This window comes from Diadema setosum, chromosome 20 (genome assembly GCF_964275005.1).
Source record: "Diadema setosum chromosome 20, eeDiaSeto1, whole genome shotgun sequence".
In the NCBI taxonomy this organism is placed as follows: Eukaryota; Metazoa; Echinodermata; class Echinoidea; order Diadematoida; family Diadematidae; genus Diadema; species Diadema setosum.
In genome coordinates this window covers 30,405,961-30,478,049 of record NC_092704.1, presented here as the reverse complement: position 1 = coordinate 30,478,049, position 72,089 = coordinate 30,405,961, and the positions used below count along the sequence as shown (strand labels likewise).

At 36.0% G+C, this 72,089-nt stretch overlaps 1 protein-coding gene across 1 annotated transcript; it reads left to right on the top strand.

Moving 5' to 3' along the window:
• The first annotated feature begins 13,633 nt into the window (after window positions 1-13,633).
• LOC140243597 (uncharacterized) lies at window positions 13,634-40,760 on the top strand. Its single transcript, XM_072323263.1, has 13 exons — window positions 13,634-13,726; window positions 14,011-14,202; window positions 15,974-16,030; window positions 17,093-17,239; window positions 19,483-19,617; window positions 20,579-20,666; window positions 29,326-29,462; window positions 33,416-33,631; window positions 34,755-34,811; window positions 35,946-36,149; window positions 38,163-38,303; window positions 38,923-38,965; window positions 39,422-40,760. Exons 1-13 carry the CDS (start codon window positions 13,634-13,636, stop codon window positions 39,448-39,450), a joined length of 1,539 nt encoding a protein of 512 aa, XP_072179364.1. The 3' UTR covers window positions 39,451-40,760.
• Window positions 40,761-72,089: the final 31,329 nt, after the last annotated feature.

Below are 72,089 nucleotides of genomic sequence, written 5' to 3'. Positions count from 1 at the left end.
TAGCCACCCCCTTTAACTGTCAATTTTTAGGTCATCAGCTACCTGGTGTACTCCTTCATAACAATCCTGCCGGCCATTGGAATGGTCATCTACGAAGTGACGGCCGTGAAGGCTTCCATTTACGTCCCCAGCGCATGCACCATTGACTACAGTCGCTTTTCCCTCGACTGCAAAAGTGAGGTAAGTCACGTGATTTCACATTAAAACGACTTGGTAGAGTATGCATTACTTACTTACTTGCTGAGTAAGCAAAATTAGCCTTAAGGTAAGTATGAGACTGCCGCGTGTTTGTACCAAATAATCATTAGTTCATAATTCTGACTAGTATGGAAATGTAGTGATTTTGTACTTATTGATTTTAACGTTTTGTGGTTTTATCAATAATAACGTCAATGAACGCTAATGAAGTTCAGAATAGAAGGACGCTACGGTAGTTATCATCATCATCATCGTCATCATTATCATAAATTTATCATTATCGTCATCCACTTTTATGAACATTGCACAATGTATTAGGAGTCCATGGCGGTCCACGCAATACTGGCATGCCTGGCCATCTGCGAAGCATGCTCCGCCTTTTCTGGGGCGATTATCTGCATCGCTGGTCTGCGATCCGGCGGGATCCGTCCCACTGGGCAGATGATTCCACGGGTATGGTTATGTCGTATTATAACGAACTACGTACATTATCACCTGTATACAAACTTAATTGTAGTAACTAGTCAGTGTACCCGTGGAGTGCCAGAAATCCTCTATGGGGATTCCCCCTGAAATGGTCAAGGTCACTGGGTCAACGGAGGTCAAATAACTGTTTTGCGCTACTCCTTGGTCCGATCTTGGCCAAACTTGCTGGAAGCATAAGTAGGCGTACACCTGATGGGAATCCCCATATTATGAGTAGGACTACATAGCGCCCTCTATCGGGTGTCCGATTACATTTCTGGGAATCCCCGTATAAGTAGGCCTACATAGCGCCCTCTATCGGGTGTTTGATTATTGCAGCTGACGAAGATTAGAAGTTATTTGACCTTTGACCCCAGTGACCTTAACCTTTACAAAAATGAACCCCTTAAGGGCAATTTCGTGTTCAACCTGCATTCACCCACTAAGTTTGATGGAGATCGGACCAAGGACCTGGGAGGAGTAGAGGAACAAACAGACAGACAGACAGACAGACAGACAAACGTTGCTCAAATTATAGTATGATATAGGATTCAAGAGACATGATCACGCGATCACGTGATTAGAACTACGCATTCTGAGTGCCTTAAACGTTTTATATTTAACATTTAAAAGTTCACATTTGTATTTTGTGTCGCCAGGTTTATCTGGATATTCGTTTTGTACTATGTTGCTAATGAAAGGCGTCTTTAATTAAGTTAATGAATGAGAGAAGTCACGTGACAGACAATATCCAATCATTGCTTCTCCAGCAGGCAGCCAACCGTGACCAGCGACAAGGCCCTAACATGGTTGTGGTTCGCTCAGCTTTTGAAGATCAGCAGGTTGTCTTTCCCCAAGGTTGGTGGCATATTGTGAAATATCATTGATAAACTTGGGCCCTGTTTTTAAGAGCTATAATTGATTATGGAGTTGACTTCTATCATAAGTCTATGGCAACCTGTGTGGTAAGAAATTTTAAATCGATTATATCTTTTGATAAAACGAGACCCTGCTTAAACATAACTGTTCAAGAGTATTGATCTGAAAATACAGAGAAATTATGAATACCCCGGTTGCTTAACCCCTTTTCCAGAAATTCATCATATGGAAATAAATTGTACTGTTCTTACTCACTTTTGTATGGACGTCAATTCAGACAACTACATAAAAATGAGTTCTATCAGCAATTCGAATTCTTCTAAATGCCATTGTGTTGCAAAAACGGGTTTAGAAAAATGACATGACGAAACTGAAGCCCAAACGCAAGTTTAAATCTTCGAACGTTAGATGTCTGTCTAGTTAATAGTAAATATGTAGGTTTAACGCAAAAATAATGCTAATGGGTCATTAGAATTTTTGCATTGTTAGAACATACTTGATTCTATAAGCTTCGGTATTGTAGTTTCAAAAAAAAAAACTTTTAATAGGTTTTTTTTTTTCCATTTCTTTTTGATTTCTGGTTTTAATGTCAAACCTGTATTTCATGGTAATAATTGTGTAATATATCTCTTTTCTTTTCTCTTTCGTTTGGCAGTACAAGGACACATGTAGACAAATAAAAGAGTGGGAAAATATACATCTTGTCTTCTGGATCTCTGTAAAAAGTTCCCGGGGAACTGCTGTTCGCTTGCCTACTATTTGCCAAGATAAAATTACTGATTGTTGTTTCTTTAAAAAAAAAAATAAATCATGAAAAGGCGTTTTATAGCTTGACGAGAATATAAAAACTGCCGCTATGTCTTGCTTCAGTGAGAGCTATAGGTTGCAATAAATTCCATATACTGTCTGCAGTTATCATGGCTGGCAAGTCGAGCTATAAATCGAAGACTCCTATTCAGTATATATAGTTCAAACTGTTCAAACATTCAAACATTCACAGTTGCATAACATTTACAACATTATTTAGTAATGCATCGTGGCTTCACAACTTCTTGTGCTATTATACTATGTTTTTTGTATATTTAGAATATGTACATGACATAGACCTACATTTACACGTAAAATGATGGATGTACCTTTGTATTCTTTGCTGAAAATGAAAATAGATAGATGAGTTGAAATAAAATGAAACAAAGACGTTTGGCCAAGTAGCACAATATGCTACTGATGTTATTGTCAGTAGGCTAATACAAAATAATGATTCCTGTTATCATTATCAATAGAAATACTGTGAGTGATCAGTCTTTATTTCCGTCTCGTTTTGAGGTTTGAGATGTATAAATTTAAATTTGAGTGAATCATGTTAACACAAACGTGTCAATACTACATTCGGTCATCATCTGGCGTTGTGAAGAGAGGGTATATGTTTTTTTCTTCTTTGTCTTGTTTAATTAGAGAGCGCCCGTTGAAGACATTAGGGAGCTCTAGATATAGACGCGCGGACGTTTGAGACGACGAGTGCGCTGGACGTTCTCCTCTCCCTGCGTCGCGTTGAAAAGTAGCTTTAGATTACGCTGGGACGCAACGTATAAAAAATAAAATCGCGCCCCCATAAGACTTTTTTTTTTTTGAAAGGCATACATGCATTTCTAAATGGATGTCTGCACCTTTGATGGGCATGCCACTTGTCCTCGTCATACCTTGACAACAAAGGAATCCGTGTGACGTCAATGTGTGAAATTGGTGAATATTCTCTTGTATTTCGAAGTAACTATACATTTACTTTACTCAGTGCATGTTTTAAGTATAAACGTCGAAGGTGAAGGTCTATCTCAGTGACCACAACGATTTTCTAGACAAAACCACCTTTTATCCACTTATGCGATTTGGCAGAAGAGATTATACCCAATTGTTTGTCTTCTGTCTTAATTTTGTGCAGTGCATATCACCTAACCTGTGAGTGTAATAAGAGTTCCATGATGAACGATGAAATACAATAAAAGTGTTTGCTATCACATGCATTATTGTACAAAACAAGTCCACATAATTATGTAAACTGTCCAAGTGTAAAATTGATATATTGCTTGATATTTTGTCTCACATAAAATAGCGCTACTAAAAAAGTGTTACTAAATGGGGTAATTAGATAGAACAAAAGACAAAACGCGTATTCGTGCCATTGCTCTCTCATTGAGTATAGACCACATACATCATTGCTGTGGTAACACATATATTTCTCTAAAATGTAAGTTCAAATTCAATTCAAAAGGTCATTTATTCTGCTGGTTTATGGGTTATTGAAAATATTCTGTTGGGAGTATAAACACCTGTGTCACATTAGATACAGTATGTGCCCATTTGATTATCAAATTTGTCCTCAATACGTGTCATAGACTTGTTTTATCTACACGTGTAAATGCATTTGTGTTCAGTGCCTGGTATGTTCAAGAGTTCACACTCCCTAGGAGGGTTTTTTTTTGTGTCATATCAAGAGAGATATTATTTTGTTCAAAACTAATATTGTTTCCAAGGTAATTGTACATCGGTACTGCTTTTGCTCGTTTTGTATTTAAGTTGAATTTACATGTAAAGTTGTGTCAATTTAAGTCATTGATAATAGCATTCGGATATGGGATTGTTCTTGGCAGTGCTTCTTACACAAGGTGTCCAGCCAATTGCCCAAACTCAGATATAACTTTTCTTGTTAATCTATACATTCTAGACTATAATGCTCTGAAAACCACCACAATGGTGATCTGAGTTGGAAGAAATAACAAACTGAGAAATGTACAGGAATAGAGAAGATTCACGTCCATTATCTTATTAAAGGATATTGCCACATTGGTGGAGGACAAAAAGAAGCAAAATGTTGACGACTTATATATTACAAGGGTTGGGCTTCAATTTACCAAAGACCTTACGTTCTTTTCTACATACATCTACAAATACGGGGTATGCAAAATACGGAGCTGTTCCAATATTTGCCCCTGTATATATATTTGTTCTTATGGGTGCAATCACTATCCGTATTTTGTAGTAATGGGTGTGTATGTGTGTCTGTGTGTCTGTGTGTTTGTTCTTTTTTGTGAAGGCTCTTATTTCGTAAGCGTACGTCTGAAAGAGTGTCCATATTCTATTGGGGCATTGACATAATTGTCTTGAAAAGACGTTTTGCTCTCGATAAGTCGGTCATGCGCAAAAATATTATGCTTACACAGAATAACTATTATCTATATCTATTATGTGCACACATAATATATGTGTGCTGCACTGATATATCTGCACTGATATATAGCTGCACTGATATATCTACACTGATATATAGCTGCACTGATATATCAATAGCAGGAGAACATAAAGAATCCTTATGCTTTGTATTGAAAATGGTGATGTACAGCATGATAATTTTCCGGAGGAATTTTTTCTGTTCTCCTGCTATTGACAGTAATTGATATTCCTTGATCAACATGTGGATTACGAATAGCTAAACACACACACACACACACACATATATATATGAAGAGTTTGTTTGCAAAAACCGATAAGTCCCTATTTGCGAAATGGAGATATTTGCAATTAAAGGTCAAGAAAAATAAAGAGAATAATAAGACAATTTTTGCTTCTTTTGACCATAACTTCAAAAATGTACCTTTATATGTAGTGACCAATGTATCATTTAAAAGGTATTATTTTGTACTTTATGACAGACATCGTACTTCAAAATCTTCAAAAATGGACTTATCGGTTTTTGCAAACAAACTCTTCATGTATTATATATATATATGTATCAATGAATATGATATATATATATATATATATATATATATATATACATATCAATAAATATGATATACATATATATATATATATATATATATATATATATATATATTGAGTAGGTAGTCCACGTGTTGGCGTGATTATCAAAAACAAAAACAAACCTGGAACAAACTTCATGCTGTATTCACCAACAGTTTATTTCGTACGCAAAATTTTCGAGCGATTCGCTCTTTCTCATGTGTTGATACTGAGAGAATAATGACAATCATTGTTATTTTTCTCTCAGTATCAACACTTGAGAAAGAGCGAATCGCTCGAAAATTTCTGTGCAGAAATAAACTGTTGGTGAACACAGCCTGAACTTTGTTCCAGTTTTTTTTTGTGTGTTATATATAGATATATATATATATATATATATATATATATATATATGTATATATATATATATATATATATATATATATATAATATAGTGCGATGATGCTGATACTCGTACCGTACGCCTCTGTCATCTTAGGAAGAATTATATTCGAGATAATGTAATGATGACAAAGGATGTCGCATGAAGCCGGCTGTTACGAAGCTTTCGACCTTGGTCTTCCTCAGCTTTATATCTGTTTATGAAATGAAATATTTGTCCAGATTTGTTATGCTCAAAAACATATATTTCATTTCATAAACAGATAATAAAGCTGAGGAAGACCAAGGTCGAAAGCTTCGTAACAGCCGGCTTCATGCGACATCCTTTGTCATCATTACATTGTCTCGAATATATATATATATATATATATATATATATATATATATATATATATATTACATCTATTCACTTACTGTGCAGGCGATTTAAGCTGATAACACTGAAGGACAGTGACAAACTGACTTTACGGACTAGCAGCACATACAGCTGTCAAGGCCTGGACTGAGGAAAGAAAAAAGAGGTAACGCTGAGATACAACAAACTTCGTGAGCTTTGGTCATGCACATGAGGACCGCCATAACTTTCCGTAAACAACAACTCAGCCATTAATTTTCCCCACAATGCATCACGATATTGCTGCCATGATATTTTAATATTTCATGCGCGCGCGGGGCTCCGTCGAACATCACCCGTGATAATGCTATTTTTAGACGTTACGTAGACACGCGTTTTCAGGTACCACCCTCATAGAAACTAAACATCTTCCGATGATTGGCAGAGCTTTCCTTGTCATCACTAGAAGAGCAGGCCCCTTCTTCTTTATCTCAGTTCAATCCACATTCGAATATCTGAAACTTCGGATCCTTTCAGCAGGTAAGTTATGCACTACCAGCGAGAGAACAGCAATAAGCTATATTGTAATGGCGTCAAATTACTCTTCTTCTACTCCTTCTCCTCCTTTTTTAAAGTAGTGCAATTTTCCATTCGTCACAAAATATCTTCGACGTCTTAAGGTGCTAAAATCAGAGATAAAGGGAATAACACTTGTCACAGATACTAGACTAGCAGTTTTGACGAGAGGAAGACGAGACATTCACCGGGGTGAAATCATTTCGAATATAACTGCGGGTTATCATCTATAGACCATGTAGCAATGTACGAGTCCTATAGCTGCTGGTTCGTTAGCTACCAGATGGCACCTGCTAGAGCGTTAGGAAATTGCCTGCATTTAAATGAAATATTATATGTACAGCACATATTAATTAGATATGATTGTAAAGTTACTTTTGACAAAATAAGTACATTTGTAGCCGAGTAGTTCCGTTAATGATAACAAAGGCCTTTCTTCACTTACGTGTTTAAGCTGTTGCTTCAGATTGAACCAACCACTAAAGGGATTGATTTGTATATATCTTAATCCGACTAAAGATGATTTGAATCTACGACCAAAAGACAACCACATCAAAGAAACGTAATCATTATTATTGAAATATCTGGGAGACTCATTGAAAACTGATATGTCCAAGAAGAGGGACTTTAATATACACCGTCAAACTATACATACTTTGGGAAAAATAATGAAAAATTGTACTAATCAACCTATCTGTTTCATGGTGTGTGTGTGTGTGTGTGTGTGTGTGTGTTTGTTTTTTTTTTTATAGGAAAGACGATTTCATTACATCCAAAAGTCTGTAATGATAATACAATATCGGTTACCTAGTTTTGAGTTAACAATCTATAATGTCTGAAATGGTTGATCTGGTCATGGAGATGATCGTGTTGTTTGTTAGCTAAAAATTTAAATGCATGCCGGACAGTATTTTATACTTCATGAATTAAAGGAGCACTGATATTACACAGAATGCTTCAGTTTACATCAGTAGATCACGAAGCATAACAGGCTATTGTACACTTCGAAATAACAATTTATCGTCATTGTCTGATGAGCTTGTTTTCTACATCTTTTTTAAGACGTCAAACTTGTAAACTTCCAGGTGTATAGGAAGGCATGATTAGATATGTTGATTGCCTTTAAAAACAAAGTTACTGCTGGGAGGTTGAACAGTTGTATATAAGTATAACTGCAACATAAACTTAATCGGACCGTTGATGCGAGTGAGATTAAAATGCAAAGTTACGGCAATCGATATTGGTGATCTCAAGGGTGTAATGCTCTTAACATTACTTAATGAGAATATTTTAGGAAAGTATATGTCATTAGGTGGTTGAACACAAGATAATGTGTAATTCGAAATAGCTTTTTTTGTCATGCAGATCCTAAACTGTTTTATGCATTATAGCCCGCAAACTGCTATCTATGTCAAGAGTTATACAAAGAACTATATATAATCCGATTATTAAATCAGCAGAAACATTGTATAGGTGCTTATGCTAAACATATATATATATATATATACAGGGCTCGACACTAACGGTGGCCCGGTGGCCCGGAGCCACCAAAAATGAAAGTCGGGCCACCAAATTTAAAAAAAGGGCAAATTTGGTGGCCCGCCTCGGGCCACCAAAATTTTTTAAAAAGTATGTCAATAAATTCGTAACTTTTTGCGCCTGAAATTAGCAGTTAAATTTGTTTGAAGGATGGATGAAAAGGACTGAATGAGTGCCTGAGAATGAGTGTTGCAAGTTTGTTGAAGTTTATTTATGAGTAGATATGTCCAACTTCTAATTCTCACTATCATAAAACTTAAATATTTGATTCATTTAAAAAAAAAAGGACTTTTAATGTTTTTCATTGTTTTTTGGGGACATCAAATTTTTCTCTCGGGCCACCAAAAATTTGAAATTTAGGATTTTTTTTTAGGGCAACCAAACAAAAAAGTTAGTGTCGAGCCATGCTATATTATATATATAGTGCATGAGGCTGAATGCACTATAACAATATAAGCACCGACAAATTCTGAATTTGCCCTGAAGGCCAGTTATATTCAATGAGGCCGCAGGCCGAATTGAATATAATTGCCTGAGGGCAAATTCAGAATTTGGAGGTGCTTGGTACTTGTTATAGTGCAATAAGATGTCATGCACTATGTGATATATAAAATAGCATACATACCCAGGCAAGATAAGCCTAGATCATTTCTAACAGTTACACGTGTCTACACAAGCAATAATACCAGTTTCTTTGAACCTGTGTAGACAAAATCCTGAAGATCCAAATTCAACTATAGAGTCTAGGGTCTACGTGGTTATATCTAACGTTTTCTAGGCCCTACGAGGGCCCTAGGGGCCCTGGCCTAACGTTTTTATACTAGATCTACGTACACTGTACGGTACTGTACGTCACTTACGAGCGACAGAGCTACAGTAGTTAACACTTGACCCTACAATAGGTCTAACACTATCTACCATGGATCTAACAGTAACACTAACAGTAACACGTTAGACGCCCTACTTACTGCACTGTGGGTCCAGGACCAGGACTAGATGATGTTTTGTAGGATTAGGGATCTAGCCTACTGGATTTAAACACAAGGCTCGTGCCAGGCCACATTGCTGCACATGCGGATTCCGAGAGTGTGTTGTGAATGTCGTAGTAAAGTTCATAGCGTAGCGTGATCAAAGAGCGCTTAGCGTATACTGTACACACCACACGCTGCCCATTTCCACTGTGCACTTCCGCGTAGAATGTACGGAGAAAGCGGCACAAATCTTGGGTTGACTTGCTCAGTAATATCCGTCGGATTGATTCTTTTTTCAGAACAGTAGGAGTCCAAAATTCGTAGGGCGTATTTGATGGCATCCTTTGTGTCCTTATTGTCTAAGATAGTGTTTATATAGATCAGTCTCTTTAAAAGTAGGGAACCTGTTCATTTCAGCTTCCATGTTTAAATCTACCGCTGAAAGTCTGGTCCCATCACACAGATAAGTAGCTGGCATAGCCAGCCTGCGAGAATTGAGAATAACGATAATATCGAGCAAAACATATCGTGGTTGTGGCGCAATCGTGTTGATAAGGTGCGGGATTCAAGTACTCGATGATTAAAATGAGGGAGCAAAAACCGATATCAAATCGATAGTGGGTTATCGTTTGCAATCGTTATATTTTGCGTGCACTATAACTTTTGTCGTGCACTGCCGGCCTGTATCATAAGTATGTCTGCTATTTTATATATATATATATATATATATATATATATATGTATATATATGCAAATGAGTGGAATTTAATGATTTAGAATTGAATGTTAAGAAATGTAAATGTATGTTGATTGGTACAAAACGGAGAGTCAATAATGCTCAAAGAAACAATTGACCAAGTTCATGAATTTAAATATTTGGGTGTTGTATTGGATGAGTGTTGCACATGGAATAAACAAATTGAAAAGGTATATGTGAAGGTTTCTAAAATTATTGGGTGTATTCGACAGCTAAGACAGAACATTCCGCGAAATATTCTAATTATGTTATATAATGCATTAATCTTGCCGCATATTGATTATGGTCTTGTAATCTGGGGCAGAAGTACAAAGTGTTATATTAAGAAATTGCAAAAATTGCAAAATAGATATGCTCGTTTGGTTTTAAATGCTGATTTTTCAATATCCAGTACTACTCTTTTAAGACAATTAAACTGGCAAACGATTATACAAAGGAGGCAATACCAAACGTATCTTATTATGTATATCTTGATCAATGATATGGTGCCAGTGTGTTTAAAAGAAATAATCGTTTTTCGTAATGTCAATTTGCGAACTCGAAATGCACTCTCTTGCCCACTAAAAATCAATACACCCCGTACGGAATATTATAAAGGATCCCTGCATTATCAAGGGTCAAACCTTTGGAACGACTTACCTCGTAGTATGCAAGTTTTGTCATCTTTTCCTATATGAGGTCTTTGTTTGCAAAAACCGATAAGTCCATATTTGCCAAATGGAGATATATGCGATTAAAGGTCAAGAAAAAAATGGAAAATAATAAGAATTTTTTTGCTTCTTTTGACCATAACTTCAAATATGTACCTTTATATGTAGTGACCAATATATCGTTTAAAGGTATTATTTTGTACTTTATGACAGAGACCGTACTTCAAAATCTTCAAAAATGGACTTATCGGTTTTTGCGAAGAAACTCTTCATATTCAGAAAGCAGAGTAGAATTTCATCTCTCAAGTTTTAACCTGATTGTGATTTTTTTTATTAGGATAAACAGAATGAATGTATTCATTTCTGTGACATCGGGAACTGACATATCATTTGTCTTGTTGTTGTCGTTGTTGTTGCTTTTTAACTCGCGTATTATATTCTCTCGGTTTCTTTCTTTCTTATTCCTGCTGTATTTTTATCATAGTATAAATTTGTTACATTTCCTTCTTTTTTCTTGCTATCCGGTTGATATGTTTACGTTTGTTTTGATTGTAACGTTGTGCATTTGAATATATGTTTCTGTATCTTTTATTGTGCAGGGCCCCTTGGTACAGCAGTTTTTTAACTGAATGGGCTACCCTGTTGAAATAAAACGGAAATAAAAAAATATGTATATACATAATACATAATTCCCCTCATTCTGACTACCATTAATAACGGACGACAAGCAACTGGGGACAGATTTACCTGACCAAGATGAAATATTCCAAGAAGTTAATGAACGGAGATAGGAAAGATAGAGATCAATAGAAAAAACAAAACAAAAACAAAACAAAGCTGAAAACTAAGGCTTGGGGAAAACAAAAATAGGCCTAGTCTATATCTTCATGAGCGTACGAAAATTAAATATGCATTGAACATTGCACGATGGCAAAGCGTAACTCTGTATGTTGAGAATGCAACTACAAATATACGGGAATATATTCAAACTTTTGAACAGCTCATGTAACAATCTAAGTGTATTATCTTTGTTTGTTAATGTTTGTTCATTTTTTTTTTGTCCTTGTCACTGAAAAAGTGTATTGTATTTCGTTGAACTTTGGGCAAGTAGTAGGAATGTTTACGTACATGCTTTGATCTACGAAGAAATAAAGTATGTTAAATAGTTATATACTATTTTTTCTTGTCTGTTACATCGCCAGTATGTATGAGACAATTGCTTTAATGCACAAAACATTACAAAGATATTATATGGTCCTACCACAGTGGAGTTCTGTTATTGGAATCGTTTTAATAGAATTTTGATATCAAATAAAAACTGTGTATTTTCCCTTCCCTCTTAATATGCACACATTTACTTACGTGATGCAAACATGAAAGCTTTCATCAAAAATACCCAATCATTTTTTTTTTCATTAATTTATGGCATAACGATAAAAATGTTGTCGACGGTTTCATGGTGACTAAAGTAATATTTCGGTGCTGTTAAACAGAACATGTCAAAGTCCACGTCCCTTGCCTAACAACTATATGTACAGACCCTTGACAAAAATATTATGAGCGTTTGTGTAAGTGTTTATTCTGCCTTTCCCCTGCACAAACAGTACTTTCCAGAACAAAGACACACATACCTGATCATCTCTTTACGAATATACAATGGTCGGCGGAAACCCTAATACTGGAAAAAAAAATGGTCGCGATTCAGTGTAGTATCCTAGTCCTGACCTGCTGTAGGATTTATGTGAGGTATACAGATCTCCGTGCTTTAAAGAACGCAGTGTCCCACAGTGTGAACCACAACGTGAAATGCAGTGCGAACACAATGTGAAAATTCTAAACACTGAACATTGTGAACACATTGTGAATCCTCGATTTACAGTGTGAAACAGAGCATTATGTGTACATGCACTCTGGGAAAAACCACACTCAGTGTGAAATCATCTTCACACTGTTAAATTCGAGCGTTTTCATATAGCCTGCCATGTGAGCATATTGTGAGCACACTGTGGGACACTGTGGGTTGTTTTTTTTTCAACATGGGAAGGGGAAGTTTGTATGATACTCTCCTCATCCTGACCTTCCCAAATGGAGCACGGAGTCGGAGACTCACAAAAAAAATCTTTCATTTAATATTCCATTCATGCATGGAGAATTTGCGTCTACTTTGGGTACAGTTCTCATACCTGAAATTAAATTTGTTCTGTTAAATGTATCAAAAATGGAGGTCCACGAAAAAAAAAACCCGTCGAGAACAACTAGTTAATAGTTGTAGAGGATGTTGATAAACTCCTCTACACTCTTTAACTAGTATAGAGATGGCAGAAACATCAAAAAAAAAAAATGATCGCAGTGGGTCCCACCTTTTATTAGGATCTCTCTGTTGTGGATATCTCAGCCATTTCAAAACCAATTTTCATCAAATAAACGTTGAATTCCTCGTGGAATTACAAGCTCTTTCATATTTCATGAGAGGTTCTTCATTATCTCACAAAAATGTTAGAAACATGAAGTTAGGTCTCAACCGAAACTATACGATCCCTTTAACATACAGCCTAATTTTGTGCATGTTGTGCCAGGCATCATGGCAATTGACACATCACTTCCGGTCTGGATTTCAATTGAACTTACATTAATTCCACTTTTGAGGTATCATAAATATATGAAGGGTTTGTTTGCAAAAACCGATAAGTCCATTTTTGAAGATTTTGAAGTACGATCTCTGACATAAAGTACAAAATAATACCTTTTAAATGATATATTGGTCCCTACATATAAAGCTATATTTTTGAAGATATGGTCAAAAGAGGCAAAAATTTTCTTATTATTCTCTTTATTTTTCTTGACCTTTAATCGCAAATATCTCAATTTGGCAAATATGGACTTATCGGCTTTTGCAAACAAACTCTTCATATATTCAGTAATGATATCAGTGTCTTGATCTTGTCGACCAGCAGGCTAAATGTGAAAACCCTTGAAAGACTTCTTCAAATGTAGTTTTAATTCTGTAAATATTTTCAATTTCCCATTTATCTCACAGACATCGTCCCAAAGACTGTTATCAAACATGCAGCAACCTCCGCCGTATACCCAACCCGGTCCTGGTCAGGTAGTTTACACCACCAACCCTCAGCCAGCGCAGCCAACCTACTTGGTCCAGGTATACAAAGAGACAATAAAGTTTAACACGATTTAAAAAAAAAAATCCTTCTTTCTCTTATTGATCGACAACGGAACGAAAAACTCTCAAGATTCGTAACCTAACATAGTTCAGGTATTTTGTTTTAGTGAAAGTTATATGTAGACGTTTTGACATATCTAATGTGTAAATATTATATATATATATATATGTGTGTGTGTATATGTATATATATATATATATTTCTTTTTAAATGATACATGTATTACAAAAAACACCACCAACCTGCTCCTCTTTGCTCTTAGAATTCGGGACAGACACGGCCCTACGAGGAAGGCTGCTGTAGCGGCCTGTCCGAGAAATTCAACGCGCAAGGCGGACTGGTCACAGGTGTGATACAGCTAATCATCGCGGTCTTGTCCGTTATCCTCGGCGGCGTGTCATACGCCTTTCCGATCTACTGGTACGTTGGCTACGGCATCTGGGCCGGGCTGCTGGTGAGTTGTTTGTTTTAGCATCAAAGTCACTCTCATCAACATTTTCATCAAAAGCATCTTCAATAACAGTTTTATTCTTGTTTATATTTGTCTCATAATATATTTTCATTCTTCAATGTTCTTCTGTAAGAACCTCCACATGTGACCCTGGACGAGCGTCTGCTGCCAACTATTACACACTTGTATGTTACCATACCGTCCTTTGTCGTAGAGGCAAAACCCTATTACCCTTGCATGCAACATGAATGGAAGTTCTTGAGTGTGAGAGGGTCAGCACCCACTTTATCAGTGACTTACGTAAAAGATTCCTTCACTCATTTATGACAAAGAGCAGGGAGCATAATCCGGTTCGCCTCAAGTACACGCAACAGGACGCTATCGCCTCCATGCCTCCAGCAGCATGCACTAAATGATAAAGTGCAGCTGAATATGGGTTGAAGGGATGGCATATAGTATCTGTTGAGGTGATGATTCAGCTTTAACTTTTTTTATGAGATACTCAGAGATCGCATTGTATAGAGTGTTAAAGAGCATACAGTTCTAAGAGGAATTCAAAGTTTATTTGATAGAATTCGGTTTTGAAATGGTCGAGATGTCCAAAAACCAAGCAAAACAACATCCTAACAACAGGTGGGTTCCACCTTTTATTCTGATATCTTTGTGTTTGGGTATCTCAGCCATTCAAAAACCGATTCTCATCAACTAAACTTTTAATTTATCTTGGAATTGTATGCCCTTAAATATTTCATGAAGTCGTTTCTAAGTATCTCGCAAAAAGTTAAAAGCTGTATCCTCACCTCAAACCAATACTATACCAGCTCTTTAACAAACCGTCTTATCTTGCACAGTGGAAAAATTTAAAAACCATACAAAGATAAACAAATATTGCCATCGATTGTAAGCTATTCTCTGTAACCGCCTGACAACACCAGTTTCTTCTTTCACACAAAGTGTCTTTGTATCATCATCCCCTTACAAAGTAAGTTTGTTAAGATCGCAACTGCTGATCTGTAAATTAACAAACATGTCGGAAAAAAAGGAACCAGTGGGACTCGAACCTGTCATCTACAAATTTAAATTGTTGATGGAGACAAAGTGAAGAAACCTGCACCTGAACCTTCACCCCTCTGAATACTATCTTTCTTTCAGGAAAATTACTTTCGTCAGTTTGTGTGAATGAAGTGATGTTTGGCAGTTATGTGGGAATTCCGAGAATACACTTTTATTGCTTCTATCGCTTTTTGGTAACTGTCGAATAGTTTTGCCTCGTTCGAAATATATTCCTATATGATGCTATATGAGAGCTAATCAAGGTAATACACCCATGTGTGATCATTTCGTCTTTTGAAGCTCACTATAATAATACTATGTAACGTATCCTATTTTATTGAAATGCCTCAACAAGTATCAATTTAGTGAGTGAACATTGAACTTCATCCAAATCTGTATGATTCCCACTGCATCAATCAAAATCATATTATATATCAACACATATCTCCAAATCATTTTTCCGTGGCGCTAAAGGTTTGTCTTTTTATTTTTTTTTTTGAGTAAAATGCTGCTTTTACGTACAATCTTTCTTTTTTTTTTTGCATCATGCAGCCATGCATCTCTGCACTTTTACATTCCACACATAATATTTAACTTTGGCTATTTAAGGAAAGGAAATACGTAACTACTATGTTTATTGTGGAACCACCTCTTTTAATGGTCTTCTGGATATCTAATATGCTTTCCTCTTTTTATTTCCTTTCTCTCTGTTTTCGATTAGTTTTTCCTACCTGCAGGCATCCTCGGAATCTTTACCAAAACTCGACGAACTGGTGTGGTAAATCAAAATTTGATCTAATTCTATTCAGTTTAATTCAATTCAATTCAATACAGTGGACTGCCGTTATAACGAAGTCTTCGGAACCGGTAGTTTTCTTTCGTTATATCGAAATTTCGTTATATCTGAACAAATAAACAATAAAAACCATAGAGACTATAATATTGCGGCCTGTATTTTAACTTCGTTGTAAACGGAATTTCGTAAAAACCGTGTTCGTTTTAACGGGAGTGCACTGTACAGTTTGATCAATTGAATCAGCTATACATGGGCTAGATAGCCATCCTCTCAAATTTCGAAAATGAAACAGAAAAATTTGATTTAGTCCCATTCAATAGTATAGTTTATTTGCCAATTGACAAAATGGTAAAACATAGTACATACTAAGGACACATTTAGAAAAATGGTATTGTATGAACAATTTGAAGGAAATACTCGTAGTACAAGGCGAATGATATGACATCTCAAAAATAATATCCGTGTAAATGATTTAGATATTGAAGAAGAGAAACAATGCATAATTTGCAAGGTTACAGCTTACAGCTTTTAACTTATAATGATGATTTCATAGAAAGGAGTGTCCGACGGAAAAGGAGAGCTTGTCAATCATGGATGACTCCATACATTACCAGACGCAAACAAAAGGATAATATTGTTCGCAGCATAACACGTTGTATTCTTCGAAAGCATTGAAATACTTTAAAAAGGGATAAAATTATTGTAGTTTGGACCTTCCCATGTCTTCATGGCACAGTGAAATTGAGGCAAGCACATTGATTCATCATCATGTTAATTAGTTGGATGGTTGTCGCTTACTCACAACATCCCTATTAGTAACTATTCTATGTATTCATTCATCCCATATTGTCACTGACTGATTTAAAAAAAAAAATATCCTGCAGAATCACGATAATGGTCATGGTTAAAACATATAATAATTATAATAGGGAAGAACCCTAACGTAATAAAACCCAGTGATAATGAAGAAATAGAACCTAAAACTTGTAAAATTAATGAGTAATTTCCGTATTTTCTTATCATTATTTGTTGTTGTTCTTTCAGATCGTCAGCTACCTTATTGTTTCAATCCTGTGCAGCTTTCAGGCCGTAGGAATGCTCGCGTACGAGGCAGTAGCGGCCGGCTTGTCCACCTCTCTTGCCGCCTCCTGTGACTATTACGTATATTATTATGACGCTTGCAGGAGTGAAGTAAGTTGATGAATTCGGTGCTTTCATTGCAGGGGGGGGGGGGGGGGGCTGGAAAGCAACGATAACTTGACCAAACTATCAGGACAAACGATGTTTTTTTTTTTTCGCTCTCTTTCCTTCCCCTCTGTTTGGTTCGTATGTTTAATCGCGATCATGATTATCAGCGGGAAGTATGTCAGTTGGATTCAATTCTGTTTGGAGATCGGCAATCATTATAAACCTTAATTTTCGTGGTGTAGATCTTGATATAGCAACATCACGAAACATCTGTCCTTCAGATTTCCCTTTTAGTTGAAATTTTCTGGCTGCTGAGGTTTTTATCTCATTATTCTATGTTATGATGTGCAAATTCCTATTTTGCTATTCTAGGCCATGATTAAAGCTACAAACATTTGAACTTACTTTTTTTCCCAATGTTTCGAAGGCTCATTCTACAAAATGATATCATGGACGAATGTTGGACGTGCCGTTATCTTTAACAAATATAATTATACATATACCTTATTTTACATACAATACAAAGCTAAAATGCATTTTGGTTTCGATATACAGACTTGTTGGATGTGGCCATTACGAAGGTAACAAACATTTGCCGTGAAGATATTGGCATATCAATTTTTGTTCATCGTTTTCAAGAAAAATGCAGAAATTAAGGAAACGACAATAGCGTTGCAAACACATCTGAGGGACATTTATATAATATTGGATGGCCTTGAGATTAATACAAGGAAATATTGGACGAGCTATGCACAAATATTGGACGAGTCGAAGACGAGTCCACTATTTTGCTTAGCGAGTCCAATATTTCCTTGTATTAATCGAAAATAGGACATCCAATATAATCATTATTATCCTACAGAGGATTTTAGCAAAGAATATTTTCACTTACCCTTTCTGTCTCCGAGTGCTGTATGGTCTCCTACTGTACTTGATCTTGACATGGGGTATGGTACCGGTACACTCTTCAGTGCAAGTTAATGTACCACAGGTACTTCATTCCCTGATAAAACAGTGATCTATAAAATAATGTATCCATGGTAGTTGTCATGTTACTGTTAGGCCGAGATCTATCAATAGCTAATTTAGACCAGAATTAGATGTTCTTGTATGCGAGATCTGAGACACAATTCACGTCACATCTACCGTAGATCGTGAAAGATTTACTTCAGTAGTACTGTAGTTCTATGGCCTACTGTACCTAGTAACACATTATGCATGTAAATGCAAGCGGCGGCGGCCGGCTACATGTATATTAATATCGCGCGCGGGCTATCTAGCAGTAGCGCTGAGCTGATCAATCGTCGCCGGCCTGCACAAAAAAATGCAACTTGTTTTCATCAAACCTAAATTTAATTTCCTGGTATGAAAGTGATACTTTGAAAAATTGTATGCAAAACAATTTCAACTAATTGATATATGAAATTTGCTTGTATAAACACAGAATTTTAGAAGAAACGATATTTTAGTTAATTCGTGATTGACCAATCAGAGACGTTTTTACTTCATATTTCAGGTCATCTTGTATATATCTCAGCCAATCACAGTGCAGTTTATAAAAACTTTGGGGAATCCCCCTCTTGCCGTCCAATATTTTAAATATTGGTCGCCTCGGCAAAAAATGTTGGTCGAGTTCAACAAACTTTCTAAGTGGGTTGGAGGTTATGAGGTGCGTCGACAAAATAACACTTGTATTCGGGCTCCAAAAATCCTCTGTATGGATAGTAATCTATAATATTGTCCCGTTCTGTCATGTAGTATTATCGACACCATTATGTCCATTGGTATGATTGAGCTTGAGTTTATATATCGATGGTCAAGAGTAATTCTCTGACATGCAATATCGCTTCGAGTATAGAAATGAATAAGACAAACTCCGAACGCATGTATGTATGTATGTACGTGTGTATGTATAATTCCAGTGAATGTATGTGTATATCTGGCTATATGTCAAGCTGTAATGCCTTCTATTCTGACCCTTTCTTTCATAAATTTACTCATTTACTCACTCACTCATCCATCCATCCATGCATCCATTTATTTATTTATTTATCCATTCATTCAATTATTTAATTATTCAATCATTTATTTATCCATCCATCTATCTATCTATTTGTTCATTCATTAATCCATTTATCGATTCACTCATTCATTCATCCATTCATTCATTCATCCATGCGTTAATCGCTTCATTCGTTTATTAATCGATTCATTCATTTTTTTCTTTCTTTCTGTCAACGGTGAAGGGCTCCATTGCCGTTCACGCCATACTTGCTATCCTCGCCTTTATTGAGCTCGTCGTCTCCATCGTCGGCGCCGCCCTGTGCTGCGGGGGCCTGCGAAGCTGCTGTGGCGGTCAAGTTACCTCCACCACCACCATGGTTGGTATACTCGTACTGAAATCATGGCTTAGTGTCCTACGTCTGTGGATTGATGCTGCATTATCACGGCCATTGTTACATATTTTGTTTTGTTCATCTAAAAGAATGCATGAGATAGAGAGGATAAGTGGGAAAAACTTACTCAAATGAATTTTCAAAAATGTCTACGTTTTTACATGTTTTAGGTATTATTCTATACTAAACTAACCGTTTCTTTTCTGCCCTTTAGTGAAATCTTAATATAATATTTCGGGCGTCAATAGTCTTTCTGATATTTCTCGTCCATATAACACAACCAACAGGACTCCTTTGGAAGGAACAGTGACTAGACTCACATCTCAACCTTGTCAGATGAGCATCAGATTCTGCACTGGCACTTAACTTTCGACTAGTCCCATTCCTTTGATATATTATGGCATGATATCATATTTCATATTTATAAAGTTACGAAGTTCTCAAAGTCTACGAAGTCTACGAAAGGCTACGAAGTTCTCAAAAAAAAAAAGAGATAACATTTTTCCAAACAAGGGTACAGGCGACTTGAGAAGTAAAACAAAAACTAACAGCCTAAATTGACCGCAATCGGCTGATTAAGACACTTCATGCGATTACATGCATCTTTATTCACTGCAGCATTGACAGAGCAAATCAAACCAAAATCTAAAGCATGTCAAAAAAGTGTGGCAATACACGGTATTATTTTTTTATTTGCTGTTGTTAAAAAAGCTTTATGGTCTCTAGGATCAATGGAAACGTAACCCTATTAAATGCAACACCTGTCATACCAATACACACCATCAACATAATATTTCATTCTTGAGAGACAGTTGTGGCATCTCAAGTTTCTCAATATTAACCATTTTAACACTTTATTGCTTGATATGCTTTACTCTCTCTCTACTCCGCCCCCCCCCCCCCGCTCTCTTTTTTCTCTCAATATCCTTACCTCACTGACTACTAGGTCTACTACAATGGCCAAGCACAGCCTCAGCCTAACCAGGTCGTTGTCCAGTCTGGGATGAACGGACAACAGGTTGCATATCCTCAAGGTAAAACAAACAAACAAACAAACAAACACAAAACAAAACACGGAATACCCACAAACAAGAGGGATGACGAAATTCAGTAAGTGAGAGACAGCGATAGCCGTTTTGATCTAAATGCGTCAATCCTTCGCCGGTGTGAAGTTTTGTGATCACCTTTTAAAGTAGAAAATATGAATGTTTAAAAACTTTGAAGGATAAAGATAGTGCGATCATGCTTCATATAAGTGCATTCAAGGAAAGAAAAAATGAAAACATTTCTTTGTTATCTTTTATATCATACCATCAATAATAGGATGTCATAAGATTTCGGTAAGATATTGAAGCTTCTTTTACCATTACTTTTTCTCCTATTTGGCTCGCACCTATTACTTTTGTCATCTTCTGAGCGTGAATATCAAAGAAGTCGTTTCCTTTTTATTCGTTGAAACTCCAACAGGGAAACACTAGAGACCAGGCCATTAAGAGACGGACGGTACACGCTCAAGACTGACAGTAATTCGTACATTGATGAGGAGAGACATCTTGAAGACTCTTCCAATCAAACAGGAAGACATAATGATATGTTGTTCCCGGCTGATCAATGCATGGATAGTGAGAAATTTACAAAAGTATTGGAACTACGAATGGAGCTTTCATTCATCAAAGTTAAGTCACCTGAATTTTAAGATACCTGTGAGAGGCGTTGCATGTAATCGCAAAATGTTTGAGGCTGCTTTTTTTAAGCTATATTATTCTTATCTAGCACTGTTAGCAAGGAATATTTTTTTAAAGTGCCATGTCTCTTAATATCTCTCAATTCTAACCATTACTAGGAAAGTTAGAGTTTGTAACCATTGATATTTATTATTAGGACGCTCTCTCGTCATCCCCTGCTCTATTTTTTTTTTTTCTCTCTCTATGTATCTATAAACCATGCCGGATATTTTGCTCATATCAACTGCTTTTTTTTTTCATCAAAACAGAATTCTGAAAATTCCAGACCTATTTTATTACAATCTCGGAATTTTCATGTATAAACTAGCAACTAATGAATTGCCATCTGTTTTTATCCACATGTTAAAAAGGAATCGCTCTATCCACTGACGCCTATCACCTTCCCCGTACTCGCACTATTTTTGCAAAGAAAACAATTATATTTACTGGACCAAGATATTGGAATGACCTTCCTCAAGATATTACTTCTTCCTCATCTTTATTCACCTTCAAACGCAAATTAAAACAGTTATTATTTTGTGGATACACACTACCAAGTTTTTAGCAACTTTTTTATACTCCCAGTTTTTTGTCCTTGTCCGCAGCACCAAGTTATTTATATTATTTAATGATACCGATACATCTTTTAATATATAGCATTCTTTTTCAAACACCTCGAGATCCGTATACAGTCTGGTTGTGCGATATATATGGTTCATTAGTTTATTCTTTATCGATTTTTGTACTGGTATAATTTTAGTTGGTCAAGACAAACATATCCGTTCTCCGTATAATTATATGCCTATGAATTCGGGAACCTACAGTTTTACAAGCGTTAAAGCTTTTATGTAGGCCCCATCATATTTCTGATACTTACTTGTGACATCTTCATATAATATGACCATGTACATTTGTGTTTTTTTTTTCTTCGTCCTCTTCAATCAAAAGACATGATTGTATATATTTTGTATTCTTGTTTTATTGTCAATAATTTTGTAATCTCATCATTGAGAAAGTGGAAATATGAAATAAATTTGAACTGAACTGAACTGAACTATCTATCTACAAGTATCTATCTATCTATCTATCTATCTATATGTATTTGTTTATCTTTATGGAAAAAGGAGTAAAGAAAAAGAAATCATTTTCTAGTACTAAAATAGTAGGACTTGATGTGGTTTGTACTTTAAAGTGTTTTTCATGATGCGGTAGGAAAAAAAAAGGCTGAAAGCTTTGATTTGCTGTTTTGAGACAATGGAAGAGGAATAGCACAATATTGCCGAAAGGAGTGTATTTTGACCAATCTCACACTGATAGGAAGTTGAAGGAAAAAAAAAAGGATTTGTGTGGAACAAATCTGGTAGTTTTTGAGAAATTCCTAATTATATTTCGTCATGAGCCGGAGACCTTCCTGTGCAAGTAGCAAAAATTTGGTGCTTATCAGGGGATAAAATCTCTCAGCCGCAAATAGCCAGGGCGCCCTCATTACGTGAAAACACGAAAGGGTATCGAGTTACAATACTCAAGCATGTCAAGTGCTTGTATTTTTGCTCGACACGACAGACAGAACGCCCTCAGTAGATCATTATCACAAACAACTCTCCCCATACGCTTCAGCTCTTTACGATGTGTGTGTTTTTTTTTATAGAAAACAGTGCGTGCCTAGTGTTTACCTCTCTTCTGACGTCATCACAAGGATATTCAACGAAGATATACATACCGGCTTAAACACAAGAGACAAGAACAGAAACATGCTTGGTATTGTTCATCATAAAAAGTAGCACGGAAGCATGCAAGTTAATCTCAGTGTACATGTTATATGAGAGCGTGTGTTATACTGTATTTTGTTAATAATATTGATACTTAAGTAAGCAGTGATTGACAGTATGACGTCATTGACAGAATCTCGGTTTGGAAAGTTTTAATTTATCCATGTTATCTGAGCCTGTAAACAATCATAAATTAGATAAAATACATGGCATGTATGTATTAGATATTCATTAGTTCACGGAAGTGATGTTGAGGGTGTTATAAATCAACACACGTCAAATGCGATTGCATTGATTGCATATCCCAGTTCCTTGAATCAGTCCGTTAAGAAACTAATCGGTGTACTTTCACACAGGAATGATATGCGGAGAGGAAATGCGACGGAAATGAGCGGCAACAGATTTACGAGTGCAGCTGATTTTTAATTTTCTATCAAGTACTTCGAATTCTATATTTTGTCTAATAAAGTCAAGGAGAATTTATGTAACTCACGGTTGTGTCATTTATAACAGTTACTTTCAAGGGCCTTTAGTCGTGTTTCGTCAGTACTGATACTCAAGAAGACGCAGGATGGAGATGGCCATTCTTAAGAATATCAGATCCAAGAGAGCACGTTGATCTTGTACCACGACAGAATGTATATATGGAGGATCAAATCGTGTATCTATTTTGATAGTACAGTGTATTTGATTTCATTTGATTATTACATCACCTTAAGGCAACTTGGTACATCATGTCTGTATCGTTTCTAATCATTTCGTGCAGTACATGGACAATAAAGTAAAACTATCAAATATGTTTATGTGCAGTGACGCTATCGTGTTTGGCTCTTGTCTAGTTCGTGTACGATCCGTAAACTACACTTGCTTCATGTGTTGTGATGCCTGTTTTAAGCTGGAGGTAATTTGCACTCCTTTGATTACAGGACTGTACATATAACTACTACATGCACAAGCATTACTATACGCGGCCGATTATGTTCTCGTATTCGTCGCAGTTCTGTACCTTTTTCTAGTGCCTGTTTTTTATTGAATATCATACACAGCAAAGAAACCATATCCAAGTAGCTCCATATAAATCACAGCCTTAGGGAGTCGGGACCGGTCACGGTTTGTGTTTTTCCTTCTCTCAACATTTGACTCCAGTTTTGTACAACGCGAGCTTTGGGAAATGGTGTAGATCAATCAGTGTGCATAATGCCCGTCTCTCGCTCTCCCTCTCTGTCTGTCTCTCTTTTTTTTATCCTGCCCCCCCCCCCCGGCTCTTTTGAACGAATATGATTCATTATTCCAAGTCATTGGAACTTCTTCATTATTCTTGCACACGTCTGTCTCCGTAAACATGATTAACAGTGGGCGTACAGAGCAGAGCACTGGGAGTGAACATGACTCACTAGAAAATTGTTTTTATTTCTCGTCCGTCATATTATGGTTTGTAAGGAAGTCTTATGCCTATCATAATCGTGTTTCATATATAAACAGGAGGAAATTCTAGTTTAAAATGAATTCAAAGTCAATCACTAACGCAATGCATTTATCTTCAAATTATGATTTTCCTATCATTATTTAACTGTCCTTTGTTGGCGGCGATCATACTACACTGCCTGTAAAAAAAAATACAATGCGATCTACGGGAGCGACTGGCCATTCTGAAAATAACTTAATTCTATTGAAAAAAAAAAGATTAATAGGGACTCTCCAGGTGATCATTCTTCCTGAAACTCGCATTATGCATTACAGCTACTTCTTAGCTGATATCACAAATTGTTGTCGTCTTCACTAAAATCGATCCGTTGAAGGCACATGGATTTAACTAAAACTTCAAAGATTTACATATCGTGACTTATTGTCCTATTTTGTGGTTCCTCAGACATGTCAGATATATCGCTCAAAATCCACCTGTTTTCAATATAGTTTCCCTTGCAAATCGCTGACACTGTCATCTCTTAAAGGGAAGGTAAACCCAAAGAGCAATGTGGATTGAGTGAAAGCAGCAACATTAGTAGAACACATCAGTGAAAGTTTGAGAAAAATCGGACAATCGATGCAAAAGTTATGAATTTTTAAAGTTTTGGTGTTGGAACCGCTGGATTAGGAGACTACTACAGGATATGACGTATGAGTGGACAACAATACAAAGAAAATATAAAGGATATTCAACAAAAATTCACTTTTCTAGAATTATGAAAGAGCAGTGGACCAACCGCTTTCAGAAAGCAGGGGGAATAATTGCTACCCTTAACATACGTCAATATCAAGTTGATGGAATATGTAATTTTCATGAAAAATGGATTTTTGTAGTATTTTCTTTATATTTTCTTGATATTGTAGTCCACTCATACGTCATAACCTCTAGTAGTCTCCTCATCCAGCGGTTCCAACACCAAAACTTTAAAAATTCATAACTTTTGCATCGATTGTCCGATTTTCTTCAAACTTTCACTGATGTGTTCTACTAATGTTGCTGCTTTCACTCAATCCACATTGTTCTTGGGGTTTATCTTCCCTTTAAGGCAGAGATCATGAATTGTTGATAAATCAATGACTGATAGAGCTGTCATAGACATGACCTCGTTTTTATTCTTGATTATGCGTTTCATAAGATGGTCAGTGCAGAAAAGATTTACCAACGACAAAAAAAGTTTACATTATTATATTACACAAAATGCCGTTATTTATATTCAACTTTTTCCACATCTCGATGTTCGTGGAAATTGCAAACAAGCTTGTGGCCGGAAAATTCCATTATATTGTTTGCACGTACGTCATACGCTCGAACGTGGTGAGATCACCTCGACCTTCAGCCTCCACTCATTACAAGTGTCTGTCATGAACAATTTGCATTACAATAACGATCCGTTCTGACGCGGACTGGCACGAAGATCAAGTGTATTGTCGCTACCCGAGTAAACATGGACTAAAGGACGACAGCAAAACCGAGCCAGGTTTCAGTGTGCATGCTACACACCGAATGTGATTGATCATGCATTCACTCATACCAGAGGTGACTTGTCCCCATGATTCTACTATGGAGACTTCCAAACAATGTCAAAATGTCTTCATGTCTGAACGAGATGAATATCAAAATCTCCCTGATAAGGATATTGTTTTTGCCCATAGCCCGTTGGCATGCATTTAACATGCAAGTATATCCCTGATTACACTGTAGAATCTCCCCGATTCGAATGTGTGAATGCTGGTAGGCCTGTCGTATACATACACGTACAGAGACATAATTTATGCGTCTGTGCACTTTGCAATCTTGACGGGAGCTTACAGAATAGAATCATTTCCCCCCAATCATAATAGGGGTCTTTAGTAGGCCCGTTCTCAGTAAGAACTTCATCGTCCTTTAAAATCCCACTCCGGGGGATTCTTGGTCATTCCATAATGGTTCAGAAGGAGACAAAACGAAATCAAAACGTCTTGACAAAAGACCCTGACGTCACGCCTTTACGGATGATGAACTTGCCTTTATTCCATGGCATGCAAAACATGAAAAAAAACTCAGATTTGTCACGCGATGGTACAGAGATACTGGAAAAGAGCCCCTCTCAGCTGAGCAAAGGCATGTCTGTGCTATTCTCGTTCAATTACGTCATCATAAGCCTAGTCTACAGACGCAGTCCCTTTGATCTCTGCAACTGACAAAACGGTAAGAGCCAAGCTGAAACGAGTGGTTGTGAAATAGGCCTAGTAATTGACTGTCATTTCCTTTGACTAAGGCAATGACGGAATAACATTTTCAAATCACAGAAAATTCAAGTAAAATCAGAAATACGAAGGAACAGTTCTCATTTGATGCGAAGTCTAATAATTTTGAGTTAATGTCAAACAGACTCACAATCCTTTAAGAGCCTAATAAAGTTAAAAACAAACGTAAGTCTGAAAAACAAACAAACATAGAGTTATGCGTGATTCTTAAGTTTGATTTGGACTTATGTTTGATTTCGCCAAAGGTTTTATGCAACAGGGCCCTGAGTTAGATTTAAAGCTCCTGTAAATATGCACAATGTTTCTGTGCCTTAGATTTCATTCTCCTAATCAATGTACATTCATTTTCTTTCTGCGAACCATGTACATTGTAATGGGTGTATTGATGTTTTCTGCAAAATTACTGAAAAGAAATTTAATATATGTCTATGAATAAGATTATGTTGAAGAAAATAAATTAAACAAAACCAACAAAATATTTTCATCGAAAAAAAAAGAGAAAAAGATTAGACCTGCATGGCAAGAGGTAGGCCTACATCGAATAACATGAGTTCAATATGATGATTATGTATGATTTATTATACATAATATTAGTATTTATGTATATGTTTGTGTCTGTGTGTGTGAGTGTGTTTGTTTGTCTTTGGGTGAGTGTCAGAACTAGAGAGAGAGAGAGACAGATGGAGAAATAGAAGGATGAATGGATAGAAGGAGGGAGCTTTGCCACTTTTAATTTGTTTACTGAACACATGCGTGTTCAAGGTCACCACGGGCTAAGTGACGAGAAAGCCTTTCTATTCTTCATTAATGTGTAATGGGTTTCATATCTAGAGACTACGTTGTGTTTATGGCGCTATGCAAATTAGAACGTACCATAATGCAACGCGATCAATTCAATGACGTCATCACACTTTCCCAGTAGAGCCTGAACAGACCTCCTCGATCGAAGCGCCAGCGCTACTGTTTTGATGCAGTCTATAGGTATATTCTCAATCTGCATCATCGATTAGTCGACATCGCTCAAAACCTTGCAGTCGTTTGTCCACAATAAAGGTATGTTTGTTTATTCCCATTCTCTTCTATTCTGCTTCGCTCTGACAGCAGCTCGTAATCTTGTCTTCCGCATACAAGTTGCCATGAAACGATTACAAAATAATATAGTGCTTTGGGCGAGAGGTATTTATGAGCTAGGCACTGTCTCTATGGCGAAGAAGCAGAAGTGTGTCTCGATTAACGATGATGTGACTGCTTCCTTTTATGATACCGACATGCGATCACGGGTCTATACGTTTATATATCATATATATATATATATATATATATATATATATATATAATATACATAATGTATTATTATGTGTGTGTGTCTGTGTGTGTGTGTCAATGTAGAGAGATTATGTAAGATAGGTTTAATAGATCATAATAATGTTGACATGTAGGCTATGTCATATTATATATGACTCCCCCGTTGCTTGCACACTCAAACAATCATTATTACTGGATCATGTTTTTGGTTTAAGTGGAACTGCATGCACCCCCCCCCCCCTCCCGGTGTTCATTGCAATTAGTTGATAAACAACTGCAGTATTGTTGATGCGAAATCATTTACATCTTGTTGATTATATGTGAGAAAAATAGGAGAGGGGGTATGATTGCGGATGGAGTTTAGTGTGAGACTTGTGAAATGTTAGCAGCATCTTAGTATTTTTCAACTGATATGTCCTCTCGACTTTGTCACCGTGTTGTGAAAACACGGGAAATTTGATTATAACATTCTGATCAAGGTCCGATCAAGAATGAAACTTACCATAATTATCCATGCATGAAAGTCAGCTTCATCATGCTAGGAACTGTATAGTCATTCCATCAACACTTTTAGCTTTTCCTGCACGTCAAAAGACAAATACTACACCCAAACTATAACATTGTCTTTGCCTCTGACATCAGACATGGCTGAATGAAGTGACAAGAAGATGACTATTCTGAGTAGATAACTAACGCTTCTTCTTCTTCTTCTTCTTACAAATTATTAAAGAATATGAATTGACAAAATGTATACTTTGCATTATATGTATTCTACTTTTTGTTTTGTGTGATGGAGATAAAGTATAATTGAATGGGATTGACTTGGATCATAATGAATTCAGTAGAAATGAAATGAAATGAAATGACTTGAAAATGAATTGAAACCAAATGTGTTGACGTGATCTGAATGCGGATTCAACTGAGGTGTGATGAAATGAAATGAAATGAAATGAAATGAAATGAAATGAAATGAAATGAATCGGAATGAATTGAAAGAACTGACTTGAATTGAAATAAATGAATTGAAATGGAATTGAACTACAGGTAAAGTGAAATTGGATTGGATCGGATTGATTCTTAAGTCAGCAGATATCTAGCTCCCATCACAATGGATACAACGCTAGATTGTTTTGTTTCTATTCTAATTAATGCCTCATTATGATATATGCATTCAGATAACTGATCGAACATGGAGGACAAGCAGAGACTTGTGGAGGACCCTCCGTCTTACGTGACCTCCGAGGTGCCAGTCAATACTCTTCAGCAGGCGGGAACGAACATCCCAGTGTACCAACCCCAGCCGGGTTACACCATTCAGGTAACTATGCTTATACAAAGCTGGTCAACGCAGAATTTGATGTTCCGTTACTATGTCGCTCTCACATCTCACGGCATTTTTAGGTTCAGCCACCACTGTGCACAGATTTTTAGGTGATCCGAGTATCCTCTCGGATCACCTTCTGTATCTGTACTGAATCTTTCTTCTTTCTTTGTTTCTTTCTTTATTTCTCCTCAAAAGTTGTGCAGAGGTTAGCTCAGAAAGTGCATTGCCTCTCAATGTCAAACTTATACCATATATGTATCATGTCGCAAAGACGACAGCGCAAGTAAAATCATAGTGATCAGTTGACCGTGACGTCACTATGACGTCATTATATGAAAACACATTTTCATGCATATCTCATTAATGGAATGGAATATTTCAATGAAATTTACGTCAAATATATTTCAAGTCAAGGGAATTCTACCCATATTCTCAAAATTCATTTTTATTTCAAAACGCGCGCGTACGCGCGCGTTGAAATATTTGTATGCTCAAATCGAGCTCAAAATTTTTTTGCACACGTTTCAGACCATTTGGAGCATTTTTTGAAAAATTGAAAAAATTGGACGGACGCGTACGCGCGCGCACATATTCGCACGCACAGCTAATATGAAATAGAAATTTTCAATTTTTTCACACGGATCGGATGTCCAAAATGTCAAGGAATATTTCTACCAAGTTTCAAGTCGATCCGATTCAATATGACGTCATACGGGCCCGTCAAATTCAAAATTCCGCGCGTGCGTCAATGGGGATACACAGTGCAACTATGCCAAAAAACCGCCAATTTTAAATCGGATTTTACTCGTCAGGATGGACGGTGACCCCCCATTTTCTTGACATATTCTAAAAGCTAATGAGTTGTACATGTCATTTCATGGGCTGGCTATGCTGACAAAATGATTAAAAGATATCAAATTTCTTAATAAAGTAAAAAAAGTAAATTTTCAAAATGACGTCATCAAATTTCAAGTTTACTCGAGCGTATCTCACTTATCCTTCGCCAATTTTCACCTAAATTTCAATATGTTGTAGCTTATGAAATGCTCTTTCATAAATGTAATAGCACAATTTTGATTAGATGACGACATCACCTCGAAAAAATGGATTAAAGGTAACCTTGTCAAATTTGACCAATTTACGTGTAATCTCTATGGGAGTGCAATTTTTATGGAAATGAAAATTGACATGACTATCTTTATCGAGCACTAGCTCACTTATGCTTCGGTGAATTTCTCTAAGATTTTAATATGTTGTAGCTGAGACGTAGGGCTATCGTTGATGTGCCCTTGGTTTTTTCATACGTTGTCGGGATCACGTGAAAAAACTTGGTTGAAATTAAAGCTTGTCTTCGATGTATTGTAATATTTCTTTCTTTTTACAACTTTATGTGCAATAACTCAAGAAAAACATAGCCTATCACCACCATATTTTGCACATGTTTAGTTCATGTCACGTACATTATTTCATAAAATAACAACTACTTGATCAGACGCCATCTTGGGTATGTAAATTAGGGTCAAAGGTCATAGATGTTTCATCCTGTATCTTGGTGAATACATGTCCTATTTTTCCCATATTTTGCACACGTAAAGACCATGTTACAGGGATCATTTCATAAAATAATCACTTTTTGCTCAGATGCCATCTTGTCTGTGCAAAGTGGGGTCAAAGGTCATATGTACTTCTTTTTCTATCTTCGCTATGACGTATTATCTCTATGGGAGGGAATTTTTTAGATGTGAAAATTGACATGACTCTCTTTATCGAGCACTATCTTACTTATGCTTCGGTGAATTTCTCTCAGATTTTAATATGTTGTAGCCGAGACTTGCACTATCAGGACTCGAATCATTGATTAAAAAAAAAATCGGATCACCTTAATTTGTCAGTGATGACAAATTACAATCTCTAGTTTTTTTTTTTTTTTTTTTTCTGGTCTGGGTACAGCTTAGTATCTACATTTAACATGTAGAGCATATATATTATGTCACCATGCTTTAGCTGCTGCGCTTCCATTTGAGTGCTTCGATTGTTTCAACACTTAACAAGCGAAGAGTTCGGTACATGGTTCACGTTTCCGCACAGCAACAGAGCCTATACATAAATCCCGAGGGCCAATAGATGTCGTTCGCTTCTGCATGTATTACCATTCGCTTGTACGCATGCCTCCTGGCAGGTCATGCGCAGTATGCCATTTGGGAATTCGCCAAAGCCTCAAATACATCATCTTGCCATTTATGAGGACAGCCTCATCGTCACATGCTGTCTTATGATCAGCCAAATAACGTGAACTGCAGGTGTATTACCAGTATCACACCTCAAAGGGAATTATGCCATAATAGCCCATTATCCCTATGCAATACCGCAAATACCGCGATTTGAAGACACAAACAAACACCGTTTTCCTTGAATTTAGAGACAGGCCACGTACGTACATTGTACTATCATGTTTTATGTCGGCGGCGATTTACAAAATATCTTTATGCTGCTTTGAAGCATTAAATCAATATCAATGAAGACATCGGAGTGAAGATTTGGTATTTTATGTAATGTAATTTATATATCAATTTATATATGTGTATATATATACTGTATATATATATATATATATATATATATATATATATATATATATTTCCTTCCATAATAGGGCCTACCTCAAACGCTGCACCATTTTTAATTCCACTAACATGAAGTCAAGAGGCTTTCTTTTTTTCTCCCAAGCAAATACCGAATGCATGAAGCATTTCTGGTTTTACATGGAAGGATGCAAGAACAAATACAAACGAATAGCTACACACTTTCAACGTAATTGCACTTTTCCGAGAAAGTATTAGAATAGTGATTTGTAAATGAAAAAATAAATAAATACGGTTTACTATACATTTTCTGTCGATTTTGGAAAATCATCATGATAAAAAAAAAGAAAAGAAAATCATGCAAAAAATTATGGACTCGGTAGATAAGCACTTTAGAGCACTTTCATTTCCGCTTTTAAGCGATTGATTTTCACAACTTAGCATTTATTTGTGGAATGCACCAACATTATACGCAAGAGTAATTTTGTCGGTGATTATGATGAAATCAAAGATAAAAAGTAAAAGTCACATTAAGTGACCAAATGACTGAGATCAATCTTTTGATTTTGTTGGTTGTTTTATTATAGGTTTATAAATCTTGGACGCCATAGAAGACGTCTAGAGATCTATCATGTAGGCCTAGATCTGAAATGGTTCATCCAGCGTTTTCATTGCCACGTGTCAATTTGTTTTTACTGTGTTTTGATACTTCATCATAAATGCATGTCTCAATTATGTCTTGTTCAACACAGTTCATTCTGTATGTGATTTTACTGTTTCGTAAATAGAAACAAGCAAACAACAATCCTGCTATTCCGAAAGTGAGTGCTCGCTAGTGAAAACCGATAAGATCGAAACTAAAAGTCTTTAAAGGTGCTCAGCAAGCCCATCGAACAAATCTGAAAGGATAAATTTGGAAATTCATGCACAGTCACATTGCTTACGTCTGAATTTGAACTTTGTCACCATTGATATGGGTGCCTTAATACAAATATGAAAGCACTAAACAGAAAATCGTGTGACCCAAGTCACTTTAAGTCCTGCTTCAACACAGGAATATGCATTCGCACAAAACAAAGACAAAAGTGGATGATATTTTTTTTTTTCGAAATTGGCCGAACACACACACACACACATACACATTCATACAACAGGTAGGATGAACAATATAATTACCAGGTTGAATGGGCAAAGACTTTTTAGCATTAGATATGGCATACACGACTTGTAGAAAGAGCTTTAGTTTTGATCTGACGTTTCAATCGGCAAAATTGTCCAGGATTAAAACTTGACGAAGAAAGTAAAGGTGAAGATGAATAACCGACAAACAAACAATGTCTCCCCTACCTTTTCCCCGACACCCAGAATGTTTCTGGGCCCGCCCAAACTCCGGGATGCTGTGACTGCTGCATGGGCCGCTCGGACAGGTTCTCCATCATGTCCGGCCGCTTTACTGGTCTCATCCAGTTGATCTCCGCGATCCTGATCGCCGGCCTGTTCGCCGCCGCCATCGTTGTCTCCGAGGACGGGTTCTATGCCGAATACCCTGGCTTTTGCGCCGACATCGCAGGTGCAGTCATTGTGAGTTTGACATTCTGTGATCATGCAAGGTTTTACACTTGCATTAGAAGGCGATTTTACCCCGAAAGAGAAAGAGATTACAAATTATCAAATTTATTTTGGAATAATTGTGGTGAATCAAAAGAGTAGCCCAATATACAAAGCAAAGTGAATGTTAGTACTACTTAATATGTTAATGGCCAAATTTGAAACTTGGTGACGAGGGAGATTCCGCCCAGTATACGCCTTTGCTATGTTAGCAAGGTATAAAAACATTGATCATCATTGTCATAACATCTTCATCGGTCAGAACGCCCTTTGAAAGAACTCAATAATTGTGAATTTCTAGGATCATCATTTTGAAGAATATAATATAGCCGACACAACAATATTTCTGTTGTCACACACTATTAATTTATGGGGTCTGAGCTCTGTAATAATGAGAAAGGTGTGTTACAAAATGTCACCACGTCTTTTCTCTTAATAGGGAGGAAAAAGGCAGGAAAAGAAAAAAATGGAAAGAAGGTGTGTGAATGTGGAAGGGGGGGGGGGGGTATGCTAACAGTAATAAGGCTGGAGTGCTGTATGACGTTGTCTTCTACCCTCTGTGTGTGTTAAGGGGATGTTTACTTTGTGAATAATATGTCGTCTGTTGAGTATCAGAAGGCCGTTATCGCAATTTTTTTGGGGATTTGGACTTATTGGTATGACAGTGTAGAGCTCGATCTCATCTGCATTATGATGCCAATTTTGAATTATTCTCATTTCAGTAAAATGTTAAACTTCAAAACCACAAGGGTGCTATTTTACCCGATATGCAGAACGATGCTTATAAATCTCCCCACTACCGACGACATGGCCAGTCTGCAAACGTATTGCATCATATCGTTTTCTTTTCTTTCTTTGCCTGTTACCGTCTGTAATCTTTTTTTTTTCAATCTGATTGATTGTTATCAATATGAATACGAACAAACAACATACACACTTTCAACTTGCTTAAGACATAAATGACGCCTGACTACTGTCTTTGGCAGAATACCAATCTCATACAAACATGTCTAGCCAGCATGTCGTCTACCCATTTTGAAGCTTTTTTTTTCTCATAATTTTGTTTGTGCGGTGTTTTTTTTTTTTTTCCTTGCAGCTATTCTTACCAGCTGGTATCATTGGCGTATGCACAAAGAACAAGGGCAGCTGCGCAGTAAGTATTTCATGATCCCTCCTCAATTCAATCCAGTTCAATTCACATAAGAATTTATTTCCAATGTAAATTCTTTCAGATACAAACAATTACAACAAATCAAAGAAACATGATTTGAAACATGAAATAAAACATGCATTTGCAAGCGGAAGAGAAAAATTAGCAAGTGCATAATCTGTTTGAAACTATTTGTCTAAAATCGTCACATTTTTTTTTTATTGTTCCATATTCCACATTTCAAGAAATACATAAAACATAAACATCACAATACAAAAGCCTGGATGAATTGTCAAGTACAGCTTATAAGACAAAACATGTGAAATATGAGGAATCTACATAGAAGCATTGCTTGTAGGGTGTAGATTCCCAGATGCGGATGAGAGATTATTTCTTACTTGGTATATGTAATTATGTAATTAAAGGAATGACAATTTTTGAATTGGAGAAATATAAACGCCAAAAAGTAAAAAGAAAAAGAAAAAACAAAGAAAACAATGTCCGCGGCACAAGACTTCTTGAGAGTTGCGTGATCACCGGAACGAGGTACAAGGTACAATGATTATAGGTATCAAGGTATATTGATTGAAAAAAAAAAAGTACGTAGAGTTTATTTTCATATACTATTTTGTCAAAATATCACGATACACTAGCTATACTCTTTACAGTCGTAGTCCGTCCAAAAGTTGAACAGAAAGAATTGAACAAAGTTCTTCTCCTATCTTTAATATTAAAGTCCGGCATCCCTGAATAACCAAAATTCTGAATAGCATTAACTGTTGAAGAAATTAATTCTCGTCATGCTATTTTGAAGAAAAACAAATATCGGAAACTCATGTGGGCTATTATCTTATAAATCATTATTATCATTAATTAGCTTTTGTTGTTGTAATAAGTGGTATATTGCAGTGTAGTTGTAGCACATATATTTGTAACTATATTGTAGTAGCAGTAGTAGCAGTAGTTTTTGTAGTAGTAGTAGTAGCAGTAGTAGTAGTCGCAGATGTAGTACGTGTAGTGTGATTATTATTATTTTTTTTTTGTAACTAGGAGCTACAAGAATGGTATTCTCGTCTACAGAAAATCAATTCACTTATACTATAGTACTTCCTTATAACAGTAATCCATTAATTTCAGATCGTAGCCTACCTTGTGATGTCGATCCTGGCCGCCATCCAGGGAGTCTACGTCGCTCTCGTGCAGGGATCAGCGGCGGCATGGTACTCGTTCCACAATGTGTGCCCGGCTTACTCCGATGTCGTCTATCCCAGCTCTGAATTCGAGCAAGGACGTATTATGGACGATGTACCATGGGAATCCTGCATGTATCAGCTCAATGTGGTGGGTATCTATGTTTGATTTGCTCAATTCGTTTGTTTGTTTGGTTACTTTCCTGACCGATACCATATTGTACGGAACTCATTCATAGATAAATGATAATGATAATGATAATTGTAATGATACTACTATTAATAATAATGACAATATTATCATTATTATTATTATCATTATCATTATTATTATTATTATTATTACTATTACTATCATCATTATCATCATCATCATCATCATCATTTTTAGTAGTAGTAGTAGCAGGAGTAGTAGTTCCAGTATCATTATTATTATCATTGTTATGATCACCATTATCATCATTCATCTGCAAGAAACAAGAGCCTCAACTCGCATTTAAAACTCACACACAAAAGCTGAGAGCACACTCCGTTATTTAAAGAATAACCTATTTCAAGCCTACAGAACGAAGTAAATGAATATCTGAGAAATAAGCAATCATGCAATTCGTCATTAAATGTACTGGCAAACTGTTCCTTTTGGGAGTATATTCTGGTTTGCAGCCCCCTGCTGCATTTGAAGGGTTTAGGACAACACGAAGATACGTTTTACATGTTAAAAAAATATGTGTAAAGTAGCATAGCAGGAAAAGAAATAAACAGAAAAACGCAGTATCGAGTTTATCCGAGGTTTCAAAATGTGATTAATTCAAATAAAACACAATGTAAACACTTTTCACCGAGCGCTATAAGTTGTCAAAAGAGGCACATGTAGAGCAAAGTTTAAGGAGAGTAAAAAGGAAAAGAGAAAGAATAAGAGAACTAGTTAATGATGAATAGATACGCAGATACATGGACAGATACAAAATAGCTGATAATACGAATAAATGTAAGGAAAGCTGGAGACCGTCAGAGCAGGAGACAAAACTACATAGAGAAGAAGTGGGAGACGGGGGGGGGGGGGAGAGACAATCAGGCCCGAATTCACTAAGGTGGTACAATCTTTGCCCATGTTTTAAAGCGTTTACAAAGACGGTAGGTGTGTATGGGGCGCCAAGTGTCGCATGGCCTATTTCGTCGACCACATGAAAACATTTCGTAAATTTCTCTGACCATGGTTTATACCATGGACAAAGCTTGTACCACCTTCGTGAATTCGGGCCTTTAAGAAAGATTTCGAGAGACTAACAAGAAGTGATCTTCTTCGACATCAAATCCGCACAAAAAAAAAGGCAAATCGACTTAAAGAGATGAATCAGACAAACAAGATAGGAAAAGTTCGATGGTAATCAGACTTGGAATGATTATTAGAAAGGTAATTATGGAAGTTGAAAGTTTCACAACATTTTATTTGGAAACATTTTACATGCAACTATGAGGAGGTAATGTCCTTACCCAGCATTCCTTCCATTTACGGGAAGGCCCATCAGCCTACATCCGCCTTTGGTAAAAATTCTCCTCTATGTTAGTGAAAGCAATTCTGTGAAAGCATTTTTTTTTTTCTTGAGTGAAAACAACGATGAATTTTGTCACTCGCAAGAATTTAGTTTACTTTTCTGATAACCCGTAAATAATGGCTTCTTCAATGAAAGGGACTGTAGTTAGAAAATTATCGACTTGAATTACAAAATGGAAATTTCGTGCACAACCATTGAACGCTATTTTGCATGTTGGCACCTTTTATAAAACCAATTACGACTGTGTACGAATAATACTGTGTAACACAGATACACCCAAGAATCCACACGCGGGTCTATGACTATGGCAACGATCGAAGTGGAAGAGTGATTTCATGCGAAGAGGATCTTAATGTGTCATTCACGAATTTGTTCCGCACTATTAACTATGTGTGTCTGTCATTCTCTGTCTCCGCTCATCTTGTAACGACCGAATCTATAGATTTACCTATGTGATTGCCTCTCTGTATCGTTCATGTACACTGTACCAGTGAATCTGCCTGCTTTTCTATGTAGAGAATTTATATGTTTATTGTTGACTCATTAATTATTTCGTATTTTTGTTCATTTTAATATCTTTCTTGTTTTTTCCAATATCTTTTCGGCAGTGTCTCGTCGTGATCCACTCTCTCAGCGCCCTGCTCGGCTTCGTCGTGTTCATCGCCGCCGTCGTCGGCGCTGCCTTCTGCTGCAAGGGACTGACCTGCTGCTGCTCCGGACAGCAGCAACAGCCAGCCCAGACAGTCCTGGTGAGAAACAAGCCACTAGTTCAACTTTAATGGCATTATTTATGAATTGCAAATGAAGCAAAAACCCAGCTTTAGTGCTTCAGTATGGTTCTAAAATGTGAGTTAGGGATTAAAACAAGCAATGCAAAAATGTTAATCATTATAATCAGTGCTAAGATTTGTTAAAGATAAAAAATGTGAACAATAGTCACAATAAAATTGTTTACAGAATAAACTGTCTATAGTTTTGGTTTAATGATGATAATGGTATCTCCTTATTATTCTAACCTTTATTTCGAAATTTTTCTTATGGTAGGATGTTTTGTAATACAACTGACCTATACACGTATTAAATGTAATAACTTGAATATTTTCTAAATATATGCTCCCAAAGGTACACAACTCTCATTAGGAATGAAATTGCAGAGACGCCCTCTCGTTGAAAAGTTGAACGTACAAGATCATTTCAAAAATGGTAAAATTTAAAGCTTTTGCACATAGAAGGCCATAGGGTCCCTACTCGATTATGTTTGAACTGGTAAATCTTTGTATTTAGGCCGCTATTTGACTTTCGTCATATTATTTCCTAGTCCGTGAGAGTTAACAATTTATTATTTATTCCTTTTTCTTTTTGCCAAAGGTCTACGCCTATGGTTCTGCACCTATCGCAGCTCCAACCCAAGGTAAGAAATCAGAATTGGCGTTATATATATTTTCTTCTTTTTCTTTCGTTCCACGCGCCTTGATATTGCAGTTTAACATAATCGAATCAAATTAACTGCATTAATGATCATGCTAAAAGAATTATAAATTGATTCATTTATTGCAAATATATATATATATATATATATCATATTAAGTATATATATGTATGTATAATGCATTAATGTCCTTTTGATACAATAATAAGATTAAGATTGCTGAGAAAAGACACGAGTAATTGATTAAATACATTTTCTATGATTACAACAGTATGTAGAATCCTTTGCCTCCCTATTCCGATGCATTGAAACACCTGTAAACTTAAAAACCTATCAACGTACTAATGTTTATGTTTATGTTAATACTTCATGTAAATGTCTATGTAATTATCTTTTTTGTAATAAGACTATTATACATTGTCCATCTTGTCTTCTCAGACTCCAGCCCTGATTCCTCCAAGGCCTAAACCGGAATCGTTGTCAGCTTCGCAGGAAATCTTCTGCACTGTTAGCTAGCTCGCGTGTAAATGGCTTTTGTAACATCACGATTCTGACATAAAATACATGATTGCAGTTTTGTGCGGTTTCGGGTCTTTTTCTCTCATGCACGCAGTGATATCTATACATTGTACTTCTCTTTTGTCTTAAAAGACATTACACGAAAGTTAAGCGCATCGTATGTATTTGGTAGTCTCTGCTTCATTTGATTCTGTGATAGGATAATGTGATAGGATAAAACCTCTACGGCCAATAGTAACTTCCACTAACAAATTACTCTTATTAGATGTATTGCAAACCATGTCTTTCTTTGTTGTACTAAACTCTGTTGTTAGACAGCTATCACTTTTTTTGTGCATTGCTGATGTATATGCTTATATTGCTCATCGTTAAGAAGCACAATCAGGCACAGTACATTCTCCAAGCGGAGAGATAATGCCACTCTTAAAATCATTCCCATGTTTCTACATTATGTATGTACTTTCTTTGCGACACCACTAATTTTCGTTATACAGTTTCGTCATACAGATTTGATAAATGAGTCGCTTGAAAAAAAAAACACACACACAAATTGAAAACATTTTCTTTTAATTTTTATCAAATTTCAAATTTCAAATTGCGCATTTCTGTTGGCGTGCATGTGCAGGTCTTAATGAGCTCTTCAAGTTAATAACTTAAAGTTTAGAAATTTTTATGCAGTTCATTCTAATTTTCGTACATAGATTCTCTTCACATTGCCCACAAAGAATAAGAGTTGCAAAAATGCCGTTTCTAAAAGGCGAAAAGGCTGAAAAGTTGAAACAAGTTGTTCAGAACTTCAAAATCAACCTGTCAACGCTGCAGTTGGAAATAGTGCAAACAACGCAGTCAAAAGTAAATTTATCAGCGTATTGTCAGTTTAGTGTAAACAATCATTACTATAGAGCGAGATACTAACAAACAAAACCTGTGTTAGGCAAAGTAGATTTGAAAAATGATTATTGCGCGGGATCAAAAACTATTTACATAAACTCAAAAGAGGTGGTATCAAAACAGTCGTTATTGTTGTTTAGCAGGTAGAACATTGTTCAATAATAATGTCACAAAGTTTTTATAATGTCACGAAGTTGTAAAATGTAGAAGAAACCTTGATTAATTTGCTTTAATCAATTAAAAAAAAAGCTAACATTCCGGTTTCTCATATTGAATTGTGTGTAGGATTGTAAAATAAACTTTAAACAAATTGTCTATGCTTTTTGCTTTGTCATAAGTTTCAGCAAATAAATTATATTCGTATATTAAGAAACACACCTTGGCATGTTTTTTTTTTTTTTCATACGTTGTAAACTTACTGTCATAGCGTGTCTGTGTGTGTTTGTTTGTTTGTTTGTGTTTATATTTGTATGTGTTTGTGTGTGTGTGTGTGTGTGTTTGTGTGTGTGTGATGGCGTGTACTTTAGACAGTTGCATACCGAACATCTTTCCAACTATAGTTTTTTTTTTTCTTTTCCGAATGGTTTGAGCATATTCACATTGTTTAAAATAAACATGTGGGGTTTTTTTTTTCTTCTTTCCTACCGCGGACCAATGCAAATCGGACAAGATGATGATCCTAACATCATATTTATATCATATATATATATATATATATATACATATATATATATATACATATATTTATATATATATATATATATATATATATCTGAAATTGATACTTGTCTTTCGAAAATACGTTTGCAATCTTTTTTTCTAGACCAAATCTAATTTCTTCTGAACTATTCCGTTATGATTGACGTACTTGCATAACTCTTTAAAAATAATACAAGTCTGCTTACAACTGAAATGTTACGTGACATCGTTCACTCCGCCAATATGAATCGATTTCTTTAATTCTTGAATATTATTTTGACATATTCCTTTTTCCAAGTTAAGAAAAGGTGTTCATAAATTTCATCTGATAGAACTATTAAATGATGACAGATTTTCCATTTTATAAAAGTGAATACTACCTATATCCAAATTTGATAAATTTGAGGTGATAACACCCAATTCTAACAAAGTCACTTAGGCTTTACTTTTGACAAACTCAAAATATGTCCTCACTTTTTTTTTGGAGTAATATCTATACCTAATGAAAGGAATCAATTTCATGCCAGGCATGATTCTAGATTTATTTTAGTTTTTGTCATTACTAAAATACTTATCGTCATCATAATTAGGCCCTTCGTTTTTTATTTGATCTTATTTCGTTTTAATGTTCTACATGTCAAACATAAATACAATAATACAATCGATAGAACAGAAGACAAGATATAACGTCGTAATCAAGAGAAAAGTCTGCTGAACAATCATGAAATGTGGGGAGCATGCTAGAAAGCTAAGCTTGTATTATATAGGTCCCAAGATTAGAAAGTTAGGGTCTTTATCAAACAATATATAACAAGAACATTGAACGGAAAGAGCTGAAAGTCCAGGAAATAATAAAGCAAGAAGACAGAAAGAATTAAAGCAAGAAAAAAATAGGGAACAATAGGTAAGCATCATAACATACATCATGATTACAACATATAGATAGTAACCTATAATTCACTTTGAAGATTCTTCGTCATTTGAAAAACATATTCACATAACAGTATACAAAATGTACATGAAATAATGTGACATTGACATGATTAAATCTGTTTATAGAAGAACAAAAAGCGAACCCAGAATATCTAACACACAGCAAATCTAATAAAGGAAATACAGCAAGGGTTCATAAGATTTGTAATTGTTGTTTGTGTTTTTAACTGAGGGCACTGCAAAACATACAAGATGTGTTCTTTTTTTTTTTAAATATAGCTGTCCTTCCATTTCCAACAGCTCACCCATCGTTTAATATGACGTTCAGCAATGCCATTGAACTTAAATTAAAGTATAACTTAAATAAAGTCTAAATTCTGCTTCTTTTATCACATAACGATTTGCCTACAGATATCAATATTTGAAATATTATGTCTTCATGTAATCATGTTGTGTTTATGTTCGTATGCAATTTTGTTGGTAATATGAAAATAAATGAAATCATACATGCAAATCAGGATTCATCATTCTGCAAAGGGAGTTGCGTTGTGCTTACTCTGCAAACTGCCCGGTGTACAGGTTGTTATACACGCGAGGAGATGCAGGGTTTAAATAAACTTTTTTACTTGCTTTATTTTCCTCTGTATATAGTATACGATGCAGACTATGAAAGATGTACGATGCACGATGCAATGCTATGCGGGGGTCTTGGGCCATTACCCCCTGGGCAATTACCCGAGACCCTTCTACTGACCCTAACCCTAATCCTAATTCTTACTGTAACCTTATTACTAACCAGTATTTTGCCGGGGGTAATTGCCCTGATACACTTTGCAGTATCTAACCACCTTTTCGGATACATCCTTTCAACTGGCATAAATCTGATTTTTAAAAAAGGTAATTAATTCTGAAAGTTTTAAACGAGTAGTTCATCATAGCAGACTTATGTGTATAAACTACACCGTAAGAACTCGCTAGACGCAAGCTTTTATAGCTAGTCTCTTCACCAGCCGCGCTAAACATTACAAGGAAATTGTGGTGACAAAGCAGTCTATTAAACACAGTGTATTATGACCACGCAATGACGACGCGAATGAATTGCAAAAGATATGGATATAAACTATTAAGCATAAAAAAGTTGCCTTCAGAAAACAATATCTAAAACACAATTTTGACATACGTGGTGTGAAACGGACTTCATGTATATGCACTTCACGTTATATCATGACATGGGTATCAACGTGATCACAGTCACGATGCTCGCACGTCGTTAGTATCCTGTTCGACTCCTTGCTGTCACAGTCATGGCTCAACCGAGACCACGCAAACCTCGTTTCTCTCATTAAGAACAAGCTAAGTGTATCCGCATTTACGTTTTGGTGACTTTCCTCTGACGGTAAGTAATCAGTTGACGGTCAAACTTCAACCATCCTAATATCATTGAGTTGGTACGAGTTCTTGCATAGGGAAATTCGGAGATAAAACATTTCTGTGTCAGTCTGAAAATGTACGGAAGCCCATTCGTGCCACTCAGGATAAAACTTTCATTGGAGCTAACTGGCGGCCGCCACATAATTATCGATATCGACATTTCTCATAATTATTAATATCGCTAAGCGATAATTAAGTCGTGGCCGCCACATAATTATCGATAGCGATATCGCTAACGATAATTAAGTGGCGGCCTCCAGAAAATTCAGTGGCGGCAGCCACATAATTATCGTTTAGCGATATCGATATCGATAATTATGTGGCGGCCGCCAGATAATTAAGTGGCGGCCTCCAGTTAGCTCCATCGATCTACTGAAAGTTTTATCCTTGCGTGGCACGAATGGGCTTCCGTAAAAGTGATAACATTTCGCATAAAAGCAAGATGATCATTAAAAAAGTTTGGCCGCATCATCACGAGACCCAACTCGTGGTTTTAGAGTTTTCTTTTTGAATATTTTGCTTGTAGGAAAGGCAGGAAGTTTCATAGCAAGACACTTTTATCATACTAGTTTAAGCAATTCAGTGAAATTGAAGGAATGTAGGGCAAAGATATGGAAGATGCTTTATTTTACATGGGGTAATCTAATTTGGGACTTGTTTTAGACAGCTTTTTATCCACTTGTGAATGGAGATTTCATTAATATCGGGCCGGGAATAAGAAAGTTTTCAAATTTGAACAATTTTTCATGCTTTTCACGTGATATAGAGACTACTACCATCATTACCACGTATATACATTAGATGGACTGGTGATGATAGCATCCAGATTTATTTCATTTGCGTTGAAGTAGAGTTATATAAAGATATTGAATATAATCTATTAATGACAATTAGGTTTTCCGAATGTCATCGATAGTGGATAGCTTAAACATACCATTCAAATTGGCTTTGCAAATTTTGAAACATTTGCCAACAAAATTACTGTCATTCCGCATATCCAGTGGACCATAGTCACTGCAGGTAGGCTACTTTGATGACATCCGAGGAAATCCCCCAACTCGAGTAGGAGTATCCAAAACGTGCAATTCAGCACCATATTTGCTAAGGAGAGTTGGTCTACTACAGAATGGTAATCAAACTCGCATATAATGTAAGACAGGTACGGAATCAAATATCAGCAAATTTCTTAAGTTCTCAAATAAGACCGCTATTTGTCGCAAGTACATGCTTTTTTATGTAAATTTGGTGAGTTATAAAATAATGCGTCTCCCATTTGCTTGTTCCTTTTGTAATGAACACCACATAATATTCTCATCAGAGATCTAGGAAATAAAAGCCTTTCTTCCTCCAACTTGTTATTGCTCACTTTTAAAAAGAAAATAAAAAAGGTATGGCTATACTCTCCTTTTGTTTGTGAATAGATTTAAAAACTATTTACTAACTATCCTAACTATGTGTATATAGTAAAGTCTTTTACTCAAGTCAAGAGATTCTATTGAAAACTTATTTAGTGAGACTCAGTGTTATCAATAACATTGTCATGGTAGATAATATTTACTCTTTTATTATAAGGAAACAAGGAAGAATCATTTCCTTGTTCCCCTGTTATCAAAAGTATTTGACATGATTTTAACTGATGATGTTTGTTTGTAAATCTAACCCGTGTTCTTCATCTAGGAGATCGATATATGAATACGCCTCTATTGTGTGATTTTTTTTTTAATTCTTTCAGTATCATCCATATTCTCGTTGCTTATGTGTCCGATGCTGTTTTTTATCACTGATGTGAAAATAAGTTCAATTCAATTCACTTCAGCTCCAACCAAGACAACGAGTTGCACGTCGCTTAAAAGGAGACCTTGTAAGACTATGACAACCACCACCTTTCAATTCAAATTAGTTATCGAATAATAGACACAGCAACTATAGATTGTACTTTCATATTTTCCTTCCTATTCTCTTCTGGATTCTACTTGTCAAAGAAGATTCAGTTGGATTAAAGATCATACCAGATTGTGGTTTGGAACGGAACCATTGGGGGAAAAAATGTTGAAACAGTTGTTCGTGTTTTGTTGCTTAACCAAAATTAAGATATTTTTTTTTTATAAGTCATCTCTTTAAAGTGGACATTAAAATTGCTGAAAATTTTTATCAGTAGGTTATGATTCTAAAAATGAAGATAAAACTATCTAAACGTAATCGTGATTTTACGATATGATATTGTGTGATGATTATGTTGTACCAACTTAGTCAAACCGAATTCAACACTTTTATTTATGAGAATTCAAGGGAAAACTGATCACTACACTTGTACTTAGCAAGATAATGATGAGTAAAGAGGAGATTAAAAAAAAATGAGATTTTGAATTGAAAATTATTTACAATAAACTTATAAAGCGAGGCTTAGAGACAAGACAAAATGAGAAATGACTAACATGTTAGGAAGACAATTCAACGGACAGAAATGCACAAAAGATCCAGCAATCTTTGAAAGAAAAATATCGAAAAAAATAATGGGATGCGTGAAAAGGAGACGATAACACAGAGAATTGAATGCAGAAATTATATAAAAACCTATACCCTGAACGTGTATTAGGACAATAGGGGCGAGAAAAAGGTGACAGTACATCCGTTATGCAGTACATCTGTAATGCAAAGGATAACAAAATAAGCCACCAGGTTAGTTACATTCTGTAGGATCATAAAATTGCAATAGAAAGGACGTAAATTTCCTTTTAAATAAAATAATGTATAGAGGAAGCATTTGAAGAGTTTGTTTGCAAAAATCGATAAATCCATATTTGCCAACCGAACGGAGATATTTGCGATTGTCAAGAAAAATAAAGAGAATAATAAGGAAATTTTTGCTTCTTTTGACCATAACTTCAAAAATGTACCTTTATTATGTAGTGACCAATATATCATTTAAAAGGTATTATTTTGTACTTTCTGACAGGGACCGTACTTCAAAATCACCAAAAATGGACTTATCGGTTTTTGCGAACAAACTCTTCATTTCTATATCATAATGCAAAGAGGTCCAATAAACTGGGCCATTATAACTAAGTGCGTTCTTAGCAAGAATCAGGCAAATGAAATTCAATGGGAAATAGAGTGGGATTCATGGAATGACTGATTTTTATTTATTTTTTTTTTGAAGATTGAACATGTCATTATGAACATTATTGTCCTATAATTGCGTAGATATTGCATAGGTATTGTCCTACGCATTTAATGTATCTTTGAGATATGTGTCGGCTACAGGGTTGACAATATTCACAGGCCAACTTCCTTGCTAGAAATCTGCCTGCATATAAAGACTGCCTTAGATTATGTGAAGCCAGTTTGTTATGGCGATGAATAGGATGATGATTTTGTATATAACTTTAAGTGAAAACAAAAAGAACCACTGCAGTTTCGAAACTGAATAAGTGGTTATTTTTCCCGCGAATGACTTGTTACAAAATATTGAAGTGCCTGACAAGCTTTAACAAAGCAGAACCCCTGCAGTTTCGAAGCTGAATAAGTGATTATTTTTTTCCGTGAATGACTTGTTTAAAAATAATCAAGTGCCTAGAAGCTTTAACGACAAATCACGCAGTGTTTAAACGTCTACAGTAGTAGATGGAGTCGTTATGAAGAACAATACTTTCGGATAGTGCCGAACACAGTGCAAAGGCATTATATACATACACATGAGTTAGTCAATGAGTGTTGTTCTTACGGAGGTGACCACTTCCGTGATGGCCTGTGAGAATATGTATATTAACTCTCGAGTTTCATTGTAATATCATGCATGATCATCCAATGTTGCACTCCTGTCAAACATATTTAACATTTACTCCATTTGAACAAGAATGCCCGCCGATAGCATTCAACTTCGTCGGAATACGAGAGGGCGTTTTTTCGAGCATTCAAAATCGCATTTACACATTCGAATTTGGAGTAAGTTTGGAGTAAGTCACTAGAACGACAAAACGAATGTTTGTGACCAATAGTCCATAAGCTATCTTAAAGTGAACGCTTTACGGATATGACCGAAGAATTTAGATATTTACTGCAATAGCCTGTCCTTAAAGTTTTTTTTTGTTTTCTTAATAGATATGATAAGTTCATCGACATCTCACCATTTGATGCATTTTAAATATGTGAAGAGATCAGTATCATCGAGTAGGATGCGTCTGTCCTCCCTTCTCCTATCTCTCCGATCCCTCTCCTCCCCTCTCTTTTCCTCCCCTCCCCCTTTATCCCTCCCTAAGATCCCCTAACTGAGTTGTTCTCTGACATTTCCGTCTTAATTTTTCTTTGCACATGTTCATCATGATGGCCGTTTAAGTGTGCGGTTTTGTTCATTTCTTATCTTCTGTATTAGTCCTAATATTTTGGAATAATCTATAGGATTTTTTTTGAGTAATCCACATAAATGTTAACCATGCTTGCACGTAGATGTTTCGTTTCTCAACATTTTCTGTCATTATTTTTCTTACTTATCTTGCATTCCTCATGATGACTGAAAAGTATAACTTTTGAGAAGTAGGCATCCTGAATGACAAGTTTTAGCGGAAGAACTCGAATTTATATTTTTTAATACGACTACGACCGATGTGACGACAAAGTTAATGATGAGCATTGTGAAATGGGATTTCAAATTGGCGACTTCCTCTTCTTTAGAGTGCTATAAAACGCAGAAAAATTCAACAGATGAAATCATCACACTAGCGCAATACTCCTTACTTCCCCGTTATTTTCTCATAGTATAACCTGGGTCATCTTTTCTCTACTTTTAAAGTTACCTGATTTCAGATTCAAATCTTAGGATGCTCTCCGCTGACAGCAATTAGTAACCTATTTCTTGAGTATAGTATCTACGTAAATATGATTGAGAAAATTTAGATATGTGGATAGCAGAGCTCGGTACAAAGAATTGGATCGTGCGTTCATTTACATTGATGTTTACTTTTTGTCTTGTCATCTCATCGTCCACAGTATGCGTGATTATCTCGACAGAAGAATTTCATGATTTTGATGATTTTTTTTTATCATGGCTACTACTAAACCATTGATCAATTCAGCGGTTATTGACGTCGATGTAGGGCAATTTGTCAATCAGTTGCAATAACTCTCCCTGTTTGTGAATCTTGTTTTAAGACAATTAAGTTTTCAGATATGGAAAACATGTTGAGAAGGTAAAACATGGTAAGCACAATTTTGCCAAAACCTTGGGGAGCGCACTACTCAAGAATCTTATTTTAAATTTGGTATGTGTAATGTATATGTGAAATATGATCTATAGGTGTACTTATGCAAGACACTCTATGTGTTTATGTCCAACAAGGCTTGCTATGGTACAGATGGCAAGTGCATATTTTCCTGAAAGTGGAGTTAATTGTTTCGATAATTTTGTAGCAACTGAAATCAAATTTAGTGGACATTATGGCCTTGAGGTATTTAAGTTGAAGACCTGATTTTTGTGTTTCCCGGACTAGGTGTTGCCATGTTAACCACAATGTTATTAAACATACTGTGGACATAACTATTTTCAGAGTATTTCAGCAATTGATTTCAAATTTGGTATGGTAATGATCGAGGTGTAGTTATGTGTGACAGACTCTTTGTGTTTTCACCTTACAAGGCGTTGTCAAGGCATCTGCATATTATTTTGAAAATCTTGTTGAGTGAACTACTTCCACCTGTGAGAAATCGAAATCAAATTTGATGGACATTATGACATTGAGGTAGATGCGGAGATCTATTTTTTTGTGTGTGTTTGCCAGACAAACGTTTGCCATTATTACTATAATTTTGACAAAACTTTGAGAATCACATTATTTTTCACAGCATTCAAGCAACTATTCACATAAGGTCAAGTGGGTATGATCTATAGATGTATATATGCCAGACGCCATTGTGTTAGAACAAAATTTTCATGGTTATCACACATTTTTTTTTAAATCAAACTGGAGCAATTCAGCTATTGGGGTCAAATTTGGTGAATAAGAAGATCTAGACAGCTGCTCATAGAAGAGCACTATTTTTTTTTTTTTTTTTGCAAAATGCTCTGTACTTGTACCCGACAAACCCTGGCTCATTTCATTTTCTATATAGGAGTCTGAGCTGCTCGAGCGGGGACATTAATTACTTTCAATGGTATTTCTAGTTTGCAGTAATTTTGATTTGTACGCAGGTGTAGCATTTTTTTTAATGATGATGACGATTATTTATGAGGTCAAACGTCAAGGGTTGGGGTTCGGGTGGAAATCCAGGAATCTGCTAGGATAATGTTGAAGTTGCATTTTTGTCATGTTTTGAAATTGTTCAACGCATGAATATTTAGTTTAATTGGATATATATATGATATATATATATGTTTTGAAATTTTCGCTACATATATATATATATATATATATATATATCCAATTAAACCATTATTAAATTATCAAATTATTGTGCAATATACATATATATATATATATATATATATATATATATATACTGCATCACAAAACGAACAGAAAGTCGCCAGACATGAAATTTTAGTTTAGAGCACATTCTGAAAGAGCAGACTTTAGGCTTTATAATGATGTATGACTCAAATCAAATGGACTCTCCTAACCTATCTAAATACTGGAAAGAAAACACACACTCAGGAAAACTGTGAACTTAGAAAAGAGGCTCTGAAGTACAGTGTCCATTCAAGCGCTAAATCTTCATCAAGCCCTGTTGACTGTGCAATGAATGGGACAAAAAACATGATGTTAACCAGCGGAGGAACAGCAATGAAAAGATTATCAGATTAAACTGAAATTAAGCATGCCTGATTAACACATTCCTCCATAATCAATGCCAGCTTTCAACGCAGTAGCACTATCCTTTCAAAAGTTATTAGAGTTGAAAGTGAGGAGTGTGTACATTACAGGCTTTCAAGTGACCCTACTTTTCCTAATTTTTTTACTGCTGTTCCTACTTTTCCTACTTTTTAGCTCAAAATCCTACTTTTTCCTACATTTTTGGTGAAATACCCCGCAAAAAAGTGCAAGGCTACTTGAATAGTTGATGATCAGAAATGGTAAGTAGACTCTAGTTGCAGATGCTTACTGGTGGGAAGAGCCTCTATCTTCAACATGAAAGAGGGATAACACAAACCAATCAATCACAAGACTGCTGCCAGCCTCAGCTTTTGCTCCTGTGTAGATGTGATTGATTCCACTGAGATTGCAGCCTAGGACTTGGAGCAGTGCTCATCCAGCTCTTATCATCGCTCAAAATTACCAGGTAAGCTTGCCATACACTTCAAAGTAGAATTTGACCTGTGACTTCCAAAGAATACAACTGAGGGGGAAAATGCCACCTACAGCCAGTTTTAATGGATGTAGAGTTCAATCATATCATGTCTCATACATGTGCTGGCATGCAAATCCTCAGAAACCAGAAATTTCCTTTGCTAAGATATGATTTACCACGTCAGTCATAAAGGTCATATTAAAACAAATACACTTTCAAATCCCCTTTGCCTGAAATCCTTCAATAATATATGTTTTGAAGATAATTAACAATGATTGCAACATGACAAACTTAATATGAAAGTAAGTTTTTCACCAAAAAAAAAAAAAAAAAAAAAAAAAAAAACTAGATCTGGTTGATGTGAGGATGAGTAATGCCCAAGAAAGCGTGGCTTGGTAGGGACCCATTTGCATGAAACTTGAATATTACTGAGGCTAAAATCAAAAGCACTCAGGTTACATCCGTTTGATCTTTTGGTAAGAGTTCAAAAAAAATGTAACTTTCCAAATCTGTCAAAAGATAAAACTTTGAAGACCTTTGAGGTTTAACATGAGACATATGATTTGTGATATCCATTTGAATCATGGGCAGGTGGTAGATACGACTACTAGAAATCTTCCTTACTTCATCTGAAGTTAAACAGCTGACGAAAGTTAGTTGCTGAAAAATCAGATGAACAAGAAAAAATGTTTATCTCACAAATTGTTAACAAGGAGTGAGAACAACAGTAATTACTGAGCCATCTTGAAAGATAAAGACTAATAGGAGAGTAGAAACCTCTTTATGGACAATCTTAAAAGTTGATGGCTTGTTACATCTTACAAGTATTGTTTAAGATGTTGAATTGTATCATAGGTAAGACATGCATTACCTCGAAGAACTAAGAAGAAAGTATGAAATGGAGGAACTTCATGAAAAACAAACACAAAAACAATATTTCAGTATTGCTTAAAAATTGATTGAAGTTTAAACCATGGGACGGTGAAATCCACTTTGATAATGATGACACTTTACAGAACTATCAGAAATGTTTAGAGAGAAAAGCCATCTAAAGCATACCTGAAAAAAACCTCAAACAATCAGGAAAGATAATGAACGTATCTTCCACAAATTATATCAAGTGTGTGAATGTTTTAAATTGAACCGCCAAGTACAGTTTGTTAAGTTTGGAGGAAACAACTTGCAGAATTATTAGAAGCCATGACATCTTTTTATTTCATAGATCTTGCAAATTTTAGTTGGGGCTGAACATCTTTTAATTACCCAGCTAGTTCCAACAAGATGCGAGAAAATGGTAAAACCAGAAATCCCTCTTAAGTGGTTAAAGTGTGATGGATCATTTGAAGTGACATACCTAAAATATTGAACCATTTGAAAGAGTTTTTGGTAAAATGTGAGACAGAGAAACTTCTTAAAGAAGGAAAAAGCGAATGGATGGATAAAACTGCGAGTTGAAGGTGAAAAGAACAAAGGAAATTTTCAAAATTGAAAGGGCACAAATACACTGTATTTAAGGGGGATGAGAACTGCATGGTAAATTTGCAGATCATCTAGAGTGCATTAATTGCTCTCAAATGGCCAAAAAGTTGATTGGAATTTGCTGAGAAATCAGAGAAGCTAGCAAGGACTTAAATGATAAATGGCAGTCACTGTTTATTCCCCAGATCTTGCAAAGAGTAGTTTATAAAATTGACAAGCTGAAATGCTGAGCCACCAAAATATCTGGAGAATGAAAAGCAGAATCTCACCCTTGTAAACTTTCAAAGACTGACATGGCTGAAGGATATGATATTCTCAAAATTATATGAAGAAACTGAAATGTTAAGTATTTCCTTTCTCTCTCTCTCTCTCTCTCTCTTTGGATGTTTGGTGTTCTATTGGTTAAAGTGTTTCAAATTAAGCTTGCCTTATGTTTCCATCTATATCATATGATTATACCAAGATAACCTATATGACTGGAAATTCAGTGATGGACACTGTGCCATAAACTCACAGTATTTGAGTGTGTAGATTTGTAGTGGGCCAGGATTTGCAAAATAAAGATGTTAATGCATTGGTAGATATAATTTCAATTCGTAAGGCCTCACTGTCATGAGAAAACCCATTCTTCATGCATGTCTTGCCAGGAATGTTAGATGATAACACATGCTCTCAGAGACTAATACTGGCTGCTACATATAAGTACTTTGAATTATGCTGTTATTCTAAAATGTTTGAAGACATGTTACGTGCTTACATGTATTTGAAATTGAAGGTCTCTAGAAAGGTTAGTCTATTGCTTATCTCATGGTTATTTAGCTGGAACTTGAAAGCATACCAGCCTTGTCTTAAGCATCACTTAAATAGCTCTGACAAACATCCTTATTTCAAGTCTTCTTCACACTTTGAAAGGAAACATATCTTCACAACTTTAAATGAATGTAGATAAAAGAGTCATCTTTTATTTCTCAATTGCTTTTGTCGAATATCCTTATATCCAATCTTTTTCACAATTTGAAATGAAACACATATCATCACAACTTCAATACATTGACATGAATGTCCCTAAAAGATTTCATCTTTTAATTGTGGAAGTGTATAACGTACTTTCGGCATTAGTGTATAACTTGCACATCATGGAATGTTTATGACATATTTTGTGGGATGTGACCATGCATCACAAAACCAACAATAAGTCACACACACTGATTTTGTGTTAGGACTGAAAATATGTGAAAAAGAAGACTTGAAAGTGTGAAGAAGACTTGAAATAAGGATGTTTGTCAGAGCTATTTAAGTGATGCTTAAGACAAGGCTGGTATGCTTTCAAGTTCCAGCTAAATAACCATGAGATAAGCAATAGACTAACCTTTCTAGAGACCTTCAATTTCAAATACATGTAACCACTCACAGCTTTCCATATGCGTTTAGTGGTTATTTTTACACGGCCTTGTGATACTGTTAATGTTAGTGATCTGGTTTATTATAGGAACTCCATGGGCCCCCGCAATGTCATATTTAAATGCATCTAATTATATGGGCAAATGCCCTTGTTTGATAAGCGTTTCGTGTGTCACACTGATTTTATTTGTAATATGAGGATGTTGTACTCGTTAGTCTGTCTGTCAAACAGGTTATATTTTTTCTATCCTGTTATTATTTTCTGCATAGTGATTCTTTTTTCTCTTTTATCCATCCACTACATCACAACTGGACCTTTTCGAGTGCTCAAAGCGCACCAGCTATACATCAAAAACTATTAGCATGTCATTCCTAATGTCCGCTCGGATTTCTGTGTTGTATATATTCCATTGTTATCGTCTCGGAAGCCCTCGGAGACAACCGATTTGTCCTCGTTTATATGTTATGTGTGTTTCATGTTTCTCTTCGTTGTTACTGAACTTTCTCGTCTACTTTGTACTGCTCTCTTTTCTTCCCTGTTCGACTTCTTCGCAGCGATCCTCTGCTCATTATGATTTTGACAGAATCCATGTTCTTCGGCTTCTCCAGTGTCTTACCTCACTCTGCTGGTTTCTTATTTTCTCGCAGTATGCACTCATTCCTGTCATTGAGGCTCGATCGGTAATACAAACTTTCATAGATATGTTCCACATTTATAATGGCTAATTTCCCGAATGCACCGTTTAGTTCTCTTTCAAATAATGACTTTTTTGAGTTATTTAGGCACATAAGGTTAGATTCAGATCCGGTTCGTGGAGTATCTAATTCACGAACAATTTTTTATGACAATGCTGTCGCTGAAAACTTAAATTCATCTGTAAATGAATTGCCTTATGATTTTGGTGGAGAGTTAACTGAAAATATGTTGTGTAAATATATTACTGTGAATCAATGTAAAGATATGTACGAAAGTTTTTTCTGAAGATACATTTTCTTTGTTGCATTTAAATATCAGGAGTTTGAATAAGCATTTTGATGAGTTAGAATTAGAGAATGATGCAAATCAGGCATTTTCTGTTATTGGTTTAAGTGAAACCTGGTTAAATTCCAACACTGAAAATTTTTTCAACATTGACGGCTACAATATGTTTGCTAATAACAGGCCCGATAAGAGTGGCGGAGGTGTTGCACTGTACATATGGAATGCTTTTGAATGTATTGTTCATGATGATATTTCCAGAATGGATAATATTGTTGAATCATTATTTTTAGAAATTTACATTCCAGGAATTAGGAATATTGTGGTCGGCATTATGTACAGACCTCCAAAATCCAATATCAAGGATTTTTTAACTTACTTTTCAGATTTGATAAAATCCCCAGTTTTTAAAAATAAGGATTGTTTCTTCCTCGGCGACTTCAATATTGACTTACTCAAGTTGGAAAATGATACTGCCGCACACGAGTTTCTTCAAACATTTTTGTCCTCTTCTTTTCTTCCGCTTATTTCGAAACCTACGCGTGTCACTGATCACTCTGCTACTCTGATCGACAATATGTTTTGTAATACCCTACCCCTTACTAATTCTTATATAATTCTTTCAGATATGACAGACCATTATCCAATTATGACTCATTTTGCGCTTAAAACCTCAGTTAATAATGTTAAATCTCTTTCATCTCCTTTATTAAGTCGTAGAGTCTCGTCTGAAAAGCTAGCTAGTCTTGATGCGGTTCTCGAAACTGTTGATTGGTCAAGAGTTTTTGAAAGTGGTGATATTAATTTGTCTTTTGATTATTTCATGGAAACATTTAATCATCATTTGGATAATGTAATTCCGAAACAAAAAAATAAACCAGATTATAAAAAGACACCTAGGTTGCCGTGGATTACAAAATCAATTCTTCGGTCGATTAACCCGAAAATCGTTTGTATTATAGATACAAATTGGAAAAAAAATGAGCGATCAAAACGTAAATACACTTCATATAAAAATTCTCTAACTATGATTTTACGTTCTGAAAAGAAAAGATACTATTTTAAGCAATTGCAAAGATACAAGTTTGATATGAAAAATACTTGGAATGTGTTAAAGCAAGCTATGAATGTTTCGAGTAAAAAATCTGGTTTCGACAACATTAAGTTGAATGATGAAATCATCAGTGACCCTGTTCACATTGCAAATGCTTTCAATTTTTACTTTTCAAAGATAGGTGAAAATTACGCCCAAAATATTCCTGTGTCAGAGCATCATTTTACTGAATATTTAGGCCAGCGCAATTCCAATTCTGTTTATTTTACTCCAACTAATAGACATGAGATTTTTGATATTGTATCTTCTTTTAAGAACAAGAGGAGTTCTGGGTATGATGATATAGATAATTTCATTCTTAAAGGTGTTATATCTTCAGTTGCTGATGCACTTGTTCATATATTCAATTTGTCAATTTCTAACGGTGTGTTTCCTGACAAGATGAAACTGGCCAAAGTAATTCCATTATTTAAGAAGGGTGATAAATCCGATGTCAGTAATTATCGTCCAATTTCATTATTATCATCGTTGTCCAAAGTTTTAGAGAAACTCATTTATAAGAGAACTATTGCTTTTTTGAAGTTGCATAATATTTTTACTAATTCGCAATTCGGTTTTCGAGAGAAGCATAGTACAACTCATGCTCTTTTATATTTTTTATATTTTTATTTTATATATAAAGTGGCTCACGCAATTGATAATCATTCTCATTTAATTAGTACTTTCTTGGACTTCTCCAAGGCCTTCGACACTGTTGATCACGATATTCTACTCCACAAGTTATCACATTACGGAATACGTGGGAAGGCCTTGGAGTGGTTCAAGAGTTATTTGGAAAATAGACGACAGTTTGTTATAATCAAAGATAATTGTTCAGTAATAAGAGAAGTAAATTGTGGTGTTCCGCAGGGAAGTTTATTAGGGCCACTGTTATTTATTGTTTATATTAATGATTTTTGTCAGGCATCTGATGTACTTTCTTTCATCCATTTTGCTGATGATACCAATGTATTTTTTGCCCACAATGATGCTAATTTTCTTGTTCAAAAAGTTAATTCTGAATTACAAAAAGTGAGTAATTGGGTAAGAGCCAACAGATTATCCTTGAATGCCCAAAAAACGAAATACATGATTTTCAGTAATACTGTTGATACTCTGAGTACAGCTATAGTTTTGAATGATATTCAGTTAGAAAGAGTTTCACATCTTAAATTTCTTGGAATTATTGTTGACGACAAACTTTCCTGGAAGTTACATATTGATTATATATCCAACACAATCTCCATCTCGCGTAATATAGGCGTTATGAATAGAATGAATTCGTATATGCCACAAAAATCATTACTTATGTTGTATTCTTCATTGATATTGCCTTATCTTAATTATGGTGTTTTAGTATGGGGTAACACTCATCAGAATCTACTGGATAGAGTGTTCCTTCTACAAAAGAAAGCTCTCCGTGTCATCTCTTATCCTTCCATACCCTCCCACTCAAATTTGTTATTTTCCTCCAATAAGCTATTAAAAATTAAAGATTTGTTTTTATATAATTTGGGGCAATTTATGTACATGTACAGCAACAACTCACTCCCGTCCATTTTTGCTTCTATGTTTCAAAGAAATCAATCATTCCATGAGTATCCCACTCGACGCTCCAATGAATTTCATTTACCTCTTTTACGAACGATGTTTGCTAAGAACACACTTATTTACACTGGCCCAACTTACTGGAATTCCCTGAATAATGATATAAAAATTTCCCCCTCTATATATTCATTTAAAAGAAGATTAAAGTTTTCTTTATTGCAATTTCATGATCACACAGAATTGAATTAGCCTGTTGGCTTATTTCAATTCCTTTTCGAAGAACTTGGCTTACAAGTGATATACCGTATTTTCTCGTCTCTCTTGTCCTGAGACACCTACAGAGTAGGTTTGATTTCATTTATATTATTTCTGCATCTATTTCTCTATACTTTTCTATATAATGGTATCCTTTTCACGCATCCCATCATTTTTTTTTTCTGTCGAGGATCACTGGATCTGTTCTGTCTTTCTGTCCGTTGTTTTGTCTTCCTGTTATATTAGTCTTGTCTCGTTCTGTCTTGTCTATGAGTCCCCCTTTATTAGTTTCGTCGTCCCAGTTTCGTTTTATGTTTACTCGCCTGAGTATGTATGTCTTTGTGATACTCTATCTTCCTAATGGGCTTCCAGACTTTTTTTCTTTTTTACTTTATTCCCAGTCTTTCTTCCCCTTTTTGCATCAGTTCAATTTCTATTGGACATTCTGTACTTGAGGGGCCCACATTCTACAAGCATTGTCTTTTTAGTGGGTCCCTCCATTTTTCGATGTCTTACGTATTATGTCGTCTTTATCACTTCAGTCAATTTTCATTACAACGTATTTCTTATTCCAAGGTTCCTCGATTATATTTTTCTCAATTTACCTTGTTTTGACTATGCAACCTTATTCTCTGTTAACAAAGAAAATGAAATGTTTATGTTCTTTTCGAAAAATGAAATAAAGCATGAATTGAATTGAATTGAATTGAATGGGTCAACCCAGCCAATCTTGAGTTTTTCATATTTTCTGAAAGAACAAGTCTTCTTCTACATTATACTTAAGTTTGGGAAATTGTGTTTTTAGCAATTTTTTTCTGGAACACTTTTGGGTAGAATAGTGTGATTAAGCGTTTCTCATAGAGTCCTCTTTTCATTTCGTAAAACCCTGTCCATACTCTTAACTTTCAACTCCAATAACTTTAGAAAGGATGATGCTGCTGCTTTGAAAATTGGCATTGATCATCTACAGAATGTGTTAATAAAGCATGCACATCAGCTTAATCTGATAATCTCTCCATTGTTGTTGCTCCAGTGGTTAACATCTTGTTTTTTCCACTCATTGCAGAGCCAGCATGGCTTGATAAAGATTAAATGCTTGAAAAGACGCTATACTTCAGAGCCCCTTTTCTCAGTTCACTTTTCCTGAGTGTGTACTTTCATTTCAATATTTAGATAGCTTAGCAGAGTCCATTTGAATCGAGTTATACGTCATTTGAAAGCTTAAAGTTTTCTCTTTTAGAATCTGCTCTTATTAAACTAAAAATCTATGTCTAGCTACTTTTTGTTAGTGTTGTGATGCAGGGTCACATACTATTGTATACGGTAGGTGTTCATGTCAATCACAGAATAATGTATTTTCTATGCAAGTATTGTAGTAAGTTATCAAGATTTATATTGCCTGTACGGTTGAACATGCTTTTGTGTTTGTTTCCTGACATTGTTCTAAGTTAACGAATGTCTGCCTTTGTTGTATTTTTGAGGCTCTCCCAGGAGCAAAAGTGAGGCTGAGGCAGCAGGGTTGTGAGCACAAATTAAGATTTACATGTAACATCAAGAGTTCTGGTGAGTATCGACGAAAACTACTCCAAATAGCCTCTGTGCACATGTCCTGATTTATTCCTACTTTTTTTTTCTCTAATGTCCTACTTTTTCCTTCTCATGTCCTACTTTTTCCTACTTTCTTAGCGATTCTATTCCTACTTCATTCCTGCTTTTTTTTTACGTTATCCCGCTTGAAAGCGTGGTACAAGGTTGTAAAGAAATGAAAAGGGGACTGTAAAGACACGCCTAGACACACTATTCTACCAAAAATGTTCGAGATAAACTGCTAAAAGACACAATTTCCTGCCCGTTCTACGATCCCAAATTATAGCATAGTGTAGAAGAAGACTTGCTCTTTCAAAAAATATGAAAAAGTCAAGATTTGCTAGGTTGACCCATTTCACCTATTTTCAGTCCACACAAAATCATTGTGTGCGACTTTTTGTTCCTTTTGTGATGCACGGTCATATGACTGATATATCACTTCTTATGAAATCATTGTGCAATATACATACACACACACACACACACACACACACACATATATATATATATATATATATATGCACAATAATTTCATAAGAAGTGATCTGGGCTTTTCATAGTGGATTTTATTATTATTATTATTATTATTATTATTATTATTATTGTTATTATTATTATTATCATAATAATAGTAATACTGATAACAATAATGATAATGATAAAACACTGTAGTAGAACCGAATTAAAAATGACTTTTGCCATGTATGGGACGAATGGAATTTACAAGTTTCGGAGGGGGTACCACTTTTGATTGCTTATAGCATATGTGACCGTGCACCTCAAAACGAACATAAAGTCGCACACACTGATTTTGCTTGAGGACTGAAAATAAGTGAAATGGGTCAACCTAGCCGAACTTGACTTTTTCATATTTTCTGAAAGAGCTGGTCTTCTTTTACATTATGCTAAAATTTGGTATCATAAAACGGGCAGGATAGTGAGTTTTTTAGCAGTTTATCTCGAACATTTTTGGTAGAATAGTGTGATTAGGTCTTTAGAATCCCTTTTTCATTTCTGAAAAACCTTGACCACACTCTTCACTTTCAACTCTAATAACCTTTGAAAGGATAGTGCTACTGCTTTAAAAGTTGGCATTTATTATGAACAGAATGTGTTAATGAGGCATGCTTAATTTCAGTTCAATTTGATAATCCCTTCACTGTTGTTACTCTGGTGGTTTACTTCCTATTTTTTGTCCCATTCATCGCACAGCCAGCACGGTTTGGTAAAGATTAAGCGCTTGAATAGACACTGTACTTCAGAGCCTCTTTTCTCAGTTCACACTTTTCCTGAGTTTGTGCATTCTTTCCAATATTTAGATAGGTTTAGGAGAGTCCATTTGATTTGAGTTATACATCATTTTAAAGCTTAAAGTCTGCTCTTTCAGAATATGGTCTTAACTAAAAATTCTTGTCTGGCGACTTTTTGTTTGTTTTGAGGTGCAGGGTCACATATGAAACAATTGAATTCCACTTTGCGATTGCATTACCATTTTTTAAAATAAACTATTCATCTCATGATACAAATGGAGAACTGTCGAAATGGACGAAGATGGAAATCTTCGGGAAGCTTCTCCAGTCTATGAAGTTCCCAACGATCCTATGAAGCAGGAAGGGGAAAACATTATGTGCAGCCCCGAAACGATGGTCACCATTCAGGTAATAACCATTGGTGTAGCCCTCACAAAGAGTTTGAAGCTCCTGTAGGTTGGTCCATCCTGAAGAATGTGACACCAACATAACAATGCAGGTTGATTTATGACCAAGCCAACTTTCGTAGTTTTGCCGTTGATAGCGAGACCCCGGTATTCTTTTGGATTACGAACATACAAGCAAAAGTGAATGATTTATGTTTTGAAGCCATTCAATATCATGGAAACAGGATTTTTTTCGGACTGAAAAAAATGAACATACCTTTCAGTCAAATCGATACAGATTTATCGAGAAGTGTTACTATGAGTGCTATTTACAAACTTTTGCACTTCTGGCAATGCGACAAGGTAAATGAAAGTATATAGACAACGTTACAATCGTTGATGCATACGTGTCAGTAGGCCTACATAGCGCTAGGGGCATAGTTAAACCGGCTAAATACATGTACAGCGCAGTACGCGTTATCGACATAATGCGCACTGCAATACACATCATGCACCACCAAATGTTAATGATGAAGTTCATCTAGATTTGATTTGAGTTGATTTATTGGTTTATGTATTGCCATTGCAATTGAACACACATGTACATCTGTTTTACATACATACCTCAGTGCCATAATCAGATAAACATCAGTTGTTAACAAAACATTTTTTCTTCATTGCCTTTACACAATGGAGGCAAAAACCTATCAGCAACACAATGAATAATACAGTAGGGATTGTTTTGCGTGCAGCCCTCGTAATGATACACGTAGAAAAAATAGGAAGGAGAGATGACTAGCGTAAAGAGATAGAATAGTAGAAAGAAACAAAAAGGGAAAGGAGAGGTCTGTATGCTTTCACTAATGGCTCACGCAAAGTAAAGTTCACCTGGATCACTGATCACTGATCACTAAGGCCTACAAAAAGATATCTTCGATGCCATCTTTCCACACTCAGGATGTCCCAGCTCATTCCCAAGAGGTGGAATGCTGCAATTGCTGCATAGGCTACTCGGAGGGGTACTCCGTCATGTCTGGCCGCTCAACCGGAGTGATCCATCTCGTCTGCTCGGTTCTGCTCGTCAGCCTGTACGCCGGCGCCTGCATCGCGTGCCGTTATTTTTCTGTTGCTCTTCTGTACATCCCCGTCTTGAGTTTAACGGTTTGAAGACACTCTTAACATCACATAGTGGTTCAATCTTATTGATGTTCCATGTTTAATGAGCTGTATGATTTTCAAATACATGGAGAAAACACTCCAGTATACAATTGCGTTGAGAATTATGCTAACCCTATTAAGAGATCTACGAACAAAATATTGCCACGCTATTGAATAAACAGTTTTCTGATTGGTCACTGACAGATTTCTCCTTTCGTGAATTCTCTTACTGCTGTGATTGATTTATTCTTTTATTGCTTCAAATATGTTCATATTTTACTGTTTTGAAAATTATGATCTGAATGTCACTAACCTATCTTTTATGTGTAGCTCAGTTACACTTCCACGGATCGCATCATGGATCATCATGGATAGTCGTTCCGGGATCATCGGTTCGGTTTCTGGCATGACCATGTTGACTTCGTGAAGTCATCCGGCGTGATCGTTGATCATTGAAAAAAAAAAAAAGCTTGCTTAATTTTTCATCCCGGACATCACAAGATAAAAATCAATTCGAACTTTTTTTTTTGTCGGCACTGGCTACTCCGTGTTGCCTCCGTATTCATTCCGGGACAATCTGTGAAGACATGGGGACGTCCGTATTAATAGCATCCGATCGGCTTCCTCCGGGATTGAAAAATTTCAGTATATTTTGCCAATACGAGCTCATACGGTCCATGAAATATGTCTACATCTCCCCCCATCATTTCAGCCATCAACCCCTCATATTGTCCGCATCGTGGTTGCATAAGAAGCCAAGCTTCAGTGACCCTGCTTCATGCTGTTTTTTATGCATTGTTTTGTTTTGCATTGTTTATGCCATGATGTTGCCGCAAAATGAGATTTTACAACAAAGAGTTCTACCTTTATGATGTCGACAAGCAAAATCATAATTTTTTCGTTTTCATTCTTCATTTCATTCTCTTCAATTTCCGTATATAATTTCAGTATACAATATGACAAATGCATGTAAACAAAATAAAGTACAATGTAACTTGTACTTATTCAAATGAGACTTTATAAATGCACGTCATTTGTTTAGAAATAGACAAAACATACTTTAGATGAAGAAATGCATGGACATTTGTGTAACTGAATCATAACAAAGAAAAAGTCGGAAATGGAGGGGACTGCTAAAAAGCCTATCTTGTTGCATGCAGTCCCCTCGTGAGTAGTAAATTGTAGTAATAATCAAACGAAACGATTAGACATATTCCTCGTGAAGTAGAACATAAACCAAGTACGCACACAAACGCACACACAACCAGAAACAAAGCAGCTCTCTTACGTACTCGTGGAAAAAATAAAAAGGAGTTCAAAGGCCAGAATAGTTACAGGAAGAGGACAGAGGAAGGAGGAAGAGTTCAAGGGTCAATGCCAAGGCACTTGAGACTTAAGTCTTACCGTGATGTGGACTATAATATTAAAAATGTATTATGATTATGAAATAAATTAAACAAAGTTAAAAACGTTAAGGCAAAGAAATGAATTAGCACCTTTCAAAATTGCAAATACCTACTGATATAAGAATTGATGAAAAAAAATCTTTAAATTAAAGGTAAAAGTGTTAAAGTTTAAGGCTTCTTTTATGCTGCTATCAGGGGTAAATGAAATTCATTAGATTCTCTAGTGATATATGAATGTGGGATATGAATGTTCAGTTTTATTTTGAATGAACATGGAGTCAAACACATAAGGAAGGGAATGATTTATTGGTTTGTACATAAACTATCCTAGATTTTCAAAATACCATTTGGATGAAACAAGTCATTAGTATGACATCTCCATAATATTCTTTCTATAGATATGAGGAATAAGTGTTACCCCAGGCGAGAATGCCATAATTCGAATTGGGTAAAAGTAAAGATGAGTATGACATCAATAACACATTTTGGGGAAATGAATTATGTTGGCTACTGTATATAGATTTTCTGGATACCTCTGGAGGCATGTCGCCCGAGAATGATAAAGTATCAAATGAGTGCCTGCAAGCAAAATTTATCCGTCAGCATATCGGGGATATCCGTGTAAGGACCGCTAAGGGACCTGATAGTTGCATCCTTGCTCTTCCTTGATGTCCGTAAGCCCCTGTCACACTTTCCGGATAAAGCAAACGCACGAGAAACGAATGTCAATTTTTGGCATACGTTGATACCTATCCGTTAAGATGTCCTTTTAATCATTTGGATGGACGTTTATCTCTCGGTGATTTCCCTCAAAGCGGCCAAAAAGCTCTGTGCATACACAAAGTTTTTCTCGCCAAAAATGGATCGTGCGATTTCACACTTATCCGATGGTGGTACGTTTTCCACGCGTATCCATCCGCTACGCCTCCTGAAGAGTCCGTTGCTGCAAATGGAATGAATGGAAGGGCTTTGTACAGCACACCAAACGCATGTACGCTCGGTATAGCCAGAGGACGACTACCGGGCAAAACGCATGTAGTCACCGATGACAAACGGACAGGAGGCCATATTGAATGATGATTACATCATATCTACAGGATATCTACGGCACATCCACAGCATAATATGAACAAGACATGAAGCCGATGTTTAAAGAATATGTAGCGGCTTGGCTGCAACTCATTCAGGCAAGGACGTATAAAAACGTCGTTCACTGACGTTCGATGTACGTCTCATATGTCTTTACCCGTTTGTTCGTCGTGCGCTTTGTCCTGTGGGCATGCGATTCATATTCGTTTCTCATGGGATTTCATGTACACAGGCCGCAGGTGCGTTGTTTGTTCGTTTTCTTCGGCCCATGGACCGTGCATGTACGTTCCCCTAAAACTGAAACTTGACACTTTGTTCTTCAAATCGACCATTTGAACAACGGATGAGCAAAATATCACCCATTTCTTGTTCGGTGGGCTATATCCGGCAAAATGTGGCAGGTGTGTTAGCTCCGTATAAGTTTCCGGTGTGGTCTGCGTTCCTACATTGTCTGTTCGTGTAGGCACTGTACTTGTCCATGTAGACACCCAGTTGGGTTCGTATTCACATCGGCATTGAGAGGAAAATCGGGATTTTGCACGCCGTCATTCGTGAAGCTATCCGTGAAAGTGAATAGAGGGGCTTTACCAGTTATATAAATCAAATGTTACATTTTCTTAGTTGAAAATATGATTTATTAAATTGAAAGTGAAATTTGATACCGGAAACTCTGGTTGTTAGGTACATTTACCCAACCTTTTTTTAAACTGAGATCGATGTTGATGCGATTAGAAAATAAAGGATCCTTCATTTGCTCATGCACTTTGAAGGTGAGGGGAGGGTTTCTAAACATGACACGTCAATGTCATATCAGCAAGACAGAAGTTGACATGTATTCATGGGACCTCATTCAAAATATAAACGCACAAATGAAAATTGTCATAAGCGTTCAAAACAACTATACTTCTTTGGGGAAGAATTTTCAATATTATTTCCAAAGAATGCCCTTTGCAAGGACCCCAAATCATTCTAATAGAGTATGTTAAGAAGAACGAGATTGTATTCTATACTGTGCAACATGTCAAGGTTAAGAGTATAGGCCCCTGCACTCTAGGAACGTTTGATTTAACAGCAGCATTTTACTTTTTTTTGTGTTTCATTTTGACAAGTAAATGTTGTATTGTTTAACATGGAACGGAGAGAGGGAAAGACATTTGGCGCCGCCGAAGGAGTCTGTGTGCGTGTGTGTGTGTGTGGGGGGGGGGGGGAGGGGAGGGGCATTCCAATGGTAGTTGCCATATTTTTTTTTTTTTGCCATAAAAGACAGAACAAAACAAAATGAAATAGGTATTTAGCTGTACCGATGGCAACAGGACATACTCATTTGCTCCTTATTCATAATCCACAAACATGCATAATCCACAAACAACTACTTTATTTGTTTAATTATTTTTTTTCTCTCAGATATTCTTACCAACTGGTATCATTGGCGTGTACACTCGGAAGAAGACCGATTGCGTAGTAAGTATTGTAAACGCTTCCAAAGTCCTCGCATCGCAAGGACTGCTGATAGTTTACTTTGCTTCGAAAGAAGATATCATTCAGAGTGGAAAGAAGAAACTCCTCAATTTAATTCAATTCAAGTCAAATCAAATGAAATTTTGTTTCCAAAAACACATGTTTGTTATCGATACAGATTCGGATATGGATAATAGGGAACTGATTGTTCGAAATAAATGCGTTAATGGAAAAGAGGGACCCGCGTAGAAGACAAGCTTGTAGGAACCTGGGCCACTCAATACATCGAACTTACAATAAAATAAATGCAAAGGTACGGAAACACACACACAGGTACAAGAGGCTCAAAGTAAACGAGAAGGTAGACAGGCCAAACAATGAGACAAAGGAAAGGGACAGGTTAGAGAGAGAAGGAAGGATTGACGGAAAAGAAGGAAAGGATGGTAATTAAGTCTAATTTTAATGACGAGCTTCAACGAAAGTATAAAAGATATAGAAACGCCCTAACTACAGTTCTTCGAACGGCGAAGCAAATCCTTTATAGTCAATAATTTGAAAAAGATAAACAGAATTCGAAAAAAAAAACATGAGAGCACATTTAATGAACTCTTTAATGAGCGAGGTTCAGCAAATCGGATAGATAACCTGCTGAGGTTTGTTCGTCAGAAGACATTGCGAATTGTTTCAAGGATATTTTTTTTTTTGCAAATACTGGGAAAAACTTGGCAAATAAAATAGAAAATACAGACATGTATTATAATAGGTATTTATAGGTTCCTACCAGTATGAATCATTCTTTTTTCTTCCGGTAACAAGTTCAGAAGTAAAAGAAGTGATAATGTTTCGAGCTTCATAGATAACTTTGGTTTGTTCGGGTTTTTTTTTTTCTGTTGAAATGGTAATGATACAACACTGTACTGCCATCTAGATGATAGATGATGAATTTGCTTAGGTAGACCTGAAGCAAACGGGTTCTTATGATTTTTGTAAACCAAACTAACAGAGAAAAGAAATAAACTAATACATTTTGCTCAAAATCTTCTGAACTAAATAATGCATTTTAATTTTTATGCAGAATGTGATTTATGGCACTGTATAATCCTATACAAAGTACAATAACCAGTAGTGTTTATTTTGTTGTTTCTGTGTTATTTGTAAGTAAGTATTGTTCATAGTATCAACATCATTGTATCAATTAGTAAAATGTACAATAGTATGTAGAAGAATTTAAATGAATATGTCTTATTGGTATAACAAATTGGTGCTGCTGTTGTTTTGTTCCAGTGTTCCACGTTTTACAAGCGTGGCTTTTTTAGTGGAACACTGTTTTCCATCATTGTGATTATTTACTATTTTTGTTGCCATGACAAGTGCATTGTTTCTTTTTTACGACATCATTTGTGTATAATATACTTTATATTGTATTGAAAAAATCCTTTATCGGACGAGTGTAAGAGAAATGAAAAAAAAAATTGTATCACTTTGGTTTATGTCAACTTTTTCTTTTCTTTTCTTTGTGATGATGGAAATAAATAAACTATTGAATTGAATTGAATTGAATTGAAAATTTGTTACATGTGTCTCTCAATGCCGCCTCAGCTGACGTTTGGCGTCTAATGCTCCTCCACGCGTAACTGTCATGACTGTTATAGTGACTGTGAATCCAAAGTTTGGTTGGTGAACTTACACTGCATGCTCTTTTAATTTGCGCTTTAACGGTCTTCTTCTGATACAGGGTTTGTTAATCAAGCGCACCCAACTCTGATTTTGCAGTGTCTCTGATTTCGCCTAAGTGAAATTCGTATTCTTGGCTGCGTATGGTTGTTTTTCCTGCCACGCACAGGTGACATTTATGGTAAAACCAGGGAGGTGTTACAGAGATGGAGTGGCAACTCTTCGTAATTCATGCAAACACATGTTTGGGTTCAAGGCGTTACAATGGGATGTCTAGCATTCCGCTACGATTTGAAGTCATGCTCGGCACCGCTCTAGTTGCAAGACGAAGTTCGGAGACGAAGAACGCATTTCACCTTTCGTTGAATTACAAGCTTTATTTCACCGCAAAATTTTAAATGAAATACTCGAATTGATTTAGAATAGTTTAGGAAAGAATTCAATATTATTAACATGTATTTCTAGTTTCTTCGTAATTCGCAAATCGAAAGGAAATGAAAATTAGGCCCTCATAAAAACCTATTTTTTTTTTCTATAATGCGCACATTTCCGCATGTTAATTTTCTATGTGTTAATAAGGGGATATTTTGATCTTTCAAATAGAGTACTCCGTTAAAGCGTGTTCCAGCGTGTTTTTAAATTATTTGCTGTTAAAATTGTGAATTTTACACTGCATTTTGATTCGCTGCTCCAATTCAAGGTACATTAATTCATTGTTGGCATCACATTGAAAGAGAGAGAGCGAATTGCAGTAGGAGCAAATATTTCTAGATGTGAGAGCGCTAATCCCGATTATTGATGCTCTCTTTTGTCAAAGCACATGGGTAACACCTGTAGTTGAACGCATAACTTCTCTGCGGTGCCGCGCATGACTTCAAAGGAGAGCTTTAGTTGCCTCTCCTTCTCTAGCACCTCCCTGGTAAAACATTGCATTGATGAGTTCGGTTGCCAGTGACATTTTTGGGATACGGTTATTTTTCGTGAAATACCCCATACGTCAAAGTTTTATGCTTCATGCCTTTATGTCATTACAAAAATGTCTCCAAAAATGGTCTCACCACTAAAAGTATGTTTTGCTCTCCTAAAGCCACTCGTGGATATAACCTTTTTCAGACTATTTTACTGCACCAACTGAATACTGCACCTTGAAAGTCAACTTCTATTCAATCAACAAAAAATAATGTTCATTACAAAGGCGCCAAAATTGCCACATGAATGACTCTCCTCGTATTTCGTATTTCTTTTTTTGCTCCTTTTTATGCCTCTGCCACGAACTGGTGCCGGAGGCATTACGTTTTCGTGTTGTCCGTCCGTCCGTCCGTCCGTCCTTCCGTTCGTCGATCCTTCCGTCCGTCCATCCTTCCGTCCGTCCGTAATGAATTTTGTGGACAGCGTAACTTAAAAACCTTTCTAGGTATCCTAATGAAACTTGGCATGTATGTGTATTAGGGGGTGAAGTTGTGCCTTTCAACTTTTGGGTGCACATGATCAAGGTCAAAGGTCAAAAGGTCAAGGTCAAATACGTAAAATTTCACTATTTCCACCATATCTATGCAATGTCTATAACTTAGTATATACATGTATTACCCGAGTTAGATTCTCTGGTAAAAGTTTGGGGTTATGAGGTCAAAGGTCAAAAGGTCAAGTAAAAGTGTTAAAACTTCACTTTTTTCTCCGTACCTTGGAAATTGTTCAAGGTATCTACATGGAACATAGTATATATACATGTACTGACTGGCAGTGATTACGTATCTAGAGAATTTACGGTTCATGGGATCAAAGGTCACGGGTTAAAGGTCAAAGGCAACACTTTAAACTTTTACTATTTCCCTCATATGTATGCAATGTCAGCAGGATTTTTTTTTTACACTTGATGTTTGCATGTGTAACCTAATAGAGATTCTCTGGAAAGTTTCTTTTTTTTTTCTTTTTTTTTGCCTCAAATGTCAAAAGGTCAAAGATCAAGTGAAAGTGCTGAACTAGCTTTTTCCTCCATATCTCGGAAGTGGCTCAAGTTATCTTGAAACTTACTACATATTCATGCCTGTTCTGCCTGACAGTGATTATCGTATGAATCTTATGGTCAAAGGCCAGATGAAAATGGTAACAATTTACTATTCAATACAGAAATTGCACTTTTTCTCCCTACGTTGAAAATTACTCAATGCATAAACTTATCAATGGGTCAAAGTCAAGTTAAAGTCCATAAATTCCCAAATACATGCTCTCCTATTCATCCAATTAAACCTAGGTCAAGGAAGGTCATTCAACACATTTCTTACAAACGTCATTTTATTATTTTGCCAATTTTGTGAAAATGTAATCACACATTGTCCACATGTACTATAGACCTATTAGGAGTATCATGCATTATGGCAGAGTCATACCAGTCGCATAGCGAATTTTCTAGTTCCTTTTTGTTCCCTTTTAACTTTTTCTACTTTTTTTTTTCGTTTCCCATGCATACCTCAATATACAGTATGACTTATATGGAATTATTGTCTCTTACGCCAAGTGCTTTAATTCTATCACGAGGCCTCCCTTATTCCATGTATTCGCACACTGCACTTGGGGTATTTTTGTTTGAAAGTTTTTCAATGTTATTGTTCTCTGTTTGTTGTTTCAGTCGCCTGAAGATTACACCTTCAATTCCATCCCAAATAGTATAACCCGGCTGCCACCACTCGTTTCTCAATTACAATGTATTGTTACGTAACGTTCAAGTCAAAGCTAAGTTCTTGTGTGAAATACTCGAATCATGCTTACGTATTGTGTATGTTGTTTACGAGAAATGGTATTCTCGCCTATCTCTGCCGGGCGGTGACATTTCTCTAGTTGGTTACTGAATGTTTGTAATAGAATTGTTTGTCTCCGTTGCACCCCCATATTCCGTATTGTTATCCCACCCAGATTCTCACTCCCCCCGGAGCGTCTACCTCTGTAAACAATGCTTCTTTGTGTTATAATATTACGTAAGGACTTTATCAGGGCCTGTTGAATCTTTTTGTAAATGCCCCTGTTCTAAAAATGTATACATCTATTGCGCACTTGAAATGACATTCCCACCTCTTTACAGTCGGGTCTAAGACCCCGTTTACAGTGAGCGAAAAGGCCGGGCTCGGCCGCGGCTGAACCTGGCCTTCATTTCAGTGTAAACGCGCAAAAGGCCAAATGCAGGGCCAAAATTTGCCGCGCATTTGGCCACGCTCTGAAGATGGTCTCGGCCTTTTCTCAGTGTAAACGCAAACTGGGCCAAATGCGGTACCAAATTTAGTCTGGCTTCCAGACCCTCTAACTATTTCGTTATTCAGGATATCAACCGCCTCAACGTCGAAAACTAAGGTGGTTTTGTCCTGCAAAGGGTTCTTCCTTCGGCAAAGGCCTTTGCCGAACGGCGACTTCGTCGCCACGGAATCCAGTTGGCAAAGGGTCTGATACCAGACTATTCCAAATTGCGTTTGTTTACAAGTAGAGCGCCACTACGACAAAACATTGAAAGGTTTGAATTAAAAGCCCGGGCCGGATCTGTAAATGGACAGAATTGCGGGGCTCGGCCCCGCAATTGAGGCCGGACTCGGCCGCGGCTCGGCCCAGCCCCGAATTGTAAACGGGGTCTGAGAGACCGGCGCGGCGGCTGTAAATACTCTGAACATGCTGAAACCGTTCAAAGATCATTCATAATGATTATGTGATTATATATTACTTCTTTTTCGACGCTACATCCTCTCCCATTCTACAAACATCTGTAATTCAATTCCATTTTATGCTTATTGTTGTTGTTGTTGTTGTTTTTTTTGCCCCTTTTCACAATAAAACATATTATTTAATTACGCAAGGTTTCATGTCAGGGCCAAGTCGACATGTTTTAAATGCCTCACTTTAAAATGACGGAGTGTATTTTATTTTCCCTGAAAGGACGTGTCGAGGACAACGTTTTATCTTAATGTCACCATTTGAATAAGTCTAAGGTCAATCAACCACATAATAAATAGAATGTTACAACCTGTTTACTCCTTGAATTTTAGAATCCCAATTAATGATATTCTTCTTGGACAGGTTAAATGACACCACTGAAGCTCCTTCATTTAACTTGAATTCTAATAAAATTTGTCTTTGTTATTCTTCTCTCTCTCCTACATTGATTGTTCTTTCAGTTTTTGTTTGTTTTCTTGCTAGGTGTTTTTATTTTGTTTTGTTTTATTCATGGGGGGGGGGGAGGGGCACGTGAAACGTTATCCTTTGTGTGAATACCACGACATAAAAAACTCTGAGGCCAGTCACACAACGACTGAAAACAGGATTACAGCCTCAATTCACTGAATGTATGTGAAACGCTTTATACAGGAAAGAAATCCTTCCATCCTCCACCACAACTCTCCCAAATCACAGATTTATATATCATACCGTATATATATATATATATATATATATATATATATATATATATACAGTATATATAGATGAGTTAACGACCTCATTCAACGTTCCTTCATTTAACAGAAACTTTCATGTAACCTTGATTTTCTCTCTCTTTCTGTTTGGGATTTCTGTCTCCTCCACTATGCTTTCAGCTTGGTCTACTTACCAGG

Excerpts from the sequence above, each read along its gene's own strand:
- LOC140243597 (XM_072323263.1), top strand. The coding sequence starts at position 13,634 with ATGCAGCAACCTCCGCCGTATACCCAACCCGGTCCTGGTCAGGTAGTT. Across the intron at positions 16,031-17,092 it reads AAACTCGACGAACTGGTGTG|ATCGTCAGCTACCTTATTGT; the intron begins GTAAATCAAAAT and ends TTGTTCTTTCAG. Across the intron at positions 34,812-35,945 it reads AGAACAAGGGCAGCTGCGCA|ATCGTAGCCTACCTTGTGAT; the intron begins GTAAGTATTTCA and ends CATTAATTTCAG.